The 72089-nt window shown below is 36.2% G+C and overlaps 2 protein-coding genes across 3 annotated transcripts; one reads left to right on the top strand and one right to left on the bottom strand.

The window, feature by feature from the left end:
- The first annotated feature begins 16011 nt into the window (after positions 1–16011).
- LOC149804891 (uncharacterized) lies at positions 16012–40852 on the top strand. The gene is made up of 3 exons (XM_089945596.1): positions 16012–16124; positions 18695–18747; positions 28397–40852. Exon 3 carries the CDS (start codon positions 28440–28442, stop codon positions 30786–30788), a length of 2349 nt encoding a protein of 782 aa, XP_089801722.1. The 5' UTR covers positions 16012–16124; positions 18695–18747; positions 28397–28439; the 3' UTR covers positions 30789–40852.
- Positions 40853–42141: 1289 nt separating this feature from the next.
- On the bottom strand, positions 42142–68873 carry LOC149804890 (uncharacterized). 2 transcript variants are annotated; one of them, XM_089945612.1, is made up of 8 exons: positions 68740–68873; positions 62692–62835; positions 61755–61855; positions 58305–58545; positions 55357–55521; positions 54143–54302; positions 50637–50797; positions 42142–46197 (listed from the first exon to the last, which is right to left on the bottom strand). In XM_089945612.1, exons 1-8 carry the CDS (start codon positions 68771–68773, stop codon positions 46046–46048), a joined length of 1158 nt encoding a protein of 385 aa, XP_089801738.1. In that variant the 5' UTR covers positions 68774–68873; the 3' UTR covers positions 42142–46045. The 2 variants fall into 2 exon arrangements, with proteins under 2 accessions (XP_089801738.1, XP_089801728.1); XM_089945602.1 differs by having other exon boundaries at positions 68506–68818.
- Between the last annotated feature and the right edge of the window lie 3216 nt (positions 68874–72089).

Here is a 72089-nt window from a genome sequence, read left to right as displayed (position 1 = left end):
CTCATGAATGCTTTAAAAATCACTCATGACCCACAAGAATGGAGACTATTTGTGGACTCTTCGAAACTGAGTCTCAAGGCTGTGCTTTTGCACAATGGAAACATTCTTCCATCTATTCCAGTAGCGTATGCTGTCCACATGAAAGAGACATACGATAACTTAAGGCAGCTACTGAATTCCATTAAGTATAACAAGTACAGCTGGCACCTCTGTGGTGATTTGAAGGTAGTTGCCCTTTTAATGGGACTGCAGCAAGGATATACAAAATACATGTGTTTCTTATGCGAGTGGGATAGCCGAGCAAGGGAAATGCACTACATGAGGAAGGAATGGACTCACAGGCAGAATGTAGCCATTGGAGAGAAGAATATCCAACACCCAGCTCTGGTTGAGGCTCAGAAAATCTTGCTACCACCCCTTCACATCAAACTAGGTTTGATGAAGAACTTCGTGAAAGCCATTGACCGGACTTTGCCAGCATTCCGATACCTGCATGAAAAATTCCCTCGACTCAGCGAAGCAAAGATTAAAGAGGGAGTTTTTGTGGGTCCTCAGATTCGAGAGCTTTTCAAAGATGACCGGTTCAACAACTTGCTGGAAGGTGACGCGAAACAAGCATGGAATGCTTTTCGCCTAGTTTCTACAAACTTCCTCGGAAATGTTAGGGCAGAAAACTATAAGGAACTAGTAGAAGACATGTTGATGAAGTATAAGAAACTTGGCTGCAATATGTCTCTAAAGATTCACTTCCTTCATTCCCATTTGGATTTCTTTCCTAGCAACTGTGGTATTGTTAGTGATGAACACGGCGAACGTTTTCATCAAGATATCGCAACAATGGAACAAAGATACCAGGGAAAATGGTCCACTACAATGCTGGCTGACTACTGCTGGACACTCCTCAGAGATGCTCCCGAACAGCTGTACAAGAGACAGGCGAAGAAATCTAAGATGTAGTCAATGACTTGATTTTTTATAGGTAGGCTATTACAGTTGACCTTTTACTATTGGAATGCATTTCGTTATGTAAACATTAATTTCTTGCAGATTACAAAAAAACTAGAGCCAATTTTGCAATTTGACTGTCATATTCGTGTTCAGCACATAAAAATTGATAAGAATTGACTAATTTTATTTCAGTAACATGACTTTTGTAAAAATTTGTTGTCCAGTGTTATTCAGGTCAGATAGAAAGTGACCTTGATTTTGGACAAAGTCGAATTCAAAATACAATTTTCTATAGCATATGATCAAAATAAGCAAAATAAAAATCCTAACAAACAACCAATGCAAATTAAATATGCATATGTATATCAAAGCTGTGGATGAAATTTGTTTCGGACTTGTACAAATTCCATACTCTATTCACATTTAGTGAGTAATCACAACTCGTTCATAGTTGTGAAAATAAATACTGTGAAATCCTTTGTGTCAGATACAACACTGTTCAATTTAGCAATAGTTTCTAAACATTGATCATCCATGATGATAGCTCGATAAGTCAATCACATTTCTTCGTGATTTCCATTCGTTATTTCTTGTTGATTACTCTTTTAAGAAGCATGTTATGGTTCTCTCCTGAAGAGGAACAATATCATTTTCCTTATATCAGTTCTTTAACTCAGTGCGCATCATTTTGCTAAATCTGCTGTCGGATTTTATGTGCACGTATTTGGTGCCAGATATAATTATTTTTCAATCACATTATAAATAAACATATCAATTGCAAAATTGCTTTAAATGTCTCCACTATAATCTAATCTCAACACGAATCATATATATATATATATATATATATATATATATATATATATATATATATATATATATATATATATATATATATATATATATATATTACAACTCTAATACTGGCTGCTTAACCCTGCTGTCTTTTTTTTTTTTTAGTACCTCAGTAGTTCACGGAACATACAGAAGCTGTCATGGGCATTTCATCCAGTCTCTGGCTTCGCCAGTCAGAGGGCACAACGCGCTGAATGGAATACTGCCTTCTCATTGTCCAACTGAAATCAAATTATAAAATAAATGCAGGACATTATTTTCTTTTAACCAATGAGAGGAAAGTACTCCATTCAGCAGGATTTTACTTGGATATTAAGCGGGCGCGATCATGGCCATGTCGAGCAGTAGCATGGGAAAATGGTCTGGCATTCCTTAAAGATATGATAGTAAGCCAATTTCGGATATGCATACCCAGTGGATTGCTTGAGCTAAACATCGGTACTAAATTTATTACGCTACGCGAAATGTAGCTTAAAATATCAGCGTTTATTCTTAAATAGGTCGCGCGAGAAAAGAGTGAAGTCTCCTCTCCTGTAGTTATTATATATTACATGTATGATAGGTAAATTGTAAGCAATGATACGAGCCCCAGCAGCAGGGGGGGGCGAATCGGACAACTTTTTCAGACAAAATTTGATTAAGGTTTTAAAACGACAAATAGAGCCTTCCTTCGAAATCTCACTTTTCAAACAAAAAAAAATAAAGTCTCCGTTTGGCAAATGGAGACTTAGCGTTTTTTGCTCGAAAACGCTGTATTTCGCGACAACATCCCGTTGGTGTTTTCCCGTGGTAATCATCGGGCGTCCCGCGTCGATGTCATTTCCCCCCCTGCTGCTAAGTAGTTATTTACAACTAACCGAATATTTGGTCAAGTCCGATACGATATCGTGAGGGGGGGGGGGGGGGCGAATCGGACATTTTGTCCAATCGTTATTTTGCTTAATTATTACTTTCTGCACTCAGCGGATCCGGTGTAGTCAGCGCCTGGTAAAAAAAAAACGACGACGGTCCATCCTACACGACGGTGACGTCATTTGGTTTAATTAATACGTTCTGCACTCAGCGATCCCCAGCGTCGTCAGCGTCCGGTAAACACAGCGACGACCGCGTCGATGTCATTCCCCCCCCCCCTGCTGCTTACAATGATTTTACAAACAGAGTAACCACTAACTCCTCCTCTTGTAGATCAATTAGGTTATTTGACTGATCGGTAAGTCTAAAATTAATTCTCGTTAAAAACCGATTATGGCATCGCATATAGACCGGATTAATCGGGCTCTCAACGATTAAGAATCCGGGAGGGGCTGTTGGTGAAAATGAATAAAGGATATACCCCTGTTGAGCTTGATTTGATTGCTTGGTATCTACCTGGTAACTCCCTTCGATAACATCACACACTAGATTGATTGCTATCACCGATGCGATATTTACGTTGTATGGAGCAATATGCCTACCACCATCTCCGTTATCGTGTTTGAGGATAGTTGATGGACCGAGAAAATCATTAAGAGACTTTCTTAGTTCTGGCGCGTTGTATCCTGGAAACTTGAAATCGGGTAAATCGGCTTCTGTGATATTATACTCGGTTAGGAATTTTTGTTTATTACCATCGATGTTATCGGATATTATTTTAACTAATCGTTCATTGATATATTCCATGTCTGATATAAGTTGATTTAACATCTCAACGTGTTTTCGTGCTTTTGTTTTCCGTAGTTGTTCTAGTTGCAATTGGTAATTACGATTAATCTCGCTAAAAAAACTATTGATATCATTTAAAATAATTGTTAATATGATTTGCGATTCAGGAGTTTCCTTATACGGAAAAAACCATTGCATGGTATTCCTGTCATGAAATAAAAACCTACTGGGTAATAACGTGCTTTTCATAATAGACAAATCATCTTGATAACTGGTAATAATTTCATGATACGATTGCGCATTCGTGTGCAAATACGCGGGGATTTCATTAGGTGGATTCTTGGGCCAACCTAGTATGGTTCTTATTAAACTGTTATAAATATCAACCATATACCCCGGTGTGCTTATTTCAATCGTCGACGATAACGTCGGTTCATGAACCGTAATAGCGATTTTTGATTCTTTTCCAGTGATCGATTTTATCCTGCGTTGAAATTCTTTATTGATTTGTTCTACTTGGTATGACCCAGTTGGTATTGTAACCTCATTCCAGTCTGGGGTCCCATCGGGTTTATTTGTCCATGCAAAACCAGCGAGTTATTAGGTTGTTGTCCGTTAAATGCTTCCGCTCGGATATTAGGCCAACTGTGATATATTCGCAATTTTGCCAGCGCTATTTCCTTTACTGGAATCGGAGAAGGGAAGTTTACATTGAATTCTGGCTTCGTTGACGTTATCGATATCATACTTGTTTGTACCGGAGTGGTGTTCTCCGCGATCCGTTGAAGCAATTGAAACCCTTCGGGGTTCAGCGACATTATTGTTATTTGTCGTTTCTAGTGTTTAATATTAACAACCTGCTTGTTTTAAGCCCATTGAAGTTGTTTCAGCCACGTGGTTTCCAGCTTCCAGTTGAAAAATCCTCGATTTTTGACATCGCGGAGTCATACAACTGGACCATCGTGGAGAATTCAGCATCGGATATAAACGAATTATCTATCGCCAACGAGATCAACCCGGATAATTTCGAGTACGCGTCGGATACTATTTGATGTTTTACTGTATACTCGTTGAGTTTTTTCTGAGCACACGATGATATCTTTCTAGTGATTGCGTTGGCGACTCCAGCAATTGTTGTCGCCGCGGAGATAGCGATTGGAACAGCGATCGGGGCTATCATGGTCACCGTGGATAAAATAACACCGGTACCGGCTACTATACCCGACACCGAGTACACGACCGCGTCGATGACGGTTATTTTTCGACGGTATTTTTTTATTTTTACAAGGTGTTGTTATGAAAGCGTTTTCAAATTCGCGGAGAATTCTTTTACGGTATTGAATCGATATTGATGTGACGTCGGTGATACCTCTGATTCAATTACCTTGGTGGTCATTTTTATTTTAAAAGAGCTAGTGTTTTTAATTACTTAGATCCGCTACAAATTCCACATACCATGTAATGTTTATCCTAAATAGACCGCTATCAACGGCTTTAATTGTAAACGGTTCAGTTGCGCCCTTGTCTATAATTGTTGATATTGTATTGTTAAACCCGGATGAACTTGACGATGATATATTAAACTGCATCGCTGAAATCAATGTCAATCGATAAATACCCTTAACAGTTGCGGTGATATTTACTATATTATGCGTAGGAGTCCAATCGAATGATCCGTGTCGAACCGTGTATACGCTATTGCCGATGCTCCCATGAGGTGTTTTCATTTTTTCGAGTTGCTCTGTCATTCTAGGTAGTCTGTCTTTAATCTCTGTAACATCAGTTTTGATTGTTCCTATTTCCTGTGTATGCGTGTCTACACTCCTTCTGTTCGCTTCAACTTTAGCGCTGAATAATTTTATGAGCAATGAATGCGCGTCTATATTATTTTTGTTCGCTGCAACATTATCTTTGATTGTTCCTATTTCCTGTGTATGCGTGTCTACACTCTTTTTGATTGTTCTTATTTCCTGTGTATGCGCGTCTATACTCATTCTGTTCGCTTCAATATTATCTTTGATTATTTCTATTTTCTGCAGATTCGCGTATATATCAGTTTTGATTATTCTTATTTCCTGTCCATACGTAGTGATATCATTTATAGTTATTGTAATTTCTTCCGGTCTGGTATTTTTTTTACCAAAGAATTTATCAATGGTGTTATCAGCCCTGTTAAAATTTTTTTGTAACGTGTAAAATTGGCCCGACAGCGTTGTAAACTCCGAAATAGTATTTTTTATCTCTACAAGATTCGGTTCGGTTACCGTCGGGGTTCCAAAAAAACTAGCAGTAGTGAGTTGTACATCGGTGACAGACTTTTGTATCCCCTCGAACTGATTTGCTTGCGCGTTAAGTCTATCATACAATTTTTTTAACGAATCCGACACGGATATATAATTGTTGTCAAGTGTACTTATTTTTCCATTTATCGTCAAGATGGATTCACCTGATTTAAGTCGTCCGTCGCCGGTATACAGCGCGATAGTGTCCTCGGAGGCATCATTATTTCGTGTTAAAACGTCATTCAGCGACACATTACTGGATTTCAGTTTACCCTGGCGGTCTTGAAATACAACTATTTCGCCCGGGTCAACACTGGTTAAATTTAACGTATCAGCGATTTCATCCTCGATTAGTTTTTTTATGTCATCGGTGGCGAGCGTTTCCGTGGGCTTTTTCAGCGCCGAAACCGGTCGTCCCCAAATATCAATCATTATTATTGTAAAAAAAAAACAGCGTTTCTAATTAACCCGCCGGGCCTCTACGACCCCACTAGTGTATTCGTTTACAACCACATGAGGTGGTTTCCGCGATGATGAAATCGCCGCAAGTACGTTCAATACCTCACGACCGCATATCGGTGGGTCACTTAATTGTTGTGTTGGCAGCGTGGAATAAAAAACCCGGGCTGAACACGCCCGGGCTGAACACGCCCGGATATACCGCATGAACTCGTTTGGCGGGGCTAACCCGTATGAATCAAAATAGACGATCGCACGCGGATCAATTGCGTATGCAACCCAATGAGTTCCCGCTCCGGAGGATTTATCGAGGTTAATTATACCGGTTTCAATATTCCTTGGTTTTGTCGGTAATTGATCCCTCATGAAAACACCTCTGAAGTTTTTTATCGCTAACGCGTTTGCGGCATCTATTAAATCAAAATTAGACATTGGAGTCATTGACTCTTGAGTTAATAAACGGTTCCCGGTAGTCTTAGACCCTTCCCCGAGTACCATGAATACGGGGTTCCCGGTAGTCTTAGACCCTTTCCGGCTACGGGTCGTTTTTTTTGTAGCCTTTCCCGGTTGCCTTCTTTAATGCCATCCCCGCCGCGGTACCAACGGCTCCTAACGCAGCCGCCTTAGCCACTGCTGGGGCCGCCGCGGCAATCAACGCTGGAATCTCAGCTAACAGCGGAAATATCCCACCGGTCTTTTCCATGTTTTTAATCGCTGCGGCTGAAAAATCTATTTGAACACCCTTTTTATTCTTCATCGCATTATTGAAATGTTTTATTTGACGCGCCGTCAACGATATCTTATGATTACCACCTGCCATCTGTGACGGCTTCAGCGTTATTGTGGTTCCACATTGTTTAGCCGACTTTGATCGTAATTTCTTGACTTGACCATCAGTCAACTCTACGCTGACGACACTATACGACATTTTATTGTAAACGCGTTTATGTTTTCAATTACATGTTTTCCACTGGCGCATCAACGATTCTCATTCGTCCACCAACGCCTTCCAACAGCATTGATTTATCGCTGAGAATGACAGCAACCGCTCTATAATCGACACCACCCGGGGCTATACGAGCTCTGAAGTGTATATCAACGACGGATTGTCTCGTTAAATCAAGATGTTCCAGCGAAAAATAATAAATCGGATACAGGTTTTTAAAATCAAGTTGTGATATTTGCAGACCAGTGTCGACGTTTTGATCACGACCCATATATGACAGCAATCGATGATACACACGTGCGACATGGTTGTCGCCGTAATTAAGCTGTATATCCTCGGATGGTTCCTGTTGTCCGTTTATTCTCAGCGAAACATCCCTGACTCCTAATTGATCAAATATCATATGGCTGTGTTCTTGATTACCCAATCGTTCCCTATTCTGCAGCGCTATGAATATATGACGCGGGGCTGAAACACCCTGTTTTGATGCCAGGTGCCATGTAAACGTATCGGCGACGTTATCCTCTTTAGCATCAGTTGTTACCGCTAGCCAACTCAACAACGATTTTCCTCCCTGTTCCATAAATGCTAACAATCGTGCTTCCGTGGTAACTGATGGAGTCAACACCGGCATCCACAATGCCATTTTAGTTAAAACGACTTTACCGGCAGCGACGCCAGCAGCATGCCATATTGCATTGTTATCATCGCCCCTTCGCGTTAGCGCGATTGTATGCTTAGCCCCATAGATAACTTTTCTGACATTTCTGCAGAATCCAAATATATGATGGAGTGGAATCGCGCATGAAAACTTTCGGCGTGGTCCTTGCAACATTCCTATTCGTGTTGCGAATCCCATATTGTAATTACCGTTAAGACTTTTTATAATATTGAACTCGGCGCCCGGTCTTGCTCTGCGGTCTGGGTTATTTGCCTCAGCTTGATCAGCAACTGCGGTATCTCTTGCCGTCAGCACGTTGATATACTGAAGATGATCAGCGCTATTAGCGGTGTCCTTTGCGAACATCATAGATGGGCCCGCCGATCTTGTATAATCATCTGAATACCTCGCTAACCCAATTATCGTCGTTGCAACATCAACCTCGCGTTCTATTGATTCAATTTCTCGCCCGTCAATAAGATATCTGGCGCTCTCAAATAACGCCATGATACCGTTGTTGACAAAACCAACTCGAACACGAGGGTCATCTGCGTATGGTGCATTATCGGCAGCATTTGTCACGAGTTCTCCCTCGATTTCGATAAACGCTTCACACGGCAAAAAATATTTACTGGTATCTTGGACTTGAAGTTCAATTCGCGATCGTAGGTCAGGTTGCGCTGCATAATAAGAATAATATTGATAATCACGGACAGAATCATCCCTGCGCACTGGGGTATCCATATCAAACGCGGGATCAGCGGTTCGCGCAAACATTTCTATTATTATTCATGTCGGTGTTTTCAATTGAAATCCATCAACGTCGTTTTCGTCGTAGACCACTCCCCGCTATCGCGTTCATGAGCGCGTTGGTTGCCGCATCGGTGGATGGCGATGTCGCCAACGACGGATTCGTCGCCGCCAACGACTCTAGTTTTTCTTCCACGGCGTTATTTATTACTTTACTGACATTCGCAGGCATCACTGTCGTTGATGGCATCTGTTTTTTTCTCCTGGATTTCACCAACGACATTAGTTTGTCCCGCGCGGCTGAAAGCGCCTTTCTGGCAACATCGATACCCTTATCACGAATAACATCAATAGCCTTCATTCCTAATTGTTTGGCTAACGGCGCTACTTTTGGAGCCATTCTTGTAAATAACCCCGCAATGGTGCTACCGAGACCATCTCCATAGTACGCGCGGTAAACAGGCAATCGCGAGTTTACCACGTAGACGAGTACTGGTTTATCGTGGTTGTAGTGTATGATCATCCTTATTAAAAACACCAGTTTTCCAATTAGTGATTGTGATCACCAGTGATTGACCCCCTTCCCACCGCCGTGTGGAAAACCGGAATAAATTTTATCAAAATTTCCTTGGGTTTTTGCCCTCGATAAAAATCTGGTTTTTTTCTGGTTTTTTCTTGATTTTTAGTCATTTTTGGTTGCCTATAGTCGTTTTTTTCTCGATTTTTCAGAAAAACATCGATTTTCTCTAAATGATTTCCTGGGGTTTTTACCCTCAAAAAATGGCAAAAAACAGTCAAAAATTAACAAAAACGATAATTTTAATCATCCACAAGTTCGTCTATGAGCGTTCGATATGCATTAATGTCCATGATACCGCCTGCAAATAACCGCTTGCAAATATCAGCGGCCTCATTGATTATTTCCGTAGAGTTATTTCCAGCTCGTTTTCCTCCGATTAGTACTTCCAGCCGTGATATATCACTGAGAACACTACCAGGACAGGTAACGCCGTAGGATTCTTTACCAACAGAGTATCCTTTTCCCTTTTTTGGTGTTCTACTTTTAACTTTCTCAAGGAATTCATCGTAATCGGGATCACCACGATGTGGTAATGCGTCTCTATGTTTACTCGCTAAATACACTATTCTTGCCCAGTTCTCCGTCGAGGTTATTTTTTTCTTGTAACCTTCATTGATATACTCATCTCGAAGGCTCTTAGTTGATGTTGTAACAAAAAAATTAATTAATTCTTCATCGTCGTCGATGTCTCTAATTTGATCTATTGCGGACTTTTTAAGAACATTACGGGGTATATTTCCCTCTTTCTTTTTTTCTTTCGGTGTTTCTTCGGGTATTTCTTCGGGTATTTCTTCTTCTGGTTCTCTTGCGGTGGCGCCTAGTTCTTCTTCGTCGGCCATTGTAACATAAGGTTCTTGTGGTTCGGTTATAGCGAGTGGTGGTGGCCTCCGTGTTGTAGCAGCCGCTATTTTTGCAGGGAGTGTTTCTAAAGACTTTTTTGTTTGTTTTGTCTCTGCCGCTATCTTTTCAAGCGCATCGAGAACGGGTACAGTTGCCGCTGTAACATCTTTGGTCGCTTTAGTTACCGGGGCAAATAACTGTTCACTTCCAACAGCAAAATCAGTTTGCATTTGTTGTCGCGTTTGAAGTTTCTCTCTCACTCTGTCTCGTAACGGTATAAACTTTCTAAGCGCTGCAAGCCGCTCTCTGGCTAGCCGAGTAGTAAGTGATTCACCTACCATTATTGTAAATTGATCCGCAATTTCAAATAAAATTTTCCGCCGGGTCTTTCCATGGTGGCATTGTACATCACATGTATATAATGTTACATTGGTATGCCGACTTCGTCACGCGACGTGGGCACAGGTAACTTCAAGCTGGGGTTTCGTCTATAATCCTCCTAATGTTTTTAATCTTACTAGAGATCTCGCGGCGTTTTTCATAAAGCTGCCCGAGTTTTTTTCGTATTGTTTCAACGGCAGTGAATAACCCAACCAAATACTCAAATAAAACACTAAAAAAAAGAATACAGCTGTTAGATAACAGCGTGTATTTCATTAGTTTTCATCGTAAAATGATTAATTAATCGCAACATTAATTGGACTTCAAGGGACGTAACTCTTGTCATGCGACGCTATCACAAAACGAGTTATCTCCCTTTGATGTTATATATGAAAATCGAATTCTGTGACCCGTCTTTTTTGAGATCGCTGTTTTAGTTATATTCTCTGCAACATCTCGAACTGATTTACTACAAATATCGAAGTATTTACCAGCCACATTCATAGAGCGAAATATTTTTTCTTCGTGCGTTATTGTATCAAATGACTTTACGGGTTTTGCCTTTCTCATCCCTCTTGTTTTTCCAAATTTGGAATTTTGACTCGGTGTAACAGCTCTTAGATTACACAGTCTGTTATTTTGAGGATATCCATCAATGTGATCAATAACGAGACCGTCGTTGATCAGTCCGTTAAATGCTTCAAATACCATCCTATGAACATAATACTTCTTCTTTCCGGCACCAAACATCAAATACCCCTGATTATTTTTCCATCCAACCGGCTTCTTCAGTCTACAACTTCTAACAACACCGTCGCGAGATGCCTCGTAATTAACGAGCACGGGATGCGGCTGAAATTCTTGGTTCATTTGTATAATAATACTACTTGTCTAATTCATTATTTGGTTTAATTATAAACCTTGCAACATAGTCTTGGGGGGTTTTGATGACGAAGTCTGCGGTGGGGTCAATGACGGCATTTTTTATTCGTTTATCATAATAACGTTTTAGTTCCCTGTATCGCTTTCCGCCACAATTGATACACAACTGCGATTTTCCTCTTACACCAACGTGGCAAACCAAGCACGGGAGGGGGCCAAGAGAACCATTACGAACGCTTTGTAAATGATACCCGCAGAATTCACCTCTACATGATTTATTGCACGGGGTTATCGACCCAATCATCAACCATTTGCATTTATTCATTATACTATATTCTTTCATTTAAATACTTGTTTTAATTATATGGATGAGTTCGAGAGATTAGCAGCAATTAAGCCCTGGAAAAATATTAGGTTTAATCTCGATAGAGTCCTCAAGGACGCACCAAAAGCGTTAATAAACGATAGAACCCTGTTGAATAAAATACGCGATTGTATTAATGAATTCAAGCGTGATGGTGCATCTCATAGTTGGTCAACATTTCGAATTGATGGTGTTGTTGATGCAACCATGAACGACAACCGCGCAGCAATGATAATATCACAACTTGACGGTAAAAGGTATTTCTTCAGAGTAAAATTCATTGTCCGGGTGGAATCAGGTAATTGGATCATACGTGATAAATTTGAACCGGTTCTCAGCGATAAGAAAACAGTCATTGTTAGCCGCGACTCCAAGCCAGGGTTGTTAACCGGAATTGACAGACCATACTATGAACGAGCGTATCCTGAAACAGCAGTTGTCTATGGAATATACCCGTTAAATAAGAAACCTGATATCGGAAAACTAGCGCCGATGAAACAGTCAACGGGGATAAATTGTGTAGCGGAACGAGTAATAGAGCATTTTACAAATGCGTGACTGATTTACGACGTAGTAAAATAAACCAATGGGAGAAGACAGTGCGCGAGCGAGGAGCAACCATCAGCGACATAGCGAAATTAGAAACATCGCTGAGATTTCCAATAACCGTTACAACGATAACCGGTGAAGTATTATACGAATCAAAATATAAATCAAAGGGAACCCCAATCAAAATTATTGATCATAACGAACACGCGTGGACGCCCGCGATCACAATATTTCCACGGGATAGAACAGTAAAGTATATACCCGAAGAATTCCTGGGAGAACAATTCTCCAAGGATGGTTTTCTCGCAGAGAGGAAACTATTTGATGCTATTGCCTGCTTGTGTAAAAACGACCCTGTATCAGTGTGGTTACTTCGCAGCGCTGAAAACGACATGGATACCTTTGATCAGTTTGTAAGACCAAACGGTGAATTATATCGCACTGAAGCGTTTCACAACAAGATGAAAAAAACCGCCATGGAATTTGAAGAGTATGATGAACAACTGCTAACAAATTGTTTTACGATTCCATCGGTTGCGGCTCATGTTGCAGCAAGGAAAAATGCGTGGAGACCAACGGTAGATAGATTTGCCATATAGCCTGTTTGGATAACCAATTAGCCGCAACGGCCTTTGTTACCTTTGCAGCGCTTGCGAGTTTACCAATTGCGGCCTTCCCCTTCCAGTATCCTCTCGGAGAATAATAGATGGATTCCATGTTGTTATTATAAACGCTAGCGTATTCAATTACCAGCGCGAGAAGCTCCGCTTCCAATCATTAATTTACCTTTCATAGCCGATTTTACCAACCATGAGGCCAATTTTTCTTTGACGGATTTATCAGGAATAGCATTTAACGCGTGAATTAATTTTACATCCGCGATATGACGCTGTTGCAGATTACCGCTACGATAAGCTATATCATGTATCCGACATGCTTCGTCGATAGCGTTTATTGGATACTCACCGGGTCGCGGCTGATTTTGATCATCGAGTCTGATATCTAATCGTGTTCCGGGGCCACAGTAGTTATATCCTGGGAGGTGCTTTTCTCCTGGATACTTTGCCCACGGTGTTCCGGGGAGTTTTGATAACTTGGCTGCAATATCACCTCCTCGCTTTTTTTTAAAACGTCTCCGGGTCTAGCAGAAATAAACCTAAATTTCTTTGTACCGCATTGTACACACTTACCAGTAAGCGCCGATCTGTTATTTCTTGTTATAACGGTTGTCATATCATTTGTGCCAGTACGCACTCTACACTTCACACAATATAGATCCATAATTTATGTATAGATATATGGATATAATTGATTTTTCGGCAACTAAAACGAGAGAACCAGTTAAGCATGTTGCAGCGTTACCAAACTCGATCCGGATGATTATCATCGGACCATCTGGATCCGGCAAGACGCAATTGTTACTCAATTTAATAATGAGATGGATGAAGTGGGATAAGTTGTATTTAATCGCCCCTAGCGTGGATGATCAACGATGCTACGAGGTGTTGAAAGATTTTAACGAGAATGCATCAGCGATCGCTGAAAAAAATGTTATTGAGTTTATTACAGATATCAATGATGCACCGGGTATTGATGATATTGATGGCGACGTTAACAATCTAGTCGTGTACGATGATGTTATGTTAGACAATCAAAAAAACCCAGCTAGGATATTTTCCAGAGGCAGGCATAAAAACACCGACGTGATATATGTCACTCAACGATACACTCAGATTCCAAAAGCAATCAGAGACAACTGTAATATTCTTGCTGCATTCAACGGCGTTGATACACACACGCTACGAAATATTTGGCAGACATGGTGCGGCGGTGACATGGACTTTAATGGTTTTCGAAACTTTTTTAGTCATGCTCAGTCGACCCCACATGGATTTGTAACGATAAATTTACATGATCCTCGGACACGATATCGTATCGGACTTGACCAAATATTCGGTTAGTTGTAAATAACCACTTAGCAGCAGGGGGGGAATGACATCGACGCGGTCGTCGCTGTGTTTACCGGACGCTGACGACGCTGGGGATCGCTGAGTGCAGAACGTATTAATTAAACCAAATGACGTCACCGTCGTGTAGGATGGACCGTCGTCGTTTTTTTTTTACCAGGCGCTGACTACACCGGATCCGCTGAGTGCAGAAAGTAATAATTAAGCAAAATAACGATTGGACAAAATGTCCGATTCGCCCCCCCCCCCTCACGATATCGTATCGGACTTGACCAAATATTCGGTTAGTTGTAAATAACTACTTAGCAGCAGGGGGGGAAATGACATCGACGCGGGACGCCCGATGATTATCACGGGAAAACACCAACGAGATGTTGTCGCGAAATACAGCGTTTTCGAGCAAAAAACGCTAAGTCTCCATTTGCCAAACGGAGACTTTATTTTTTTTTGTTTGAAAAGTGAGATTTCGAAGGAAGGCTCTATTTGTCGTTTTAAAACCTTAATCAAATTTTGTCTGAAAAAGTTGTCCGATTCGCCCCCCCTGCTGCTGCCCCCGTGGATACAGATAGAGGAAGTCATGATGTATTTGCAATGAGTGGACGACTGAGGGATGAAGAGGAAGAACTAAATATCGTGTAAAGTTTTAATGAGGTAGGTTTGTAATACGGTTTTGATGAATTTCTTAACCAGCAATAACACTTATAGATACTAGACCAACAAGTAGGTCTCCGCTTTTTTTCTCTGACTACTTGTTGGTCTATAATATAAATTAACTGAAAAACTTTGGGTAAATTGGGCTTAAGAGATATCCATTGTTTTCCAACTATAGTCATAACATATATGAACAAAAGGTTGGGCATAGTTTAGGAATAAAATAGTTTGTTGCTTAGCTGAAAATAAAGGACAAGTTTGAAAATATTTTGCCATATTAGACCTGCCAGTATGTCGATATCAATATCCTTGAATCCCATCCCTCGAGAAAAAAAAAGCAATAAGGTTTGACTAATCGAGTCCATATAGCATAGTGAAAGTACATTTCGAGCTGGCCAATGTGTGTATGTGAGAAAGATACTAGTGGCTTTCCGTGGGTTGGTGGTTCTTACCAGGGTTTTACCCGGGTACCTCCTCTACCAGTGAAACTGACCGCCATGTTTAGCCTATCTTTCGCTGAGAAATGGCTTTAAATGAAAAGGAACAACAACTGCTCGAATTCATCCTGGGGTTGGGGTGATGGATGAGGCGGGAGTTGGCTGGTGTGTAAAGGTCTAACTTCATGCTATATAATGAATGGGATACGCCGCCTCAGGTCCCCTAAACATATCCTTGCATGTACAAGTACCTTGGGCATTGCGAATTCATATATCTTATTCAGTGCCAGATTAAACCACGTGAAGGCCCTTAGGCCCTTAGGCAGTCTAAATCTTAGGGCCCCTCTCCCAAATTATCTCCTAAGAAGTATTAACCCTTTCATACAGAATCCGCCAGACGGAAGTAGCCTATTCTACCGCGAGCTGAATAACGTGATGAAAGTAATTTCACAAGATAAAATGTTTAGCTTGCTTTTTCTTTCAGATTGTATCATTTTATAATTTTTTATAAATCGGCAGAACAGAAATATATAGCTAAAGTTCGGATAGTAGAAATAACGGTTGATGACGTCATCGCACTTCAAATATTACAGACGGATGCTGGAACCGGTAGAATAAAAGAAATGTGTTTCATCGATTTTCTAGAGGTTGCCACCTGGTAAGATTATCTGTTATTTGTACTGATATTTTTTCATAACAGAAAATAATAGTGGAGAAGAAAATATTAGCATTAAAATTAACACAGATTCTGCGCCGTGTTCGTTACGATTATTAGACCCTAACGCATATTTAATGCAGGGTAGAAACTGATAGAACGTGCTACTTCCGTCTGGTGGATTCTACAAGAAAGGGTTTGTGACTGCAATGGTGATAATAAAGGTTAATTCGCCAGATTGGATTAATGACATGGTCGTCCGAGAGTTATACGTTGGTACGTCACTGTCTTTTGAATGTATATGTGTATTTTTTTTTTACTCTCCTTGCAATTTTGATGCGATAAAAGACGCGTGAGAAAAGTCGAATCGAGCGGAGGGTTGTGGTCACCGTTGCACTCCATTGTGTTCATTTATATTACTGATAAGGTGATTTCATGTGGTAAGAGATTTCGCCGTACTTTATTGCTAAAACGTCAGACTCCTGTGGTTTTATTAATATTATTTTGATCCGTTGTCGCGGGGCCCCTAGGCCCGTGCCTACTCTGCCTATTTGGTAATCCGACACTGACCTTATTGGTGTACTAGTTAATGACCTGATTTTCGGCATGCATAGATATGTTAAGTTCTCGATAACTGTGCTTGGAAATAAATGTAAACATCCCGTGGACCTTTTGATTGCAAGAGTTGTATGCATTTTATCTCTCCTAATATATGCCTCTAGCCTCACTTGTGTAGCATGACTAAACCGACTTAAGTTTTCAAAAGTGAGCTTTGCCTGCGAAGGCGGTGATCTGCTCTTGCTGCTCTACTGTTTTCTTGAGCCAATGTCATCGGTTCGAAAAGGATGAGACAGGCAGTCTGAAAGGATAGAGACACGCTAAATGTATCAAACTGCTAGATAATTATTGATGATATTTCAGTATAATACCATCTTACTGTGGGCTGGCTAGCCGAGATATTTGGGGCGTCGTGGTCAGGTCTCGATCAGCTGATTGATGGTTGATTGTGTTTTAAATTTTATGCAAGTAAACTTCAGTCATGTCAGGCAGAGGCAATGTAAAGAAAGGTCAGTCGCCTAAGTCTCGCACAAAAACAGTGGACGTGGTCATACCATTACAGATCATACCATGGCAAGTGGGTCTCCAGTTAGCGAGACATTGGAGGCATCCCGTATTGAAAGAAATCCTTGCTGAAATTAGAGAAATGCTTGTTAGGATGGAGCAAACAAAATGATGATTTAAAAGTATCACTGACTGGGAAGTTGGATAGGATAGACACCAATTTTCAGCATCTATTTTCTGAAATAAAACATGAGCTAGAGGATGTTAAAGTTAATAATTCTTCTGATAATGATGACTTGAAGAAAAAAAAGAATGAATGAAGTCGAAACAAACGTGCAGTTTCGTTTTCAATCCATTAACAAGCTAGAGAGAAAGCGAACATCTGTGTTGGAGGTCCATTTAGAAATTATTAGTGACCAAGAGATAAAGCAAACATATGTGTTAGAAGTCAATTTAGAAACCGTCGTTGTTGTTGGTGTTGTTGTTGTTGTAGGGTTTAACGCCATTTTTTCAGCAGAAGGTTGGCTGTACATGGCGGTCAGTATAAATCGTGAAGGATGAACCCGGGAAAACCCCGGAAAGAACCAACCCAACAACCCACAAGAAGCTACTTGCAAGTTTTTTTACATACACACACTGGCCGAACTCGAGACTATCCTACGCAGACAGGGGTGAGATGGCATTTATCCGTAACGGTGAGCGCTTTAGACAACTCAGCCACTCGGGGCCCATAGAAACCGTTAGGAAGCTAGAGAGAAAGCGGACATCCATGTTAGAGGCCCATTTAGAAACCATTAGCGAACTAGAGAGAAAGCAGATATATGTGCTAGAGGCCTATGGAGAAAGATATAAAAGCAGGCAGAGAGAAACCAAGCAATACCATCAGACAAAATAGAACAACTTCAAAGAAAAGGATCCATTTAGAGTCCGAATATGTTGAAACATGCTTTGTACATGTTCAGAGACGTCGCCGCTACAACCAAGGACCCAAACCAATAAAAGTGAAGTTTACTTTCTTTGAGGACAGATAAGCAGCAATTTGGGGAAAGATCTTAAGGGGAATACAGACTTACCTCCGGTCATGCGAAAAGCTAAAGACGTATTGGCAAAGGAGGTATATATTTTAAGAAATCCATCCGGTGAGCCAGGAATGGAAACAAGAATCAGGAAATGGGCACGTTGCTAATCGTAGAAACAAATGAAGACACCACCTCTCCATCGCAGGATAACAATGCATCAATCTCTAACAATAAATAATTATTTAATAGATTAACAATGAACTAATAAAGAATTCATATGAAACAAAATTATCGACAAGTATTTGATAGAATTATGCGTTAAGCAGTCAAATCTTTTATTACAGAAAATTGGAATTTTCTCACACTGCATGAGGAAAGCTCGCTGACCAGCATCATTAATTTCTTATAAATGTTAAAAACAAGTGAGTTCTACATTGTAAAGAGAAACAACGTTGACACCTGTACATGGTCTCTCTCTCTCTCTCTCTCTCTCTCTATATATATATATATATATATATATATATATAATGAGTAAATTAATTATTAGGAACGATTTATTAGGAAAAAAGTATTAATCTTGAAATTGTACTTCCATGAGAAGACATTGCTTATAGTCAGGATTTTTTAATTAATTTACTTGGGAAAAAAGTCAAAAATGGCAAAATAATATACATAGTAAAAAGCCATACAAACTATTTAGTTATTGTGGAAGGTTCATTTTTTTTCAAGATAACTCTTTAAGCATTTTTTCTCTTTTCTTGGCAGAATCCTGGCAGATTCCCATATTTCTTCCTCTATTACACGCAAAGGTAGCACAGGTAATCAAATTTACCGATTACTTAACAATTGCAGTTAAACATTGGTCTGTTTTTGTTTCAGAACCTTTTGTATTTAGTTAGTATTCTGTCTGCATAATGTGTTAACCTTCACATTTTCCTTGGTTTGCCTGACTATATGTAGCAGTATATTCATCTCATCATTTTGCGGAGAGAGCTTCCCCCCCCCCCCTTTATTTTGGTCTTCTTTAATCTGCGCATGAAATTGATTCGTATTCCCTTATTTTGAGTTAAAATGCTCTGCTTTTTTATTAGCACTGGCCACGTAAACAGTTAGATATATATTTCACAAAAATATTGTGGCCTGGAAGTATTGCAAATAAAAAATGCATGCGTTTACTGTCAATTATCATGGAAATCTTTTAATAAAATTCAAAAGGAGTTATCTCTCTCTGTGATGTTTGCACGTATTGGGGTGGGGTTCTTCCAATATAATTTAAGCAAATTAAATTGAAAGTTCCACCCTGGCTCGTGAGGTTAGAAAGTTAAATTAGTGACGAGGTAGATTTACAGCTCTGAGCCCCCAGTCAGCAATGCCGACGGTTAAATTATAGAGAACATGAAGATGAAAATTCAATCAATAACAATTTAATAAATTCGATAAATTAAAACGATAACTTCCAATCACTCGTCTTTCCCGCGACCAAGTGACAGCCTAATTCATCCCGTGATTTACAGTGTGAGTTCGATTTTCCCCCTGTCCTTGCATTTACTCATCTCTTTCTTTCCCGCTAATTCCTTCCTTCTTTCCGTTCTTCTAACTCCTCCTTTGTCTCCGTTTCCCTCTCTGCTATCTCCTCCTCCAATTTCGCTCCCAGACTTCATCTTCTCCTTTCTTCTCCTTTCCTCCTCTACTATCTCCTCCTCCAATTTCGCTCCCAGACTTCAACTTCACTTTTCTTCTCTTCTTTCTTCTCCTTTCCTCCGTCTCTCTATCTGAGACTACGGGACCAACCTGTAACTGGTCTGTCCCTCAAAGCTTCCTGTGAAAAACCACAAGGCGTTAACATGTTTTATCGAACCTCACCTCACACTATATCGACAATTAATCATCAGATAAGCTATCACGGTTTCGGTCACGCATGCATACACGTCGAAATTCCCACACACTTCTTGCAGGGTAAACAATGGCGTAATAACACGGTATCAGCGAATTGTTATACAGACATCAATACATTGCATCACGTCAGTATATACACATATATATTTAATCTCATCGTACTACAATCTGACAAAAAACAATCAGACGCATGTCTGTACATTACACAAATATTCAACAATGGCAAAATCTATAATCATATGAACACATGTGTTAGTCTACTAGAAAATACCCACATAGCGAATTACAAAACTCTTACGACGGCTAGCAAGCTATATAATTCTTTACAAATATCAACTCATTTCTTCAAAATATGCAAACATATTAACAAAACAAAGTAATTATTCGTACTACGATTCTACTAATAATAAAGTATACATACGACTTACAATTAAAATGCAGTCTCATTCCACAAAGACCGAACAAATATCCCACTGACCTTATTTGAAGCTCTCTCTGTACTTAGAATTTCCTGCTCTAAGATTTTCCCGCCAATAACGAATGGCTATTCGGAGTTACGCTAACCTCCACTCTGGGTAATTTCTCTTAACGAACTAATTCTTGCCGGAAGACGCGGAGATATCATTCTACCCAAATCAAGGTCTCTCCCCTATCTCGATTCTGATTGGGTGGCGCTGTGACCCTGTCCAATCGTCTTATCGGCCAGTTCAACCTATCTGTCTGTTTGCAGGGAAAAGAAGTTAAGACACTCCCACTTCTTCAGGCAACTTCTTTTGATCCTGGATAAACATTTCCACACCTAGGTGATAATTGGCTATCTGTAGCTTCGCAACTCCGAGGTCCGGCTCTCCACTTCTAGCTACGGCAATCTTATGTAATGGATTAATGGTAGCCTGCGGCAATGTTTAACATCAAACAATGGCTTGTCAGAATTAGTTTGATTATACATGTTTCAACTGGGCTACTCTGGGTCGGGGTAAACATGACACTCTCACTCCATAAAATTCTGTTTTGCATTTTTATTGTTTTCTGTTTTTTCTTTTTTTTTTTTCTTTTTTACTATCACTATGATGAGTTTGAAAATTTAATTTTTGTTTAGCGTCTGCAGCTTTGCCTTAATATCTACCGAAGCAATTCTTTGTTGTGGTGGTTTTGGGGGGGTGGGGTTTTGGGGGGGAGGGTTGTAATATGTATACTGATTATGTGTTCTTGTATTCCGTTGGAATTTAAATTCTGAAAGATCCATTAAATTTGAAAATAGTGTGCAACTGATGCAATTGGTTGCTTGAACAGATAACGACTTAACAATACCGCAGTCAATATAACACACTACAATATTCTAAAGCACAGTTTGCTTATGCTTGTTTGTTTCAGTTAGAAGCTTTTAATACTTTCAAATAACGTACGCAGAAATATACTTTAACATCGCTACTGCATCGAGTTATCTCCCTTACTCCATAGAATGAATATGTTTTAGCATTAGTTAGTATGGTCTTTTGTACTTTGGCTGATTCTTGCATTTTAGCATTGGCTGCCTTGCTTTGATACCGAACTGAAGTGATATGCTGTTTGCTTTCTGTCACTAAATAATGTAAATAGAAAATCGCTCTACCAACACTGATTTTTTAAAATCCTTTCACGGTTCTTCCTCTTACGTCATCGTGAAATTTTTTGAAAATTAAAATAAAATGCTTCAGCTCCTTTGGGACTCAAAACTTGTCGCAAATAGAAACCTATTTTTAAATGGGTGATAAGGGTGGTCTAGTTGTTTTAGATCTAAATAAATTTGTAAATGCATTAAAGGCAGACCTATTAAATGGTATTTTGGATCAAAACATTAAGAATACGCCGAAGATAATTTATTGAAACGCACTTTCTAAATATGACTGTAAAATATATTTTGGAATGTAACTTCCAAGAATAGCATCGGACCGGCAATAACCGGCCTCTCATCCACTTAACAATCAGGATTCACTCCTCCGCCGACACAACCTACGACGAAGATGATGCTTTCATTTAATCGCCTCATATGGCAAGCACAATGACCATTGTGTCTCGATTCAGTCCCCATGCCAGCAATCGGGTATGTGACAAATAAAACAAAATGGTACCCAAGTTAACCAGGATACTAATATTTTGTTTCTGAAGTACGAACGTACCAAATTAACGGATGCACAAAAGACTGCAACATCAATAACAAAGTTAATAACAAAGTTAGGATTCAGTTATAGACGTTACGGAATATGTGTGCGGGTAACAATACAAAAATACAATTCTCTCATAAGGAACCTATGTGATAATGTTAAGCTTTGCGTGGTAGTTTACTTCAAAGAAGTAAATGTGTCAGAGGAAAATGTGTTAGGGAGAAAACTATATGGTACCTGTGATTATGAGAGATAAAATAATTGAAACGTCATAACAAAAGAAATCAACACTTAATTAGGATACATGTACCGTATAAGTACCAGGGTATACTAACTATACGGGAATGCATTTACGTTATAAATGAAATAGCGTGTGTCGTTGTATAGACAATATAACATTATTCAACGTGATATTGTGTAACTCATGTTAATATATTCAAATTAAATTGAACTCATGGTTATTTACAGTTTTGTTAGAAAAAGCAATCATGGCACATGTTAGATTTGAAATTAATTTGATCACACAAAAAGTTATAATCGCTGGAGTTCGACGCACCTATCTTCCAAACTTAAATGATATCAATAACAGAAAGATACATAATTTAGTAACAGAGCCTTTTAACGTTTGTCAAAGCGCTATGTAGGTATTCTACTCTTTCACTGCAAGCTTGTTGATCATTTTAAGCTTTGGTGGGTTTTACATCCTTGATAAATTGTTCCATTGCTGCTGCAAATGAAGATAACTTCCGAGCCTTGATCAGAGAATGACATAAAATATTTTCATTGAATTTTCCAAAAATGTATACACACTGAGTAAGCGAATATTTTCTAATACGATATCAAATATCAACTTACCAATAGCTGGGTATACAATGAAACATTACGACCCACATAATGTAAGTAGTTAAAATAAAATATTACTAAATTTATACTTAAATGTGTGGTCAAATCCAATTAAACTCTTATAAAATCTTCAAGATAATATTAGTGCAACACAAATGGCGTATATAGAATAACTAATGAAAAACAGGATCTGTAGTCATGTTATATGATTTTGTCCAAAGCTTTTCTGCATATAATGAAATTGATATACCGGGTTGTCTTATGAAGCAACTAAGAATAGTACGATTAAATCACACTACCTGTTTACAACAATAGACATGTAATTTAGTTAACCTTTTAAAAATATAACCCATTTTTAATTGTCACAAGTTTTCATACAGCAACTTAAACACAAATTATTGCACATTAACTGTAGTGTTTTTCGTCTGCTTCCCTGTTATGATGGTATCGTCATCCTGTTCGTACTTCTCCTTACTCTCTGATTTAAAATTTCTATTCGACGTTGAATGTTTTCATAATTTTCAGTCTTATAGATTGTGTACCTTCGTCTTTACACGTTAAAATACCTAAGTCATAGAGGTACCACATTCGCATTTTGTGTGCCGTATCATGTATCAGTTCACAAAGAAATGGTGCATAAGAAATATAGTCAGCTAATACATTATTTCCGGCATATTGTTGCTGTAGTATCAAATATGTATGATAACGTCATACACAGTTTTTATCCCTCTAAAGACGTAGCACATTAATGTTTTGAACTTCTCTGCTTTTATAAATATGTACAAAGAGTCTGAGAAACAAAAAAGAATTGGAGGAATATTACAATAAATATGCATACACCTTTCTGAAAGGATTCGGATTATTGGGCTGTGTGGCAGCCTGCACCTTTCTCTATCCGAATGACACCCACCCACCCCACCCCCATCCGTCATTTAGTGAGAAAACTTTGTTGTCGAGTATGCGCCTACACTGCTCTGGGGAATTTAATGAAATTTTACAGGCCAAATCACTGATTTGGTTTACATGCAAAATTACAACGTAGTTAATTTCCCAAGATCTGTTTCTGTATTTTGAAAGAGTGATTTCTATACAAGTGCATGGAGTCTAGATTAATGGTTAGTGTGTATATATGCATGAAAGGGGATAATTTTCTCCCATTGTTCATTTTTGTCAAAATATCCGAAACATGGGTTGTTGCGGAGTATTCTCGAGAACTGGAATTCCAATAATATCTCTGTACACAGCAGAGTTTAACTGCATGTCAGCACAATGATGGTTATATGATATAGCATAAAATCAATATTCTGAATAGATTTATAGTATGATAGTGCAACATAAAGCAAGAAAGACAAAGCTAAAATACGTGGCGTACTAAACGATCACATTTGAATGCAAATATTGTAGATTGACGTGACTTATTCTGGACTACAATAGGAAACCGACTGGAACTTATAAGGCCAAATGGTTGGTTTTTCTAAGCGAAATGTTTACTAACAAGTCTTGATAAATTGCCAGGCATAACATGAGGAATCCTGAAAAGTAGAATGAACTGCAGAATGAACATTGTCATTTCTCTTAGATTACAAAGAAAAACGTAATGAAGCTTTTGAAGCTAAGAAAGCGACTGATAAAGAAATGCAGCAAGGTTTTAGATTTTTCAATTCGCTTTTTGTTGGGAGGGATGTTTAATTAAATAAACTGCCCCCAATCAGCATAATTTAAGAAATAAATTTGAAAAGCGAAACTCGTTCTCCTTTTTATAGACAGCTGGAAGGATTTATATATATATATATATATATATATATATATATATATATATATATACATATATACATATATACATACTATAATATAACATTAGAAAATAGGGTGCTATTGTAAAATTTTGTTCTTGGTTTTGAGTTTATGGGTTGCTTTTTATGTTTACATTTATTATGCATTTCAGTTTAATGTTGTTGTTTTGATTTAACGCCATTTCTCAGCGCAAGATAAGGGCCTCGGAAAACCACTCATCCTCTTCGTCCGGACAAGAAACAAATTGGCTGGGTTGAGTAAAACTGTACTATGTACTCGTTCCTAGGCCGAGGTTATGCATAATTGCATATTTAGAGTAAATATGAGTTCATGTTTTACCCTTTACTTGCACCAAATATTCAACATCACTTAGCACTGATCGTGCGTCAAATATAGGTTACTTTAACATAATATGCCTGCTTGTGACCAATTTATAACATGGGGCAAAGGAAGCTGATTTCGTACACAGGTACTCGATGTAAGCTTGATGCTAAAATGTGTTAAAGTCATTAACATATTACGTAGTAGTTTCATAAGAAGCCCTCGAGATCTCAGTGGCATTCACGTTTACAGTGACACTTTTCAGTAATTTAGGCATCATTTGGAGGTGGAGAAAGTTTCCCTTGCACCAAACTATCACACATCTGCATGAGTCAAACCTATGAAGAGTTGAGAGAGAGAGAAAGAGAGAGAATGTAATGTGTTTGGTCCGACAATGTTACACTTGTCCCAGGGTACCAGTATTTTCAAGACTGAAGCTTTCTTGACACATTGCCCCTCCACCAGATAAGTCTATAAGCAGCACCGGCCGTAGCAACGTGGGGCCCCGATTTGGATAATTTTGGCGGGACGCGCGGGGTACCCACGGGCGCAAGGAATTTCGAAATAAACTTTTAAATAAGTTTTATATGATCTTGAACATAACATTTTCTTCCATCGCTTTAAATAAGCTTTCTCTCTATAGATATATTTTTACAAATTAATAAAGCGCGGGTCCGACTGGGCCAAACCGGTACAATCGGCCAAAGACCAGCCCTGTCTATAAGTATGCAATTACTTTTCACATGACGGAATTTTGCCAACTTACATCGGGAACACGTATTTTATTTCTTTCAGCCGAGTTACACCAACTTTCAGATAACACATACCATTGTAATCTATTTATATAGAGCATATTTAATTTATTGTCATGACCTAGAAACGTTATTATTCTTTTGGTCATTTAGCAGTCTTCCCGTTTATGTTACCATTTATTAATTCTCTCGAAGGGAGGCTTGATTAAAGATGATCATGTAGTACAAACACTGGTGAAAATTGACACAGATTAAATTCTACTTTTAAATGCAGGTTACCGACATTTGTCTTTTGACAATCACCTACACACTTATGTAATATCCATCGGCGTCATTTATTGTTGTTGGCGGTGGGGGTGGGGGGCTTGACATTGTATTAATAAAGCTGCACTGTCTTGAAAATACCTTAAAATATCAAAATGATTTATGTATGACTTAAAGGCGTCACTGTAAACGAGGATACTACTACGAAATGAAGGACTATGAGTTTAACTGCAATTGTTCAAGCTAGAAATCTCTTCTCTTAATATATGTTTAAAGGGGACCAACATGCAAAACTAAAATTCGCACAAACTTCGTATATAATTTGCTGTATGTATAAGGTTCATTTTCTGAGATTTTTTTTATCGTTTATTCTTACTCGTTACGAAGAAATGTATGAAAAACCGATCATCTCTCCCGATCCGTCTTGAATAGAACAACGCGCTTCCCTCCCCCTGTAAAAATAGCGGGTGTGACGTCATTTGAGACACTGTGTACACACTGGCATTGTTGATCATGAATTATGGAGAACTCGCCCTGGTTGTTAAAGCTTTATTTATTGTTGTATTTCTTCAACTAAATAACTTATCAAATCTAGAAAATTTACAGCTTTTAAACTTTTCCATTTGATCAACTCCGCTTCTGTACTTAACGAAAAAAGAAGTGGCATCCATCCCTTTTGCTCTGCTCTTCAAATCATTAAATGCATTTCCATTGGAAAAAATAGAGCGGGTGTAAGCATGATGTGACATCTGCAGTTTTATACATGAAAGGGCTCCAACATAATAACTAATGTCATCATGAGACGACTTTATGGCATGGACCTCTATAACCCGAAATCGACTGAATTCTTGCCGTGAATAATCCAAACGGTTATAGTATCATCTCTCTAACTGAACAGTTTAATCTGATTGCTCATTGAGATTTGCTAACAATTGACGAATGTTACTTGAACTCGATAAAAAGTATCATTGACGCCTACTCAGGAAATCCGGTCGCTATTCAGTTCAACATAATGGCTAATGCACAGAATTCGGACGGTTTCTAAAAGCTATCATGTATTACGCACATCTTTTAGTTTATTTCTTCTTTTTTGTCAGTGTTCGTAATTTTATTAATTCTCAATTAAACAAACTATTTAAAATTGAACGAGAAGTTTAAAAAATATTTCACTACTAAATTGCCGATGCACAATAAACATGATTACGTTATTTTATTATATATAACAATACCATGATCACGCGTACTAACGGGATTTTGTTATTTTAAATGCATATTTGAACTGCTCAGCGTACTTGGGACATAATGAGAAGATCATCTTTAAAAACAAATTTAAATGTCACATTTAAATCCTGGACTAAACTGAATAACATTTCACATGGTCCGAATCAGCTTGGAAGTTTGGAGAATCAGCAAGATATATGGGCCGAATCAGTCAGCGATTTGTACCGAATCAGCCGGGTCCGAATTTGAGAGTAATTACCACATTAATCAATAATGTTACTATAATAGATTTATCAATCAAGAAAGTTAACAGTAACATTTGTTTTAAAAAATTTTAAAAAATTGTATCGTGGTGTTCAGGTGTGTGTAGTTACAATAAATCTAACGAGTTTATATGAGCACACAGACTTTCAATTATAAGTGATTTATTTTTCTATTATCGACATTACACAAAAAAGATGAATGCTGAATGGGAAGGAGGTGTTTATTATAAAACGAGTGGAAAACAGTCTTGAACGTAAGTGTGGAAGACAAAATGCATATTCATCCGATGCAGTTACATACTAAATCCAACGTGCATAATAAATTGATGCTGGAAACATTGAATGAAAAAGCGTAAACATTTCTTTAATGTTATTTCATTTGGTAGATAATTTCTTACTTTTCATAGATGGAGAAAAAAAAAGAGTAAAATAATTAAGGACTGTTCCAGAACTGCTATTATTCACGCAATTTAGAGCTGCGCATTGAACCATCTTGTTTCTACTTGACACTTCGCTGCACAAACTGAATACAACTCTTATACGTTAATCGTCTCAAATGACGTCACATCCTGCTTGTATGGAAGGGAGCTAACAAATTCGGGGCAGGTTCTTTCCGTTTGATCTCGTAATACAGGACAATATTTTGTATGAAATGTTTGTGCAAATACAATAGATGCAAAGAAACAAATAGTCGGGATAGATTATCTACACAAACTGCTATATATCCTTCTATTTACAATAAAATTGTGCAGGTCCGGGTTTTCGTCCCTTTTAAATAAAGGCCCAAGCGGACATATACTGAACATGATATGTTCATGGTTTTGACACATTATTTATCAAGCTTGTACCAGGTATCTGCAGTTCTTTAGTAAAAGTGGTAATAGTGTACTAGAGAAGTATACTCTGTTGAATACAATGAGGTTTCGTTTAATAATGAATGCAAATCATGATTATTTTGTTATATTTCAGGCAAAACGATAAAACATGAGCTAATCCAATATGCGGATTCAGGATGGAAGAAATAAAGAGTGAAAGCGGAGAAGGGGACAAAAGTCTACGATTAAGCAAGGCACTCTCAGAAAAAGGCATGACCCTTCTTACAGCTACTGTTAACAGAGAATCCCAATCCTATGAGACTGATATTTTAAATTGCTTCAAATTTCAAGACCAAGAAATCGTTTTCACCGGTAGTATGGCAGATGGAGCGGGGCTGTTGTACGGATATGGAAGAGTAGAAGAATCAAGTGATGTAGACGTGATAATGGTCCTTAAGCAGTTGCATGTATCTGAAAGCGACATCTCGGACAATGATTGGATTGTAAAGATTACTGATCCACGATGTATGGGCTACGTAAGACTCAAAGTAAAACGACGTGATCCTGTCCTTGCACATTATGAATGCCTCGACGGAGAATACATTTCCAGCCGTCGCCTAATGGATAGTATTGCAAGATCATTGAAAAAACAAGGTAGTAAAGTGGAAGTGCATGGGCCTGCCATAGCTGAGGATCTTACACCGAATGTGATACGAGAAAAGATTAGAAAAAGTAGAAGTATCCCTAAATTTCGATTTGACGACCCCTCCTTCGATACAAAGAGCTCACATGGCGTGGACAAGACTGACAATGTCATCGGTTTGGAATGTAAGACATGGCCAGCTGAAGCAGAAGAATGGAGGACGCGAAAAAGACAATTTGATTGGCCCAAAAGAGATTTAGTGGAGCAAATAGTAGAAACTGGGTGTATTTTTGCTCCTGTCGGACACAAAGAGTCACCATGTAACAATTTGCAATGGAGAATATCGTTCAACAAAGCGGAGTCTATGCTAATAAGATCGTTCAATGAAACACAGTGGCAATGCTACATTTTGTTGAAAATAATAAATACAGAAATTCTTAAAAGGGTGTCACAGGGTAATATCACATCCTATATTATGAAAGTCACGCTATTTTGGGTCTCAGAATCTATGCCACATGAAGAATGGCAACCAGAGACGTTGATTAAATGTTTCTTGGATTGTATTTCGCGGCTACGTGATTGGATTACATCGCGTAATATGCCAAACTACTTCATAATGAAACGGAACATGTTTTTAGAATCTGAGTTATCATACGAGATAATTCACGATACCGTCTTAGTTCTAAACAGGATTGCTAACGATCCCATTGGTGAACTTTGCCGTTTGGAGCGCCTCCGTGATTGTTTCAGCTGTTCTTTGGACGAATTAGAGTTTCAAACTTTGCTTTTGGAAGTTGAAAACTGGCTTTATTGCAGAGTTAAAATGGCCGAGGCATATTACCTGTATGGCAACCAAATTTTACATGAGGCATGTGAGTACAAGAATGTACCAAAAAGTATCCATACATGTGAAACTGTACTGGAAAATTTGTCCAGACTTGGTGGATACGCAAAACCTATGTGTGATATTGTACAAAACTATTTGGCTGTACTTCATTATGCTAATTCCATGAGGCAAGACAATGCAAACTTAGCGTGGGACGAAAAAGAAAAGGCAATGAAATACTTTGAAACAAGCAAAAAGGTAGATTTCACCAATGCTCCATTGAGGATGGCAACCTGTTTGCTGAAGGAGAGGTGTTATCAGGAAACGCTTTGTCTGATCAAACAAGCAAAGGCTTACAATACTAAACTCGCGTGTATGCCACACTATAAGGAGCGAGTTAATAACTTGCATAAAGAGGCTCTACAAGGAACTATCAAAGCGATAGATGCGGGGAAGATGTGGAAGGATCTAAGAAATATCCATCACATAGTTAAAAGAGACATAAAAGAAAAAAATTTACAACAAACCATTAACTCCCTGAGATCACATTATAAATCCGTTGCGGACGTTCTCACTTGCGCATGGATTTATATTTGTTTTGATGTTATTTTCACATCAGCGGAATTATGTGTTTTACCAAAACCAGTGCTGTTGGAGGCTATGAAGAAAGACACTCAGGATAAAACCTTTATTCTCACTCTCGATCCAAGAATCTATGCATGCTACCTAAGGTTTCTGTGTAAGCTTCAGATGAGCAGTTCCAAAGATATTTGTAAGAGATGTCTCTTTCATCTGAACAGGGCTATCATAGAAGGTCCAGAGAAGTACCGACCACTTGGTTTCAACCTTTTATCCTATTGTTGGATGCAGTTAGGCTTTTACAGATCAGCAGCATTGTGTCTTATTAAATCCCTACAGCTGAAACCAGACAAAGATAATGTAGCGTACGATCACTTTCAGACAATAATCCGTATCTTGATTCAAATCGACTTTGGCAGTAACATGAAGGGCAAAGACCAAGACAAAGAATTATCTGAGGGAGCAATCATATATCAATGTACAAGTCAACTAACGTAGTAATCTGAGTCTTGAAAAGACACAATGTTTCACAATTTTTAAAAATTCAATTTATGGAATAAATCGACAGACTAATGACGAAACTTTTAAATATAATATTTATTAAAGTAGACCTATCCTAGAAGTTCTTGAGGAAGGTGTTAATGTAAAAATATAAGTTAAGCCGTTATAATTAAAGAAACAAACATTTTATAGCTTTAAACAACCAAATATTTGTAGAGGAATACTAAAATCCTTTTTGAGCAATGATAATACTTTTGTTATTAATTTTAATAGGTTGAAATGCACATTTGATGCAGTAATTAATATTTATATCGACGGATTTCTTCACCAAATGCATGCGTGTGAGATGAAGTATATGCACTTTTCTAACTGTTATGTGTGGTCTGGTTCAGTCGATAAAAAGGCATAGCGGAGTTCATGCACAACACATAGTTCATGAAAGAGAACTATTTCAGCGATATATAATGCACGAATGATGCATGAATCGAAATACTTCTCCAATGGGCCAGGCAACATATAAATATCCTAATTACATGTCGAGCCGAAAGGTAATTCAGATGGAGACAAGACTTTATTACACTCAGGTTGTAAAAGATAAAACATATGATGTATATCAGAAAAAGAACACGAATATATAGCATTTGATGATATTACTTAATGCGTTAACTGGGTTTACAATATTTGGAAAGCACAATCTAAAAGCTAACACATTTTTTTTAGAGTTGCACGTTATCTGTGTTCATTAATTAATAATATTTTTAAACGTTAGTTCTGGAAGTGTAAAAGTGAGATATACATTTTTATATTTGATTGTGAAAAAAAGAAGATAACAGATAATTATATGCATTCCCTGTTTCTTGAAATTGACATGGTGTGCATTATCTTTTATTATATGGAACATTAGCCCACTACCAGTTTCGACGGGTAACCTATAATTTGCAATTCTAAACAATTAAGTTTTTATATATATTTTTGGTAATGAGAAAGAAAAAAAATCTAAATCCCAACTAGTTTTAAATGACCTATTATTCAGACCTTTACATTTATTGATTTTAGCTGCCCAAGCTTGTATGTATTGATCTTTTAGATTTTGTTATACCGAATTTGTTAACCATTTAACTGATACAAAATGTTGATTTCTCCATATGTAACTTAACCCAACATCTAATATAGATTTTGCTTCAACTAACCATTTATTGTCATTCGAAATATCACCAGTGTTTGTATAGAAAAGAATACATACAATAAGATATTTTTTCTTCATAAACACTAACCAATTTAGCCTAACAGTTTATCATAAGACTTTTCATGTTGATAATTAAGGGGAAATGACCAAGTTCACCGTATACCATATTTAGAGTGGTACCTTTTTTGACTTTCAATATACTTCTGAGGAAAGAAAGACAAGTTTTTTCAGATTTCACAGTTCCCCAACTTTCACAAGCATTTGTTAAAATCGGCACAAAGGTTTGATCAGACAGTTTCAGTTGACAATCAATAATCAAATCTAAACTGTGTATACACTTTTTTAGTAAATGCATACGTTTATCAGCAATGGATACGGGTTATTCGGCCGTTGGAGAAGTTTCCGTTCTTGTGAAATATAAGACTTAAGTACTTATATTCATCTACAACATTAATATCGACATTACTTATCTTAAATTTATATGTATGCTTTTTTAACCAAATACGAAACTTTGTGTTTTCATCGTGTTGACTAAGTTTTCAGCTATCATAATATCTACTAAACATATCAAGAGTATTTTCCCTGTCAACAGGATTATCTGTGATAAGTATAGTGTCATCAGCGTATAAAAGCAACATAACACTTAACATCTTTACAAGGTCAGTATGTTTGGAAAGTACATCACATCCTCTACAACTATTTGCTAATAATAAAAAAAGATTCTAGGTCATTTAGGGATAAGAACACTATAGGAGATAACATTTTCCTTTTGTCTTACACATCAACCTTATAGACTGATCGCTAATTTTGAGGGGTTTTATTACTGGTATGTAAATAAAGGGGCCAAAGCAAATTAATGATAACAAAAAGGATGCAGTTGACATATTCTATACATTTAACTCACGATCACAGTAAAACTTGACAGAAATAAAAACTAATTACGAGTATCACCTGCGTAAAATTGAAAAATATAGGTAATTACTCTTTAAAGGAGTATGTACTTGATTTCAAAAGTCAGCCAGGTAGTTAATGTTACTTTATATGCACAAGTCTCTTTCTATATTATTGATGGTTAGGACTTCAGAGCTGTCATGCATATAACTTTTAACCGAGTTGCAGACCCCCTCATTGCGGCACTTGTGTCTTTGTGGCTGACTTTGTGATAATTCTGTGACAGTTTCAAAGCAAATAAAAATAGCCACTGTAAAAACCTTACATGGCTAGTGACCTACTTGTAAAGAGTTCAGCGTTACTAGTGATTCATAAAAATATCAAAGTTTAAATGACGTGACCTGTTAAAATTTCTAGTCTTGAAATGGAAGCTCAGAAAAGTATATTTCTATTCACCTTAAATCCATCCAAAATCTTTAGACTTGGTGGTAATAACTGAAGAGATATAGTAACAAATACTATCATTACTTCACATAAATAATTGCTTCACAAGGGCACCATCTGTGCAAAAAGATTTGTCAATGCAGTGCTTACATTGCACAAAAAAATGTATAACCAACTTTTATTCTATTAAAATCTGATAGATGCAAAGGAAGTCATTATGCTGAATACATTTTACCAGACTAAACATTTGCCAAATTAGTCATGAAATTTACAAAACCTTTGCAAACCTAATGTATCTTTTGTTTAAGAAAATCATTCCTTTAATCTGTCTTGAAATTTGCATTGCTGTTTGAAGGCAACTTAGTTGCTATTATTCTAACAGTGTAGTTATAAGTAGCAATTGGGATGTAGTACAGCTGATTCCATATTTTGTGGTCATTTAGTCATCTTTTGTTTGTGCCAATGGTTTCTGAGTCTAAAACAGTTTCTTATGTCCACAGAGGTTCAAAACCAAGTCAATTATTGAGGATTCCATCAAGCATTTTCTACAACATTTTGAACTTTTCAACCACATACACAAACAATATAGAGAAAGTTAACCTGAAGCTTTTGTCCTCACGCTAAGGACTTCATCAGCAGAATGATTTAATCTCTACTGCCGCATATCTTGGACAATATGTTAACATCACACAATATGGAGAAAGTTAACCTGAAGCTTTTGTCCTCACGCTAAGACTTCATCAGCAGAATGATTTAATCTCTACTGCCGCATATCTTGGACAATATGTTAATATCACTCACCATTCCATCGAGCAATGTTAACAGTCAGTAGAGATTGACTCAGTCTGCTGATGAAGTCCTTAGTGTCAGGATCAAAGCTTCTGCTTAGCTCTCTCTATATTGTTTGTGTATGTGGTTGAAAAGTTGAAAATATTGTCAAATATGAATAATATTACATACAGTTAAGCTTTCATCAAACCATCATGCATTTGTTTGTGTAAGGAGCAAGAGCATGCAGGCATGGCATTTGAAAGCTTGAAACAGACATTATTTTTATTTTTGGAATCCAGCCCATCCATCTTAAAATACACTAGTGATCAAACTTTTTAATTCATCTTTCATTCTCTTTGCAACATTAGGAATCTCAAGAACAAAATTAGCTTTATAATCAAAGAATGTGCTTAAAATTGTAAACAACATTGTTGCAACATGACACAAAAGATTGAATGAAATGTCTACAAATCTAAAATTATGATTTCATCAAATGCATTGTATCATGAAATAGTATCTAATTGTTAATACAAAATTAACTCAAAAGCCATGACCTGACTATAAACTGTGTATGGATGGTAAAACCCTCATCAAGGATCAATCTAGATACAGCTGCCATCAAGGAGAGTCACTTCTCACATGGGTATGATTGGTTGTTCTATCTAGGATCATACAGTGATTAAAAAATTAATCATGATACTTCTATAATTACCAATCAATTCTCACCGGCTGTAAATGAAAGGGGAATGGGAGCTAATTAATCAACAGCTGGGTGACCTACAGAATTAATCAATTGATGTTTCACACCTTGTTTGATTTGTGTAGAATAAAATTATTGACCTGTTTAACCAATCACAGATGCTGTGTAACATATGGTCTCAACTCTTTTTTAGCTGTTCATCGAGCTTTTTGAGATCTGCCTGAAACCTGTACCGTTTCATTTTATTCCAGAAATGAATCTAAAACAAACCATTTTTGACACAATAATTCAAGGTTATATACACTGTAGTACTTTTCAAAATGAAATGTGATTCATCTTGTCAAGGAATATATATATATATATATATATATATATATATATATATATATATATATATATATGTATATATATAGATATGCTTACAAGGAATAGGTATAAAAACAGCTATATTTTACTGGATGCATCTTGTTTTCTCCTTTACAGTAGCATGTTCATGTGGATAAGAATACAAAATTATTCACTGATATTTTTTTCAAGTCCAACATATGAATACACTTGTTTACTGTTTTCGAGACACATCATATTGGTTACATGAGTTGAGGTAGACTGTGTTTCTTAGAACTTTATCTGTATATCAATCTTTATATTAACTGAAAGCAAATAAACAAGAAAAGCACAGTACCTCCATTGAATAGCTCCATAGCAAACACACAAGAAATGGTTTTAATACTGCTAAATATAACTAATGCAAGTTAGGAACCCACAGTAATCCATATCTACATGCAACTTAAAATACTAGTACGCCACTATATTCTTGCACTGAGAACTTTTTGCACTTAAGTGTAGTCTGATGCTTACTTTGGTGATATTTCTAGGAAGCAAAAGTTGAAGAAACTAAATTGAATTGAAAGGTATATTCAATTTATCATGCCACCAATATTGCTCCATATGGGCACTTATCTCAATAAGAAATTCTTATTATTTGGGGATGGATAGAATACACTATGTTTTTGTTATCTATGTTATAAATTGGAAGCTACATCAAAGTCTTTAGTTTCAAAGTGTCATAACACTATAACTACACTAACTGTGCAAAATCAAGTTGTAGTACATCCTACCGTAATCCCTAAAAAAAAACATTAATATGTTTAATATTGTTACTCTGACTTTTTTCTAAGTTAAGCAGTAAATGCTAATCAGTGTTAATTAGTGAGTGATACCTTATACTGAGTAATGTCCTAACAAAGCAGTGTGATAACAAGGATCAGAACCTAAAAGTGTACTACTTAATCTGTTAAATGCAATTATAAATGGTTTTCATTAGCCAAGAAATAAAATTAAGTAAAATAATTTCAAGTGTCAATTGATAAAACAATTTAATGGGACCCACAACTATTCCCACTTCATCATAAAGGGAAACATTTTACTGAAGGCTATATTTGTTAATGACAGATACCAGTACTCATTAGCATAAAGCAGCATTAATATGTAAACTAGGATTTCAATGTATCTTCTTACAGAATGTTCCTTTGCATTTTTTTAATTTTTTTATACAAAAGATGACAACCTGATGGTACTATTTCAGAGGTTCAAGAATCATAAAATATAATTCTAGAGTGGTAATTTAAAACGTATATCTGTCTTTCACAGGACACATTCTATTGTTGAAACGGAATACTGATACCTGTACAAAATACTAAACCACATGTGAACCTTTCATTTTTTATCTCACTAAATACTTGCTAGAAATGATACTTTGTGCCCAAGTGCTGAATATGACAGCATTATGTCATTATTCTAACCCCAAAGACCACATCTTATTTATTTATTGCTTTCAACAAGAGCTGTAAACGATAAGCTGTCGCTTGTAGAATATTCATAAAATATAGCCATGTATCTAGAGATAATCAGAATATTTATATTTCTCACATCACTGTTGTTTATTTATGTTAATATATATCCATATGATTGTTTACAAAGTCATTTCACTTTTGGTCAAATAAAATCAGTGTTTTTCATCATGTTATAAAAATAATATTACATAATATGCACTATGAAATTTGTCAAACAATAAGCTCTTTTTTTGCAATGAACTTTCTCCATTTGATCGTAATGTGTCAAAGGATACATAGGTTTATTTAAATATAAGAAATAAATATACTTCTCTGCATATTTTATGAGCTTTTTTTAAAACCTGTACCATATCACTGTATGAACTAAACTTTAAGTGTGAAAACTTGTCTCAAAACTTTAACAACTGTGTCTGATTTGTCAATTGTGTTTAGCTAGAGGATCGGCCATGATCAGCGGTTATTACCTGATCTGCCATTAGTGTCTGATATGTCAGTGATGTTATGATACTTGCTCCAACATTAGTGTTTGATTTATCAGCGGTGTTATTACCCGATCTGCCATTAGTGTCTGATCTGTCAGTGATGTTATGATACCTGCTCCAACATTACAGTGTTTGATTTATCAGCGGTGTTATTACCTGATCTGCCATTAGTGTCTGATTTTTCAGTGATGTTATGGTACCTGCTCCAACATTACAATGTTTGATTTATCAGCGGTTTTATTACCTGATCTGCCATTAGTGTCTATCTGTCAGTGATGTTATGATACCTGCTCCAACATTACAGTGTTTGATTTATCAGCGGTGTTATTACCCGATCTGCCATTAGTGTCTGATTTGTCAGTGATTTTACGATACCTGCTCCAACATTACAATGTTTGTTTTATCAGCGGTGTTATTACCTGATCTGCCATTAGTGTCTGATTTGTCAGTGATTTTACGATACCTGCTCCAACATTACAATGTTTGATTTATCAGCGGTGTTATTACCTGATCTGCCGTTAGTGTCTGATTTGTCAGTGATATTATGATACCTGCTCTAACATTACAGTGTTTATCAGCGGTGTTATTACCTGATCTGCCATTAGTGTCTGATTTGTCAGTGATGGTATGATACCTGCTCCAACATTACAATGTTTGATTTATCAGCGGTGTTATTACCTGATCTGCCATTAGTGTCTATCTGTCAGTGATGTTATGATACCTGCTCCAACATTACAGTGTTTGATTTATCAGCGGTGTTATTACCCGATCTGCCATTAGTGTCTGATTTGTCAGTGATTTTATGATACCTGCTCCAACATTACAATGTTTGATTTATCAGTGGTGTTATTACCTGATCTGCCATTAGTGTCTGATTTGTCAGTGATTTTACAATACCTGCTCCAACATTACAATGTTTGATTTATCAGCGGTGTTATTACCTGATCTGCCATTAGTGTCTGATTTGTCAGTGATGTTATGATACCTGCTCTAACATTACAGTGTTTATCAGCGGTGTTATTACCTGATCTGCCATTAGTGTCTGATTTGTCAGTGATGGTATGATACCTGCTCCAACATTACAATGTTTGATTTATCAGCGGTGTTATTACCTGATCTGCCATTAGTGTCTGTCTGTCAGTGATGTTATGATACCTGCTCCAACATTACGTTTGATTTATCAGCGGTGTTATTACCCAATCTGCCATTAGTGTCTGATTTGTCAGTGATTTTATGATACCTGCTCCAACATTACAATGTTTGATTTATCAGTGGTGTTATTACCTGATCTGCCATTAGTGTCTGATTTGTCAGTGATTTTACGATACCTGCTCCAACATTACAATGTTTGATTTATCAGTGGTGTTATTACCTGATCTGCCATTAGTGTCTGATTTGTCAGTGATGTTATGATACCTGCTCTAACATTACAGTGTTTATCAGCGGTGTTATTACCTGATCTGCCATTAGTGTCTGATTTGTCAGTGATGGTATGATACCTGCTCCAACATTACAATGTTTGATTTATCAGCAGTGTTATTACCTGATCTGCCATTAGTGTCTGATTTGTCAGTGATGTTATGATACCTGCTCTAACATTACAGTGTTTATCAGCAATGTTATAACCTGATCTGCTATTAGTGTCCGATTTGTCAGTGATGTTATGATACCTGCTCCAACATTACAATGCTTGATTTATCAGCTGTGTTATTACCTGATCTGCCATTAGCGTCTGATTTGTCAGTGATGTTATGATACCTGCTCCAACATTACAGTGTTTATCAGCTGTGTAATTACCTGATCTGCCATTAGCGTCTGATTTGTCAGTGATGTTATGATACCTGCTCCAACATTACAATGCTTGATTTATCAGCTGTGTTATTATGTACGTATATATATATACTTGAGGGGCAAATTTTGTTAATGAAAAAATAAAAAATATCCATAAATGTCATAAATAAAGATAGATTTTGAAATCGATATCAAATCATGTATACTTTGTGACAATGTCATACTTTTCCACCTAATACAATCCAATGAAAAGTATTATTTTTGTTTCAATAAAGTCTGAATCAATGCCATAACACAAAAATAGACCATCTCATACACAGAAATTGGCTACAAAATATCGTGTGAATGCTAATATTTTTCAAGGATGAATATATACCATAATTCCTGTAATTTTGTACCCTCCAACTCTGCATACACCATCCATGACAATCATAATTAAATGTGTACTTTCTGTTGATAGCACTACTTATTATATAGTTACTGATTTGTGAACTTTAAATATTTATTGCTGAAATATTTTTAATATTTTTTAATTATTATATTTTCAATTGTGAAAATCATATCCTTATATTGCAACTCCAGAAAATAAAAAATATCCGATCATGCTAAGCAACACTTGATTCGTGAGTGCCCATAGAAGCTATAATTTTAGCTAGAAAAATGAGCATTTTCTAAGCTTAAGCAATAAACAGAAGCAACACTACACTGCATTGAAATTACTTTTCGCCAAATATATCTTACTAACCACCAGATTTTTGTATACAAAGTTATGTCCCTTTAACAAGTGTGACAACTATGCCAAAAAATATTGTTTTGCATTACTGAAATTGGGCTTATTTCAGATTGAACAAAATGGCAAAAATGTAACTTACTGCAACATATTAGGTTAGCACAAACCTAGTTCTCTCAAATTTTTTACATTCATTGAATAAATGCAACTGAAACTGACCTGAACTTACGAAAAGGAGGTGGGAGTGATTGCTGAAGAGTGAATTTAATCTTCTAAGCTTTAAATTCAGAAGCAGATCTGGTGTATAATAAATACAGTTTTATTTTCTCTGTAAATACAAGATATATTTTTATTTAGAGGTATATTAATTGGCATTTAAACTTCTGGATTTGTCAAATGTTAAAATTTCACATTTTGCATACCACACAATGAAATAAATCCAGTATTAACATAGGAATAGAACATATCCTCTATGTAGTTTTCTTCTGATCTGTAAAATGTTCATACAAAGAGTTTGACTGAGATGTACATTTGCGAAAAAGATTACCAATTTGTGTACCTAAAAGCATAGATTAAAATCATAGACATTTAAGGAATTTTGTCATTTTGTATCTTTGTAGTATTTGAAACATCATATTTGGAGGTTATAATTAAATCAAGAATAGAAGTTCATGTTTCAAATGTCTTCAAAAATCTACTGATATACCCTTTAGATATAACCAACATCCATAGATCAAATTTAGAAGTTTGTATCGATTTATTATTAACTCTTTGAAAAATCTGAGTACCCTGGCATTTAATCTTTAAAAATGCCTTCCCTGTGTTTCATGCAGGTTTAAATGACACATCCCTATGTATATGTAACTTTAGTAAAGTTTTAATCATAGTACCAAGAAATCAAACGGGAGATTGCAAACTAAAAGAATCACCATTTGAATCAATAAAAGAATTTCAATCATCAAAGAGCTTTGAAAAGTATCAATGTACAATTTAGATAAGTCAAATGACCAAGCATGAACGAGACTTTAACTGAGGTATTGAATAATGAAACTGGAGATTAAGAAATAAAATAATTGTCATATTTAAATTATGCTGAAAGGCCTTTGCTCATCTCGTTAAGAAAGGTTAAATGATTATTGTGAATCTTCTTGTACTTCGATCTACCCTGCTACTGTTATCTTTATCGTTGAGAAAATATAAAGAATCTTGGGTATGATCTCTTGTTGTCATTACAGTATCTACTGCTGTCCATTAACATCCGGACAGTGGAGTTGACAAAACATGATCCTTAAACAATATCATTACTGAATGCATTTTATTAAGACAGTCACTATACCAAAGCAGCAAAAACATTTTAAAATGAATTCAGAGGCCATTTCAATATTTTCAGTAGAAAGTATACCTTAGTATATGTCAAAGTAATGATCATAGCCCATTGTTACATTACAGTATTATGAAAAATAAAATTCATGACATTTTGTATTATAAAAGGGAAAATCGATGACTTGGTGAATTTGATTCTTATATATCTCTTTAAAGTGCTGCTACTGTTTTTGCTTGGAGAAACCTTCATTATAAAGTTCTTGGTTTCAGTACTTAAACACTACAGTTAATGACTGCCTTTTACTAATGATTTTAAAATGAGTTCTTTAGTCATTTGAGGTTTTATCTAATTAACATTTTATTGAGAATCATATGTTTGATGTACCTTATACTGTTATCAGAGAGTACAATAACTACTGCTATTATCGCCCACAAGCGTATATTCATTTCCCAATGGGCAGTCTTATTTCCCTAATGAGACCCTCACTAATTTTATCTCATCTGAGGTAACCTTGTACTCAGTCTGGCATAAACTAGAATTAGCAAGTCAAAGGTTTAGGCATATTTAATTTGCATGTAATAACACTGTATATCTTCCATGTGATTCTTGTGACAGCGGCCATCATAACAAGAATGAACTGTTACTGAAAGGTGCTTATTAGATAATGGAACAGAAGTTCTCTTCAACATGAAAAATATCACAATTGTCAGTTAACTGAATAAAAATCATAATCACCTTGTAACCCTCTCCAGAGGCTACAATTAAATACCACTTTGAATACCTACAATCGTACACATGGACACAAATTAGTTTCATCCAGCCATCTCTCACAGTCACATTCACTGAAAGCAAAAAAAGTCTTTACAAGTTCATTCATTTTTCAATTGTTGTTTGTTAATATTGCTATAAAAATACAAGAAGCTGCAGATAACTTTGATAACAAGAGCTAATATCATTGCTTACAATTTACTAAAATTAATACATTATTTATAAGTAAAATGTAAGGAATGATACGAGCCCCTGTGGCATTAACCACCTTTATCAAATTGCAAACATATAGCACATCATAACAGCTACAAAGATATACACTCTGAACACACATATTCTTACAAAATTATTCCTTCATTCATAAACCCCCTCTCTCTCTCGCCCACATACATTTACTAATAACAAAAGTCTTTCAGAGTCCTTATATATTTTTTTAATTGAAATTTGATTAAACAGTTGAGAGCAAAATGAAAATAAATGTTGTACATTTTTCTTTTACAATTCAGTTAGAAAGTATCATGTTTCACATAAGCTGTATTTGGGTCTGATCCCCATTTCCACTTACTTTTTGTAGACTATCACTTCTCCCATATACATATAATTTTTGTACTCTGAAATGAATAATTATTTTTTAATGTATGTAAAATTACAAGAATTCAAGCAATATGAACATTTGTATTTAGTATCAAACAGCAAGGTACAGTATAAAGACAGTATTTTATCAAATAACATACTAAATATTTTTGAAAAATATGATATATGTAAAATCATTACAATTTCTGTAAACTGACATCTGGACATGTGTTAACATATTTTACAAATTCTGTTTTCTTCCAAAACTGACTATGTTTGGCAATATTTTTACTTACTGTAAATGGAGATAAATTCTGTATATGCTGCAATTGTACTTGACAGTATACTATCAGGGCTGGACATTAATGGTTGCCCAATTGTCCAATGCATGTGAAACAATCTTAAGGACAAATGAAAGGTAAATGAGTTTTTCTGACTGGACACATGAATTTTATAAGTTACCAATAACAATTTTAAGATGATGTGATGAAGTTAATTTATATAGCACACCAGTCTGCCACTGCTCTCTTCATAATAGTTATAAACCTTTTGATGAAATATTCAATTCCTTACTCCAAATGGAATGCCTCCTACAAATACTCTGTCTTACCAAAAAGTATTCAAATTGATGCTTACATAACAGACATGCATCACATATATTTACAACAATAAATGGTATTTCAATAAAATCAGTGATCCAGACTAACAGATATTTGCAGCTTAAGCGTGGAAGAGTATAATTATGTGTGTATCAAACCTCAAGAGGTCAAGTAGGGTAACATGAAATCACCACTAATCATTACTCAAAATATTCCACAATATGTTGCAATATCTCTTAGTGTGATAATGGTGGTGTGATAGTCATAATCCAAGAAACAAAACTTATTGTAAATGGCCTGTGCAGTGTAAATAAAATTAAACACAGTATTTTATTCTAAACCATTAAAGATAACTATGCAAGTCCCTGGAAAACATTACAGGTAAAAACCTTCATTTTTCACCTACAGTAAAATTATACTGACAGACTATCCCTTCTGGCAACAAAAACTGTCTCTCAAAAGATGGGGTCTATCATGATAGGTCATCTAATTAGGTATATAAAAAAAATTGATCTATCCATTAAGAAGCTGGTCACTAAAGACAAAATGCATAACAGTCCCCCAAAAGTGGTCACTCCAAGTTTATAGTACAGGCAAGTCATTCCAGCTTCAGATTCAATAAATATAATATATAAAAGTGATGAAATGGCTCACTCTGCACATTAGCAAGATACTGTATACACAAAAAGATATTGTATACACAAAAGTCTGTCTTACAAATTGCTAGAATTATGCTTCCTTCCAATTTTGTCATGTTTATCAATACCATGCCAGACCATGCAAGCCCACCTCCAGCACATAGCCTAGCCTAACTTAAATAGGACAATCAAATCTTAAATGGGACAGTCAAATCTTGAATGGGACAAACAAAACTTAAATAGGGCAATATAAACTTTGAGAAAACATCTATTATTACATTCCTGATATATCCAGTTCTACAATCTTCCATCAATACAAATGTAATGCAAATAGCCATACAAGTATGCATAAATTGGCAAGAACATAGTTGCTACAATAACAATATTCAATAATATGAATGAAGACTATTGGTGTAGGATATAAACCTTTAATTAAATAGCAGCATCAATTTGATTGTTATTCCTCAATCATGAATTCTTTTTACAGAAGCATCAATAATACATGATTGTGGAGAATTTTTTGTGTGACTCAAAACAGTTTGAATAAAATCAATGATGCACGTGACTGCAAAAAAAAATATTAAAAAAAGAAATTCTTGCCTGCTTCCATCATCCATGCCTAATAAAAAATACAGATATACTGTTGTGTATACTTTCAAAAATAACTTGACCCTGACCTCGCACAACGTCTGACAGACAATATGAATGCATAAATATTAAAGACCAGTTGTTATTGATTCAACAATCCCTGTATGATGTCTGTCTCTTCCAAGGTATGGGACTTATAACCATACAAGAAATGCTCTAACAGAAATTTTAACCAAGAATTTTAAATGACCTTGAATTTGTTCAAGTGCCACAACAACGATTAGGGCACATGGTTATGTAAGGAAAATGATCCCTAATTCTGATGTCCATGTAGATAACTAGCACTCTCCAAGTTTAGGATTTCTGACAATAAAGAAAACTTTAAACCAAATTCTTAACCAGGATATTTAACTGACCTTGACACTGTCTGTAGGTCATAATGAGTGTAGTGGTGCACAGATATCAAAAAGCTGCATAATTCACATACCAATTATTATAAATAAAAATCACAGAATTTGAAATGAACACTCAAATGAGATTTTAAAACTTAACCAAGATTTTTAAATGACCTTGAACCTGCATGAGGGTCACAGGGTCTGGAGGGATGTCATGCTTGAATATGAAATGGCAAATATAATAGCTATTCCCCACAGGGTTTGGGACCTATGAGCAAACAGAAAACTTGAATCTAAAACTTAACCCAGAACTTGCCAGAAAATCACAGGGAAAGTTGATGTGAAAGGACACAAGGGCAGATTTTCCTGATCTTAAAGTCCGAGTATGACAGCTAGTCCTCCTGAGGACTTTTAATTATAACAATACATAATACATAACTTCATCTAGAAACTTAACCCTGATTTTTTAATTGAACTTGTCCTTTCATAAATGAGTATGAACGGGCAGAGCTGCTTGATTCTGCAGACCAAGCTGGATGTGCATGATGATAATTTGGCTGCAATCAATGATGCTCTGCCCTCTCTATGACAAGCAAACTCAGGTGATGAATTTCACTCCATTATTAACTGTATTTATTTCAAGAGGATAAGAGCTACATTTATACGTATGCATCTGCTTAGGAAACCAAACACTGTTAACTTTCAAACCCTAATGATCAATGTGAATACTTTATACTAAATTTTTGAGAAATTATGTAAATTTTGTATTATGAAACTTTAAATGATGATGTAATCTTCCACTAGTCTGTGCAAACTGTACACCATTCCATGTACACTTTTATGAATTTATTTGTACTACCATACCCTGAATGGGGTCTGCAGTGAAATTAAATATCTCCAATGTTTAAATGACTAATGAACGTTTTACTCAGGCAAAGCTTTGCACAGATTTTCAGTCTATGTTTTTTAAAAAGGTAGGTTAAACTGACCCATTATAATGGAATAATAATGCATCCTAAATTAGGTATCAAAAAAGCATTTGGAGGGTACTGGCTGGAATACAGTCCAAGTCTTAGGATTTCCCATCTTGATCACTGATACAGTTTAATGTCTGAAATCTCCACATGGTTTCAACATGGGCTATTCCAGCAAAACATAATTAGGATCAATGAGAGGCACTTTTGAGTTATTACCAATAAATGCAATTAAAAAGATTTTTTTTTAGCAATTTCTTTTTAAGTATAATCTGAGCACCTTAACAGATACTTTTTTCAAAAGTTCCTTCCCTTAGTCCTGTGCACTTCAAAAATGGAACAGCCCTAAATTAACACACTGGTACTGAATAAAAGCAGAAAGCCAGCACATGTATATTTAACTGTTTCAATATTAACATGACGATGTTAATAATAATGTCCAGCACTGAATAAATTTGAACAGATCTACTACATCAGCTGTTTTAACATTATTTATAAATTAAGAATAGTACAAGAACATCGAATACTCCAGAATGACACTGGTACCCTAGTTCTGAATGGGAAGATGTATATTCATGTCTCGGCAGACTTCCTCTATGCACTTCAAGAGGTGATGCATATCCTCAGGGAAAAGGTATCCGATATTTCCTATTCTGAAGCAGTCGGCGTTCAGCACTTTCCCTGGGTATATCACTTGATCTATGGAAACAGAGATTTATAACTTCAGTTTCAGTGAAACAGAAAACCTTACATCAGTAATTTAGAAGAGATTCTACATTAGTGTTAAATGAATATGAAACCATAAAGACAATACAGTCAAACCTATCTTAATTGGCTACTTTTGGAAAGTGACGATATCCTTATGCCAGATTACCACTGCCTAATACAGGCAATTTGATGCATTAGAAACTCAAGTGACCCTTTATGATCAGCAATTACCTAATTAACTTCACAGCAGTATGCATTAGGGTTTAATGGCCTGCTGGCATAAAAATGGCTACATGGTGCTGATTAAAGGCAGGCCTGACAGTAACTGTGTTGCAAGCAGCTTGCAGAAATACCCAGGTCAAACTGTTCAAGATGCTTACTGTATTTTACCAATGACATCAACAGCATGCCAGCCTAGTAGATTATGCAACAAAAAGGCCAGAGTCTTTATGCCATGCCCACAACGAATGCATTAAAATAAAATGTGTGAGCATGCATACTGCAGAATGAATTGTCTTAGCTTCATAAGGATTCATTCCATATATTAAGAAAACCCTTCAATTGGTTTTGCAAATTGCAAGCAAATGAAAAACTAGCCAGAACTTCAGCACACATTTTCTATGACTATGACTATGATCCCAAAATCAAAGGGCAAGAGTGCACACTTCAAAATGAATTGTTTTAGTTTCATAATCATTGATTCCAAGTATCAAGAAAATCAATTAAGGGGTATACGATAAGCAAATGAAGAACCCTTACCAAAAATCTTAACACAAATTTTCCATAAATCTGACTCTGACCACAAGGTCAAAGGGGCAAGCATATATGTTACAGTATGACCTGTCTTAGCTACATAAAGAAAATCTGTAAATTGGTTTAGAAAATAAAAGGAAATGTACAAACTTCAACCAAAACCCTAATGCAAATTTTCTGTGAATTGTCTTAGCTTCATAATGATGAATTCCAACCATGAAGAACCTATAAAATGGTTTAGAAAACATTAGCAAATGAAAAACACTTCTTGCAAATTCTTAACAAACTGTTTACACTGGTGCCACCCATGCCAACGCTATCAGAAAAGTGACTGCTACAGCTCAATCCCCACTACCATAGGCATGGCAACAGATGGGATATGCATTTTCTCTGATATGGCTGTGTCATTTTAGAGTCGTGTCAGTGATAACTGGGTGTACTGCAATCATTATTTATTAGGTTGCAGGAAAATCCATTAACAAGTAACAGCCAATTTTCTTAACACTGTCACTTACCTTATAAAAATATTCACTTTTTATTTAAAGATAAATCCCTTCAAACTCATAAGATACGGCCCAGAAAGTAATGTCTGATACTCCACTGTGGGTAGTACTGAGACCTGCATCCACTGATTTACGAATTGACTTTATAGTACTTGTATTAAAAATAGTCCCAGTTCATGAATTCTTCACATTACACTGAATTTACAAACAAAGGAATGTAATTATTTTTGTAATTTGTTTGATGCAACCTTTAATTTCCAGACCAAACAAACCATGAACAGTTCATTTCTTCTCTAACAGAATGGTATACTGTCTGCAACAATTGCCACACGTAATTAGTTACTGCATAATTGTTTATTATTCTAAATTCCAGGCAGTTTTCCTTTAGTAGTATACACCAAATGTACCTTGAATTATATGTTAGTTTTTTCCCCAGAGATGCTCCCAGGAATTTCCCCCCTTGTTACAAATATAATGGGGAAGCAAAACATAAATGTGAGGGAGGAAGAAACATTAAAAGTTCAATATTTACATAACACTTCAATATCTCCTTCTTCCTGCGGGGCCCCGAGTGGCCGAGTGGTCTAAAGCGTTCGCCGTTACGGATCACTGCCATCTCACCTCTGTCTGCGCCGGTTCGAGTCTCAGATTCAGCCAATGTAGATATGTGAGAAAGCATGCCAGTAGCTTCTCGTGGGTCGGTGGTTCTTTCCTGGGTTTTCCCGGGTTCTTCCTCCACCATTAATACTGGCCGCCATATATGGCCTATCGTGTGCTGAAAAATGGCGTTAAACCCCACAACAACAACAACAACAACAACCTTCTTCCTGCCCCACTGTAAGATGCCTATTGAAATCAAAATCTTTAAAAGATGTTGCCTCTAGTTGTATAAGCATTCATCTGTTGATTGTTTCTGATTGTTTTCTTTATTATGTGTGTGAATATTGTTCTGTACCATGAACTCACAGTTGCTGTCTGAATGGGTATATGGATAGCTTAGCCAGCTTGAACAAGTTTGAAAACTGATCTTTATGGCTGTTATGAAGAACTGTTTACAGCTCGCAACAAAATAATATTTTTCACGAACATAAGCTCTGCCATAGTTTAACGTTCTTGAATTAGTACTCTACTGACTACTAAGGTTATATTCCATTAGGTAATAATTTGCCCTGAGGTCAAGTGTAAGACTATATAATCTTGTAACTGGAAAGATTATTCATTCATGTTTTAAGATCTAGCAGAATATAATCTGTATTAGTGTTGTGTCCAGAGGTTAATTTGGGCTGGAATTTATTTCTTCCAATTATTTAATTCTGTGATTATTTTCTTTGGATATATAGAATGCTCATTAAAAATTATATTACTGGTAAGAGACATTCACTGGAATTTATAGCGAATTAAAACCTGGAATTATATTACTGTGTTTCAACAAAAGACTGCTGGTACATCAACATGATACAAGCTGCTACAGGCACATCAACAACTTCTGTGTTGGACTTAATTTTGATTTGCACTAAAGTTTATTCAGAACTTTTATTATTTGGATTTGTGTCTGTAATTCTAGGATTATTCTGGATTTTAATTTGCAATACCATAAGTTTGGGTGGTTTTTTTTCTTCATTTTCACATTGTATTCTAGAAAAGTAAATTATTTGTCAAATTTTACAGTTTGTTGCTTTCACTCTTTCATGTTACTTATTTAAGAGCATAGACTTGTAAAGCTAAGGCTAAATAGCTTTGTATCACTAAATTATGGTAAGAAAAGAAATGAAAATTGCACTCTACTTTAAAATTGTCTGCATTTTAATTCAGCTTGTTTGTCAGCCTGTTCTACATTTAATTTCAAAATGCTTCTGAAATTAGGGATTGACCTGGAATGCCATCTTTTTTTGATCTCTAGCATGTACATCAAATTCATATTTAACATCATGTTCAGGTTCAAAATCAATCACTGGTATCTCCATTTACACTTTCCTAGATCCAATAATCTGATACATTTCCTAATTTTAAAAATAAATTGCCTTCATCACAATGGTCAGCCAGTTGTTGTTGTTGCTGTTGTTGTAGGGTTTAATGCCATTTTTCAGCACACGATAGGCTATACATGGCAGCCAGTATAAATGGTAAAGGAAGAACCTGGGAAAACCCCAGAGAGAACCACCAACCCACGAGAAGCTACTGGCAAGCTTTCTCACATACCCACATTGGCTGAATCCGAGACTCGAACCCATACAGACAGAGGTGAGATGGCAGTGATCTGTAATGGAGAGTGCTTTAGACCACTTGGCCACTTGGGGGCCCCTGGTCAGCCAGTATTTGCTAAATGAAATAGTCATCAAAAGATGAATCATGCTGGGAATCAGACATTTTGGGTCTTATAGATAGCCCATACTTTAATCATGCATTTGTAAACTTTCCTTGATGCAATGTTCAAACTGGGACAGAATGCTTGTTCTTGGGCCCAATGTGCCAATCAAATTTAGTTTAACAACCAATGATGTCAAGCCGAAGAAACCAGATGTGTAAAGAGATACAAAAATGCCCATTGTGATAAGCACTACAATATTTCTACCAAGTTCACTTGTGTCACAACAAGCACTTGAAGGGTGAACAACTGAATAAAACTGTATAATGCACCGAAGTACAGTTTCATATGCATGACTTGAAACTTGCAGGATTTCTCATGCATCACCACTTTCCAAGAGTGTGAATGGTTGAGGAATGATCAATTCCACCAATGAGGCTTGGGAATCATTATGTGGTTAAGAAATGATCAATACCACAGAGGGACCAAATATCTCACCTGGAGGCCTGACCATTTAAATTTAAAAATTCAATATTAAAGCTGCAAGAAATACGATTAAAAAAAGCTATATACAAATCTGAACTTAATGAAATGCTCTTGTAGATTTAAAGAATATTCAGGGAAGAAATTAAGGATATTGAAACATTTTGTGACAGCAAGGTGTGGTTTAACAGATTGTGATTAGCAAACTTAAGATTCTGTAACATGGAGAAAATTCAAGTGTCAAAACAAGTCCATTAGTGAAAATATACTAACATGATTATTAATACATTCCATTAATGAAAATACATTAGCATGATTAAATATAATTACAAATGAAAAAGTCATGAAATGTTTGGCAATGGAGGGAAGTAAATATGAATATTAACCTTTCTCATTTAACCTGGAGTAGAATTCTTTAAAATCAAAGTTAGGATCACTGGGAAATCGGTAGGAGGTAATGATGTATCCCTCATGACTGGAATCTAGAAATTCTTTGAAGCCCAGCTTCCTCATTCCTTCCCGAAGTATCGACCTGTTGTCCTTGTACCTGACAAAATGGAGAGAATGTTATTCTGCTGCTGATGGAATCATTCAAAATACTGTATTTCAAAAGACTTTCTGAATTTCTTCTTCCCTGATATAGGTCCTTTGAAACACCCAGTAGGGAAATGCTATAAAATGTTTAAAAAATGGATTTTTATGCAAAGCCAATCAATAATGGACAGCACATACATTAAACCATCATCCAGGCTAACACCAGTCTACTGTCAACAGTTCAAGAAATCATGTGCTTAACAGCAGCATAGATCTCATTTATAAATATGCTTACACTCTTCAACACTATAAGATATCAGTTTCTGCCAAAATTGTATTTAGATTCAAAGAGAGAAAGAGAGCAAAAATTATTCTGTATCATAGAACAGTTAGCACGTACCTTCCATCTGCCAGGTGCTCACATTAAAATCCATGTTTTTGGTAGCCACATTTCTGAATATACTATTTTCTTTCAGTATTTTTGCTGTTGTTGTGGGATTTAATGCCATTTTTCAGCACAAGATAGGCTATACATGGCAGCCAGAGTAACTTGTGGAGGAAGAACCCTGGAAAACCACCAAGAAGAAACACCGATCCACCAGAAACTACTGGCAAGCTTTGACAACCACCTACTGTTTCAGTGTTGATGTCCATTAATGTCAGTTATACGTTAAATAAAATCCAGCATACATGCCCGTCTGTATGAGGTAGCTATACCTATCTAAGAAAGGTTATAACTTCAATTTAAACCAAACTACAATGGCAAAGAACTGATGCTAGCAATTCTGAAAACAAACAAAACACTGGTGAAAAAAAGTGGTTCATTTCCACATGTACACTGGTTGACTTGTAAGTTTGTGTATATAGATTGGGTCATATTGTGTGCTCAGCACTGAAGATGCCCGACTATTTACCTGATCTGCAGATCTGAACAAGACCAAGATCTAATGCAGGGGATTTGAATGACAAATGCAGACTAAAGTTGGTCTTAAAAATATTTTTGGCACAAAACATAAGTTCCATGAACAGTACCTGTGAACCTGCCTCATGTTTCACAAGTCCATTAGGGTGTGTTGTCTTGAACTAAACTGGGTTTCTGTGCAGAAACCATTCTATTTTTATTACACTTACCATGACCTTGACCTTGGATCAATAAAGCCCAAAATATATAGGTTCCTTCTTTAATCATCAGTACAATGTATCCTAAGTCCTAAGACTAACCCCTTAATGCTGAGAGCCAAACAAGGAAGCTGCAAGTACCATTCTTCCTATAAGTCTTTGATATGACTTGGCCGACCTTCAACCCCACGACCTCCCCCACCTGCGACAGACGCTCTAACCTCTAAGGCCACCGATGATGTGAATCAAAATAAGGAGCAGTCAGACCAGTGGATGTATGGACAACGTCATAATATGACATGCTGTGGCTTGTAAGCGAGCATAAAACAAATAGGTTTCCATTACTTCTGTACATCTATCAATAAAAGCACCCTGTCACATTATTGATAAAAGCAATGAAAAGAAATGAAGTGTACAATGCAAGATAGGCTGCAGCAGAGCAAGTCAAAACAGATATAAATACAACGTATATTCACAAACATAAAATGTAGATACTGCTGCATTCCCATTTCAATTCATCTTCCGACATAAATGTCCTTAAAATGTTAAGACTATCATGTTGCTATAAAAGAACTGTCTTTCCAGTCCCAGGTGCAAAAAAGCCCAACTAATCACCTGCCGAAATTTCTCATCTGAAAAATAACTTGAACAAGTGCAGTGTAAAGTCCAACTTCAGTGATTTGTCCTTCTATGGCCCTGATACATGAGAAAATTTAAATAATATAGTGAATCTGACACATGTTAAGGGAAGAAATGAGTCAACAGAGTGCTACTTATCAATGTCACCATGGATACAAGAAAAGGTTGTAATAACCAACATATATTAGAATGTGTGTAAAATGCACAATTTATTCTAAGAATAACATAAACCAAGACTTAGCACATTTACATTTCACTACTCACATGTCTGTGTCAAGGTCATTAATTATTAATTAAATAATAGTTTATATAATGTACAAAGCACTTCAAGTACTGGACTAAACCAGCTCAACTAGACGCAAAATTCAATTTTGGGTTTTTTTTATAATTTAAATTATATATATATATATATATATATATATATATATATATATATATATATATATATATATATATATATATATATACTTTTTGCCCTGGTGTGCATGATGGTATGCAATGAAACTTAGATTACCAATGAATAAAGTCCAGTGACTGCCTGTTTCAAGGGTGTGTAATGCAAGAAATCAATATATTTTTTACATGTAAACAAATAACATTCATTCACTGTGGCCGTAATAAAACTGCAGCAATTGGTGAAGAGGATGTATAAATTTAAAAGCTACACCACAACCTTGCTATATCCAAATTCATGTTATAACAAAGCAATTTAAGTGGACTTTCTGTGGACCAGATTCATATTGGGGTGTTGGGCACACTATCTGAGTGTGAAGCATAAGATGGCACAGAACAATTAACACTCGCATAAAAGATGTTCAGTCTGGCCAGCTTCAAGGTGGTGGCAGGGTCCCACTATACCCTGATAAATCTGTCATCTAGTTATACCTGTAATGATTTTTTCTACTATGCTTAAACTGAAATGATGTCACTTTTAGGTGTTCAATTACAAGAATATCTGTAGAAAAAACACAAGAATAATGTAGGAAAGAATAAATATTAATAATTATGCGCAAACTATATCTTGTACTTTCCTACCTGTAACTACAATGGACTTGACCACATCTTGTCCTTCCCTCCATTATAATGGACTTTACATTCTGTCCTTCCTGCTCTTTTATTACAATGGATTTTACATTAAAGTCTAATTGCATGTATGCTGCTTTTTTGCTATACATACAGTTTCTCAAGCAAGCAACTTGGAGATCCATACAAACTGTATTTGTAAGTATTTTTCTTGGTTTTTTTTCCCTTGCCCACTTGTCTGCTAGAATTCCACTGGGATAATAATATAACTCAGATTTCTATGTGCGGCAGCTCATGTCTAATTCATCTCAACCATCTTATGATTTAAATTTTTTAAAGGTTTTAAGACTGCATTAAAGAAACCAAATGATTTTCTTGATTCGCTGATGTAAATGATTACTTATAATAATTTGTATATTTGCGCATTTCACTCACGGTCAATTCTCTCCCTCTCCCACTCTCACCACCATGCATCATGTTATGTGCTTTTTCAACAGGGGAAGAGCAGTAGCTACGTTAAAGAACTTGTTCACAGAGATATATGGAGCTTCACGTCCTTGCTGCTCAGTCTGCCTACCTCTTGGCTCGTCCAGCTAATCCTCCAGCCTCCTCAAACACCTTCAGGGCCTGGTTGAAGGCCAGCATGGTGTGGGTGGGTGGGGTAAACCTAAACTGGGAGCTCTGCTCTAGGTTTATATACTGATCATATGCATCCAGACTCAGGCTTCGGGAGTTACCTGTAATGTACAGAGAACTTTACCTCGAGTTCATTCTATGGCTCACCATGTTCTATCCCAACATCTTTTTTTCTTCATTATGTACTACCTCCTCCCTAAACTCCTACATGACAGTGACCCAGAGGTAATAACCCTCTTCAAAAACAGTGACCCAGGGGCAATAACACAATCCAAAACAGCGACCCTAGGATAACAATGCCCTTCAAAACAGTGACCCAGGGGTAATAACCCCATTCAAAACAGTGATCCTGGGTCATAAATACCCTCAAAGCAGTGATTCTGGGGACATAACCGAAATTTCATGCATATATCATATATATCCTCCTGTTATGACTGCATGTGTCAAGTGTGATAAAAAAAATATTCAAAAATGTGTGTTTTTACAATCTTTGTGTTTTTTTCTACACTTGACCCCCTTCAATATACATTCAATGGGAAGGAGCCAACACTTACATTTCTCACAGATGAAAAGCACATGGACAATTTATATACCATGTTTGGTGAATTCCCCACCCCCAGTTTAAGAAAAGATTTGAGTTAACGACAGACGAATAATCACAATATCCCTGACATAACAGTGTGGAATAATCACTGCTATTTCCTGTCAGCTTCAACTTTGCATTTACCCACAACCTTAGCATTACCTTACCATTTAAGCAGCTTTTAAGACTTTCTTCGTATTTTTCTTTGATAAAGAATGGGTAAACATTAACCGTACCATAGCATTTAAACAGTTTTTCAGACATTCTGTCATCCTGCTTTTCTTTGAAAAAGAATGGGTAAATATTAACCCTACCTTTGCATTTAAGCAACTTATCAGAATATTTGTAAATTCATTCTCCTAGCATAAAATCGGAGTATATCTTGGCATGACCTTTGCTTTTAATCTATTTGTCTGACTTTCTCTCACTGTATTCTCCTTTGAAAAAGTACATGTAAATATTGGTATTACCGCTACATGTAAATATTGGTATTACCTCTGCATTTGAGCTGCTTTTCTGACTTTCTCTCATCCTACATTTCTTTAATAAAGTACAGATAAACTAGCCATTACCTTTGCATGTAAGCAGCTTGTCCAACTTGGCAATGACATAGGAGAAGCCAGGGACACCTTCTAGACACTTGTTGGCTGAGCTGACCATGTAATCTACACCACCTTTCTTGAAGTCTAAGGGAACAGCCCCAAAACTACTCATAGCATCAACAAAGTAACTCACATCTGCAACGGAACAGTGCTACCAAAATAATCATCGATGAAATCTGCTGTTACATATAGATCATTGATAACATTCGGTAATATTTATCCTGACTTATAATTATTATACTGGTTTGCAAGATTATTTGTGTGGGTTGTTTGACCATTTATATAAACTGTTCTGTCAGTATAAAAACATCTAATTTCTTCAGAGGGGCTAACAGCAATAAGTACAGAATTGCATATACCATCATACACCTCTCCCTTGATAACTCGCGCACAATGGGGTCCACAAACATAGACTGCACTATAAGCGAGGCACTTGTTACCGAGGGACCTCCAAAAATTGAAGAAAAAAAAATCACTTTGACATCGAGAAAACCGGGGTGGGTGGGTGGGGTGAAGCCGTGTTAGGGAACTGGCTGTTTAATGAATGAATCCTCATTTTACAATCATGTCGATAATAATTTTTAATAATGTGCTTTTTCTAATGAAGTTGTTCTTTATTCTCAAAATATCCAACATACGAAAGATCATTCCAACTGCTATTTATTTTCTTGATGACTCTGGAAAGAAAATGTAAAAAGTTGTATGAGCTATTTTTAAATTTGCTATTTCATAGTGTTGATTAAAATTTCCAAGTCCGATCTACCATTTTCAATGATAAAACAAGCGATACATCTGAGTTTCCATTACCAATTTTGATCTCAATTTTCTTCAAGTTCAACAAATAGGGACAATTTTGGGGGATATTTTCGGGTTTAAAAAATGGGATCCATGCCTGACACCATGTTATAAGTGGGTTCACAAGTTATCAGGGTGCGAGTTATCAAGGGAGTGGTGTATACAGGAATCTCCATTGGATTTCAGAACCAGGGTGAAATACCAATTAATGATGAAACCTGGAAATCGGAGAATGGACCTCAGATCAAAAGAGTGAGGAAAAAAGAATTGTATTATGAAAGACTGACAGCTTTTCACACTTATGGAGGAATATATTTAGATATCTTACCAATGAATTATCCCCAATCATATTTTAAAAAATTCTCATTAAAGTCTAATCAATCTGCTTCCTCTTCTCCCTGCAAATTTTTACATCAGTATTTGAGTTGGCAAGCTAAATGTAAAAAGAAGCAAGAGGCCCAAGTAGGCTTGATATTGCTCACTTGGAAACATAACTAAACAGTTGACCATTTCACTAATCTGATTTAAGCAGTGGTGTAAGAAAACATGTTATGTAAAATGATCTCCCAAATGTTACATCATGCTGATTTTACCTGTTTTACTATATGACGATTTAAAAAATTTCTTTCTAAAGATGAAGGCCTTGTTAACATTGCTTATAAATTAAGTCAACAATATTGATGATAAAAAAACCAACAGATCACAACTATGGCTTCAAGAGTGGTAAGAAGCCCAGTCAATCAGATGCAAAATCTCCTCATTAATATTCATCAATCTCACTCATTACTGAAACAGTCCATGATCCTGATCATAGAAGCATATATTCCAAGTTTGGGTCAGATTGCATCTATGGCCTCCAGCGAGGTAACAATACCAGCTAATCAGATGTGTGGATCTCTCTCATTCTGTCATTACTGAACCCATTTAAGACCTTGATGACATAAACCTGTTTCAATTTTGATTTTTTAAAAAAACAGCTAAAATATATGACTTTCTGAGGGGGTAACACGGACAGCCAATCATATGCAAGATCATCTCATTATTATGCAAAGATGGTAATGAGATATGCACATAAACCACACTTGATCAAAAATGGATCAGAATTAGGGCCTCCGCCATGGTAACAAACTAAACCAATCATATCCAAGATTATCTCATGAATACGCACTGATTTCTTTCACAATCAAAATCATCCAATAGCTTAATGATACAAGCACAAATTCCAATTTGATCAAAATTAGATTTGAAATAAAACCTCCAGACTGGTAACAAGGTTAACAAAACAGGTGTACGGTTAACATGCAATAATATTGACACTATCAAACTCGTCAAAGATTCTGATGATATAAACTCATATTACAAGTTTGATTAAAATTAGATCAGAAATATGGACTCCAGAGTTGTATCAAGCAATTTTGACAGACGGACATACAATGGACAACATATGAAGCATAAAGGGTTATAACTTAAGCACCCTTGACTTTATGTCCAGGTGAACTACAAAAAAAATAACAGAAGACTACAAATTGCAGTTAACTATTGCAGTATTACTTTAGTTTTTTCCTTGGTTGAGTAAGCTATGCCAAAATAACAAATTCTCAGTCTTGATTATTTAATCTAATGACAAAGGGGGTGACAAGACCATTGCTATTTTGATCTGGGTGTATTATCATGCCATTAAAAAAGTTTGACATTTACCTTAAGGAAAACCATGATTTGATTATCAAACTAGGGTGTTCATTACGTGTTGACATTCCCTTGGAGTTTTGGGGTCATGTACACACACACACTCATCCCCTCAGAACTTCTAAATAGACTCTTTGTGTCTAAAAAAATAGACCCAACACTGCCTCTGACTGTGTCAGATACGAACAAATCTTATACAAAATGTGGTGTCTCACCTGCATCTGTTTAGCAGTGTATTCCCCATGTAGATGATCTGCAAAACCTACAACACAAGACTTTAACGTTATCAATGCCATTACCACCTGAAAAGTGGTACCTGTATCTCACAAAAGTTATCAATGCCATTACCACCTGAAAAGTGTTACTGGTACCTCACAGAAGTTCGTAAGCAGCTGAAATGAGAATATAATAGAAAAAAAGTTCAGTTTGAAACTGACCTGGGATGTACTTCTTCACAACTTGCCCAACATCCTCAACTGGGTTAAAAACTCCTGAGCTGGTTTCACAGTGCACGATACCAACAAGGGTGAAAGATTTGTCTCCCTTTAAAATACCCTCCACAGTTTCAACACTGACTCTGCCATCCTCGGGGAAGACTTCTATGTGATGTGGAATCCCAATAACTTCACAAATCTTCGACATCCTCTTACCATAAGCACCATTAGCCAATATAAGGGCCTACAACAAAAACAAACTAGCTATTACATTTTTGAATATGAAATATATAAAAATTATTAGTGAAATATCTTTTGTATCATTTTCTTTTCCTATATTTTCATATGTGAAAAATATATATTGTATTTTATTTATGTGGACATGCAATATATCTATAATGCCATGCAATACTTGATTGTGTTTGCCTATAAAAATCATACTTGCATCAACATACATGTGCAGTTTGTGAACTAAAGAAATGCATGGAAACTGCACAAACATTTGGACATGGGAATGACAACAAAAGCTGGTGTGCTGATTCACTCAAACGTGCTTTATGGTCAGCTAGGATCAAATAGTTTTTAAAATGTCAGATATTTAATTTATGGCAACAGATAATGTCATGCCAAACCTATCATTCTCTTAAATCCCTAATATATTTCTGATATAGTGATGAATACAATTGCAGTGAACTTCCTAGAAGATGTGATGCCAAAGGATTTAATATTCTAGGCATATACAGACATGATTTTGGTCCACCATTAAAAAAAGCCAAAAAATGTGCAGTAGGGTTTGGTGGTCCTCCCACAATGGGATCTCAAGGGATGTCACCCCTGATCTGAGGGTCAAGTGGGTGATTGGCCACTGGCAAAAAATGCACCATACATTTATGTCAAACTACTCCTGGTGGACCATATTAACTTAATATATTGCAGAGTTGTTACTTCATTACCAAACAAAATCATTTAAAAAATTAACAAACTTACCAAAACTTTCAACAATATATAAAGAATTTCACAATTTACTTTGTCACACCAACTTTTTCTTCAATAATGTTAGTGCCAAAGCTAGTACATGTGCATGTCAGTGTTCACACAGTAATTCAGTCACAAAAATTTGTTCATTTTGCAGCAAACATTAAAATACATTTTCCTCCTTTCCAAACAAATCTGTCAAATAAAACACTCAAATACATCTACTATATACAAATAATCACATGAATTCACTTGCCTTTTCCTCTACTGGACACAACCTGTTGATACTGATAGGCTAGTCTTGCTATTTTTTCAACCTTGATGAAGATTTCTTTTGCTTTCCTTTTTATCACCACTTACTTTTTTTTGGCTTAATTTATCTGTATGCAGTGTCTTTTGAAGGTGTTGCACTTAAACTCTTCCATCCACTATTAGCAAATTCAAATCTTTCTTCTGTTGATAAAAAATGACAGTCCTCTAGGGTTCTTATGAACTTTCCAGCTCAATTTCAATTAACTTTCCACTACAGCTATTCCCATTTCCATACATTTTTCAAAGCATTTCCAAACTTTTTGTGTCCTGGTCTCTATCAGTAACTCAGCACACCATGTTTTGCAAACATACTTCTTTCTTACCATTTTCATCAGTTTCCATTACATGAAGATTCATTGGATGGGTAGAAACTTTTGACCAATCAGAATACTCTTTACAACAATCATGTGTTAAATCATATACAGAATGAACACTTTAAGGAATGGGATGGGACAAACCATTTTTTAAAAACTGGATTGGTTGTTGTTGTAGGGTTTAACGCCATTTTTCAGCACACGATAGGCTATGCAAGGCAGCCAGTATTAATGGTGGAGGAAGAACCCGGGAAAACCCCGGAAAGAACCACCGACCCACAAGAAGATACTGGCAAGCTTTCTCACGTACCCACATTGGCTGAATCCGATACTCGAACCCATGCAGACAGGTGAGATGGCAGTGATCCGTAACAGAGAGCGTTTTAGACCACTCGGCCACTCGGGGGCCCCAAACTGGATTGGAGATGATACAAAAAATGGACTATATCAAGAAAAATTGGATTCAAATCTGGAGAAAAGCAGAAATCAACTTTAAAACAGAAATATCAGGTCTAAATAATAAAAAATAAAATTTCCTTATCTGAGATAAATACCAGATATATTTCATACTGTGATACACAAAAAATACATTTTAACAGCTTTATCTGTCACAAATTTAAATATAACGTGTTCTTTTGTGCACAAGATAAACTATATTCCATATTACCTTAGGAAAAAAAAATATTCTGTATGTATTTTACATTGTGATAACTCCACATCTCCAATGAACTGATTCTAGATTCCTGTCTCTGATGTGATTACCATATTCACAAATACTTCATCTTTCAATTCAGAAACAGCAATTCAAAAGAAATCTGATAAACAAATGAGAAAAAAGACATAAACTTGTATAAAAATTTGTAATCTGACAAGCAGAGCAGAATATATAACCAAACCATAAATCTGATCTAGGCCTTTCACCGATCTGTCACAAAATTTAAAATCTTTTATGTACATACCCACTTTATATTTTACTTCCAAATTCCAATGATAATCATCTGTGAGAACAAATTTTATGTCAAGTGAACAACAGGTGAACACAAGTAATAAACCATACTCAGGCAGCAATACAGTTTTTTTGGTAATTTTCAACAGATGGACACAAGAAAATAAACCATACTCTGGCGGCAATACTGTTTGTTTGTAATTTACAACAGTTGGACACAAGAAAATAAACCATACTCAGGCGGCAATATTGTGTTTGTAATTTACAACAGATGGACACAAGAAAATAAGCCATACTCAGGCGGCAATACTGTGTTTGTAATTTACAACAGTTGGACACAAGAAAATAAACCATATTCAGGCAGCGATACAGTGTTTGTTGGTAATTTTCAACAGATGGACACAAGAAAATAAACCATACTCAGGTGGCGATACTGTGTTGGTAATTTTCAACAGATGGACACAAGAAAATAAACCATACTCAGGCAGCAATATTGTGTTTGTTTGTAATTTACAACAGATGGACACAAGAAAATAAACCATACTCAGGCAGCAATACTGTGTTTGTTGGTAACTGTCATTATAAGCATTACTATATTTTCATTCTTTTATTCACAACTGAAAAGAAAAGTTATAAATAAAACTGACTTTTCTCAAAAACTCACTTGTATTAATCAATGTTATTTTCATCCAAATTTTGGTTTTCTTCAGTAGTTCTGGTAGAACTATTTTTTTTAAGGTGACAGTATCAAAGATGGGATTTGGGGATCAATGGAGATAAACTAAATACCCACATACAATCTCTCGCCAATAAATTGTTACTAGCCCATTATTGCAAGTTATTTGATTCAATGGACATACATGCACAAAGTGAGATACTACAGAGACCAGAGGAGTTATTCCTAACCTTTCCTCCTTGTTTTGAAACTGTGGTTTGGAAAACAGACTCCACTGCATATGTTCCACTGCCCTGAATAGGTATACAGGTATACTCACCATGAGATACACCTGTGTTGATATGAAAGTGAAAATGTTTAAAATACACTGATCAAATTCAAGATGTAAAATGATACTAACAAAATGTAAACTGTATGTTCATTATTAAGTGAGTCAACAACCATTTGAAGGACATATACTTGGGTGTTCTGTCTCAGAATGGTTAAAATAGAAAATATCACTCGCCATCATCAAAAACATGAGTACAAGACACATGTTTTTGTCATTTTTTGTTTCTATTGAATTTATAAATCTTTAAAATTTAATAACTATGACAAAAATTAGAGTCATTTGTCATTTAGTATATCATAAGATAAAAGGATATTTTTGTTCCTGCTGTATTACTAGTTGACTAGTATTTTTTCACAGGTACCGTACTATTTTGCAAGAAAAAAATCAAACTTTATAAAAGCACTGTAGTAAGTATAACCTTCTTTCAAGGATTGTGAAAAATTCTCAAAAACTTTTTAAATTAATTTCATTATTATCATTGCAATTACCATCTCTTAAAGGTTGAGTTATACTTCAGCATGCAAGAACATATTATGATCTGGCAGTCTTTTGATAATAATAATAATGATAATAATAATAACAATAATAATAAACTGAATTCTGATATATTGATGTTTATTTTAATTTTATAATATTTAAAAAGCTGGACATATGGTACTCCTATGAACTCAAGAGTTCAGAATACAAAGGATTCACTTGATCTGTAGAACTCTACAAAGTTCATTTTCATGGAGAACTGTGTACATGTATTCTGCTTTCTAGAAGAGGAGGCTTACATTAAAAAATGCACTTTTAAACGAATTGCAACACTGCAAGTATGCTTTCAAATTTCTTACCTGCAACATCCAAAACCTTAGTTCGAATTCTTTTGACTAAGTTGATAAACTCAATGTCTCTTGACCCAAGATCCCTTAACATGGCCTCTTTTACTGAAGGCGCAGTTCCCAGTGGACCTGGGGTGAATAGCTTCTTGTCTTTGCCTTTGTAGGATTAAAGAAAGAAAGAATATATATATATATATATATATTCAAAAGACAAAATCTGACAATAAATATTCATAAATTTATAACTTCTTGTACTTTTAAAATGGTAAATTCCTTCTCTGGCATTTTGTTTGCAAACAACTATTGTTCACTTGAAAACCAAAAGGCCTGGGCTAACATATCAAGCCCATGATCAAAGCATTGCACAAAAAAAAATCCAAACTTCACCCCAATGTCAAAAGGTTGAGTAAGCATATATTAGAATGAATTGTCTTCACTATTCCTCCAATGTATTAACAAAACCCATCAGGGGCCCCGAGTGGCTGAGTGGTCTAAAGCGCTTTCTGTTACGGATCACTGCCATCTCACCTCTGTCTGCATGGGTTCGAGTCTCGGATTCGGCCAATGTGGGTATGTGAGAAAGCTTGCCAGTAGCTTCTTGTGGGTTGGTGGTTCTTTCACCACCATTAATACTGGCCACCATGCATAGCCTATCATGTGCTGAAAAATGGCATTAAACCCCACAACAACAAGACCTATCAAGGGTTAAGGAAATTAAAGACAAATTAAAAAGCTATGACCAAAACTAAGATCAAACGGGCAAGAGTGCATATTAACAAGTTAACTGACTTAGTTCCATAACTATTCATGCCATGTTTTTAGGAAATATGAGCAACTGCACAAACTTGAACCAAAACCTTAATGCAGATTTTTCCGCTACTATGACCTTGACCTCATGGTAAATGGTGCAAGCAAGCATGATGACTGATATGAAGTATGGTGAGAATCCATCTGGTGTTAAGGAAATATATTCAAATGAACAACTTTAATAAAAAAGATCTCAAAGTATTAACAGCAATAATGACTAACCTCTCCGGTGGCCTAATGGATAGTGAGTGTGTGTGATTTGGATTTTTAACATAACTTTTTAAAAAATTTAGTCATATCGCTAAAATGTCTGCAGTATGACAGTTTATAGTGATGTCTAGCACTGGGGCATCTTGCCGCAGACATGTAGCATGATGTCCCACCCAGTCACATTATCCTGACACCAGGCTGACTAGTCCTAACACTAACCTCTTAATGCTGAGCGCCAAGTGAGGCAGCTGTTAGTACTATTTTTGTCAGTCTTTGGTATGACTCTCCTGGGGATCAAACCCACGACCTCCCACATCCTAGACAGATGCTCTAACCACTGGCCTACAATGTGTAAGGTATATTACTAAGGTATGATATGTGCAAGGTGACATACCAGTACAATGCCTAAACTGCCACAACATTGGAGACTTTCCATTGGCCATTCTTTGTTGTGTATGGGGTTTATTTAATGTAACTGAACTGCAGTTTATATCTGAGAACTGAGTCAAAGGAACAATTTTTAAGCTTTTATCACAGAGATTGAAAGATGGTATCAGTGGCCATCTGAGGTACTCTATTACTGAGGTAGTTGTCTCCTGACATAACAGACCATTATTTCACATAATCAGTCACCAAGAGCCTTTAGTTTTTACAAAATTGTTATATTATTTTATTCTTCATCCTCAAAAAAAATATATCTCACCAAATTTTGGTAGCCAAGTGGAATAACTGAATCTGAATGTCTCTTGATACCAAATCCCCGTGTGTAGTTTCTCCTTGAGGTTTTTTTTGTTTTGTTTGAGGGGGTGGGTGAAGCAAAAACTATAAGCCCTGTAAGCTCCACTGTAAGCTCCACTAAAGTAAAGTACCTTGCTGCACAAAAGTGCTTCTAAAAAAATGACCCGTCCCCATCACATCTTGGGCAAGCTTTTTGCAGTGTCACCTTCATAGTAATAGTGCAGTCTGTATTTAAGTATATAAGGACACAGGCTTGAACAGAATCAAATACAGTTCAGGAATACCGGAAACGCCACAACTTGTAGCCCACCAAATATCATCATTCCTTATTCTTTTGCAAATGAGGGTTCATAGTGTACTTGAAGTACAGTGGAACCAAATATCATCCATTCCTTATTGTTTTGCAAATGAGGTTCATGGTGTACTTAAAGTACAGTGGAACCAAATATCATCATTCATTATTGTTTTGCAAATGAGGTTCATGGTGTACTTAAAGTACAGTGGAACAAACTATCATCATTCCTTATTGTTTCACAAATGAGGTTCATGGTGTACGTAAAGTACAGTGGAACCAAATATCATCCATTCCTTATTGTTTTGCAAATGAGGTTCATGGTGTACTTAAAGTACAGTGGAACCAAATATCATCCATTCCTTATTGTTTTGCAAATGATGTTCATGGTGTACTTAAAGTACAGTGGAACCAAATATCATAATTCCTTATTGTTTTGCAAATGATGTTCATGGTGTAAAGTACAGTGGATTTGTGAAGCTCATTCATGGTACTAATTTTGTAATCCACACAGCATCATCTAAAAGACAAACACCCAGCCTTTTAATAGCAAGGATATGAAAATGAATAGGTGAACATTTTTTCTGGCCAATTCTGACAATTTTTGGTGGGAATGGGGTAAATGACAAACAACAAATTTGGAATTTTGCACAGAAAATTTGCATAATTACTTTTTTTGTTAACCATTTTACAAAATGTATACAACGTGCATATAGTCCCAACACATTCATAATGCATTGTTACTAATTTTAACCAATAAGTTAATATCATTTGCCCAGTTTGGTACTTTGAAATTGTTAATCAAGGTTAACTTTTGCTTAGCAAAAATATCTTTACACTGATACTACCATTATCACCATCATAACCTTTTTTTTAAATATATAAAAATTAAGGATTTTTGGTTGTATTGTTAATACTAAAATAACATTAAACGATATTCTGAATAAAACTGGAGACAATATCATCTGCATACCAAAAAAAAAAGGAAGAAAAAAAAAGGACCATCACAACTTCAACGTGACAGCTAGGTTTACACTGTTAGTCTGAGAGAACATTTATACCTGATGTACCGCATTTTTGATGGTCCGACTAAACACCCCAAGACTACCCCAAGACTGTCCCAAAACAATCTCACCCTCCCATTATACATTTATACAATTAAAAAAATAAAATAAAAGGTAAAAAAGTAAAAATTATAATTATGCATTGCATAATTATCGTTTAACATCAGTAGAATTTTTACCCTTGTCTGTCATTGTCAAAGGAAAGACCCCAGGACACCCCAAGACTCTATAAAACATCACAAGACACCTAAAATAATGTTTTACATTTTAAATTCTTTATCACTTGACCAAAAAATGTTTTAATTTTTTGTGCTCAACATTTATCAAGTGTCCATTTTTAATCACAAATATTGATTTAACTGTGTACATATTCTTTTTTAGTGATCAGTTTGTATGATTCTTGACCAGAGTGCCACTGTCCTGACGTTAATTGTCTCGCGTTTATAGGAACTGAGAAAGAGGCAGGTTTAGCATCATTTTCAACTTTCTCATCAGTGTTGTCACCGTTTTTTTTCAGTTGACATAACAGAGTCATCATTGGTGATTGATTGATCGCTTTGCTGATCTACAATGTAATCTTTTTCTATTGAGAAACTGTGTATTGTCTCCAATAATGTTTTTGATGATGCTGACTTCTCAATTCTGGTAATTTTGACATCCTTCTCCATGTTGTCCATGACTTCGAAAGAAAATTTCCGCTTATTGCTTACGATTGGTGTACTCATTTCTGGAGGCTGAAATTGTTCGTTGTGTGCATGACTGCCAATATTCTTTAGAACTGGGACAAAATGATTGGCAGTCCAGATGTTACGTTTTGGACCAATTTTGCTCCATAATATGGTAAGCTGTGCACTGTTTATGATATCTTCTATATAAAACAATTTAGTCAACACTTCCTGAGTTTTGTCCAATGGACCATTCATTCCTAGGATACAGTCTGAATTGGTAAACCTACTACAGCAGAAAGGGCCATTATAGTCCATATTGATGAATATCCACCATCTGTGCAGCATGAAATGAGGGATTCCTCATAGGAGGGAGAATAGTCCATTAACTGGTCGAAGTCAGATTGTGACTTGTAAGTTTCAGCATTTTGTGACATTTCAATCGATGTGCGCAACCTCAGTTCTGACGCCAAAACTTCACTACCCGTCAACGCAATTGAAACAGTTGAAAAGGCAGTTGCCGTCGCCAGTAGATAGCAAAGGTACACCGAAAGAAGACAAACCACACTTGTTCATGATTTCTTGTGCGTTTCGATCTATTTCCACAAAATCGGATAGGATGATCTGTTTTCCATACAACTGAAAGGACTCCAGGAACTGTCCCTCTCTTGTTGCTCCGAAGCAGAGACTGTCAACACCGTAACACGACATCTGTGCTAAGCGGCATAATCCTTCAGTGTAGTTGTTAGTTGAAGTCCCCATCTCCAACATGAAACCGTTGTTGCATACATATGGTACTTTATCGTTTTCATAAAAGATATTCAATTTTTCTGCAGATAACTGCTCACATTTGGAATGATTCCATTGTTTGCAAGAGTTGCAAAGTATGCAGTCAGACGTACAATTTAAACAACATGAACCACAGGGCCAAAATGCTGCTCTTTTTGTAGCGATAATATTGCACTTTTTCAAAGCCATTTTAGATTTCAAATTCTAGATTGAACTGATAAATATTTAAGTATATGAACCGACAAGCAGATCAGATATGAACTGCAATAAAATTAATGACGTTTATATGCACACCCGGTAAAGACATGTTTATAATGAATGTATCTGAGCTAAGTAAGCACTTTTACGGGCAAGCAAAACAAACAAAAGAAACACCTTTTATACTGATTAATTAATTGTGCGGCTCATTAATCAAGTGGATTAATGCCAGGATATCATCCATTACGTCCCATTACGGCATCCTTTTTTGTTCCCGTTAATACATTAATTGGCTTAAACTCCCCACGCAAGTATTCAATAACACTGTAGCCATTAAGAAGATTAAATTCACGAGCCTTACAATTTGCCAAACAAATCACCTTTGATTTGCTATACATCTTTAATTTTGATACTGATTAATATAATCAAAGAAAGGCACACTTTTCGGTTCTCCTTTAATTAGTTATTTAATTGGCATAGGTTTTGTTAACACAATAAAATAATTAAAAGATTATAAATGTAGTGCCCTTCGGATCTGATTATTAAGCGGACCCCTGTTTGTCAGAGAAAAAGATTTTTTTGAAACAAAAATTTGTAACATTTATTTTTTTAATTGTATAAATGTATACTGGTTATGTGAGAGTGTTTAGGGAGAGTCTTTGGGTCTTTCCGTTGACCATGAGCGACAACGGAAAAACTCTGCTGATGTTATTCTATTTTATACAATGCATTGTTATACTGATTACATTATTATTTTAATTTTTTAATTATATAAATGTATGCTGGTTAGGAGAGTGTGTTTAGGGAGAGTCTTTGGGGTGTCTTGGTGTAGTCTTGGGATGATTAGTCGCTCCCCATTTTTGATGTTACTATTTAACAACCAATGGGAAACTCATATGCGTTATCAAAAGATAACACGTTGACTGGTCTCTGAAGTATCCGATCCCGTGATATATACGGTCAACAAAAAATTATGGCGAGAAAATGCTTCGGCCTCTTTCGATGCATGCATTAAATAATTTTATTATTTTTAAAACTAAACTTTGTTAATCATAATACATACTTGACCAACCGGTTGACAGGCTGAAGAATCGACTATTGAACAACACTGACCTAAAAACAATTGGGTCAAAGAAGCGGTTGTATTGTGCACTAGACGTTTTCAATACCTTCCTCAACAACGTCAGTGGCTTGTAAATAGTATTTCGCGACATTTCTGCACAATATATTCTTAAAAAGAAATGGTTCAGTTAAAATTTCAAAAGCAAACAAAGCGACTGCTTAGATAAAAATGTACCGTTCATGATCTTATCGATGGTTCTGACAATCATGTGTGCCACATGCTTGTGTACATGTCAGTGACCGTGTTCGGTGTATGAGCCCAAATTCCTCTTAGAGATTTTATCCAAAGATGAAATATTCCAGATTTGTATGTCCCCAGTACCGGATATGGTAGTAAGAACGATCAGAACATCGCTCAGCCTTTTCCGTCAGATGAAATAACATTGTGAGTAGTTGTAGGAATGCATTTCAATTTGATCTGTTTAATGATTCGCCTATAGCGGATTAGACCGATAAATCAACTCACCCGTGATGATAATGATTGGCAGTTTTGGGGCTGATATCGCCTTCTTTTAGTAAAACCATAACAAATCTGCAGCAAGACTTCGCTGCACATGTTGTAGTTCGTTTTATACTCTTACCTGTATTTTTCGTGGACGTAGAGCTACCGTCGGCTGAAAGGTTCTTTTTGGTAACGTGTACATTTAATTTCAAGAGCAAATCCTATGTTTGGTGACTTGTAAAACCACATGGAATAGAACAATCCTCTGTTATCTGACCTTTTTTAATCTAGCGCTAGATATGGCTATTACCAAATACCCATGAGTTTCCAAAGTGTACACAGATTTGATCCTGAAAGATATGTATGCATAATATTGAACATCTTAATGAACAGGTGACATCAAACCTGCATATCGTCCATCAGCATCAACACAGATCTGAGGGTAGATCTATCTGACTACTAGCGGAGTACACCACATATTTTACAAGAGCAAAGACCGACAATATTCCAGTTGTGACTCTGTCTACTTCCGTAGCCATATTTTGTCATACGAGCAAAAAAGGTTCAGAATATACTTCTCAGTAGACATCAATTGATTCCGATGTTTGTTTTTTTGTCAACTTGACTGAAAAAGCTGACATTTCCATCGGAAAAACGACGAGGAATCAGGACACAATTAATACTTTTGGTTCAGTACCCCGCGAATGGAGTCTCATTTTATTTTTAGAGTATTTTTCAACTTTATTTTGAAGATGTTATGTATATTTATGTTGTGTGCTTCTCTTTAGTCCATGATTGAGAATATAGCTTTGGTGCATACCCGGTTGTGTGTGTGTGTGTGTGTGTGTGTGTGTGTGTGTGTGTGTTGTTTGTAATTTATAAATCGATTATCTGCTGATGTTTCATTTAAAGACGATAGTTTTTAATAGAAATTTAGATTTTACTGGAAGAGAACTTTTGACCCACATACTGGTCATTTTGTTGTGTATTAGATTGTATGCAAGGTTCTGATATGCATACTAATTTAATTCCTCATTTAAGTTCAGACTTTTGATTTATTTACTTTTGTGTTCCTATATAATTTGAGACCAATCATTTATTTAAATTTTAATTAGCATTACAAAGTGCTCATTGATATTTTGGACGAAATCACTGAACTGGAATTATTGTGAATTCATTCAAAGACATTCTGGATTATAGGACTTTATACATCAAGACTGATGGCACGTCAACTCATCCAAAATTATTGGTATATCAGCGCATTTAAATGTAATGTATATCTATAGTATGTGTATTATTTTCATGCTAATAGTTTTTGTAAGGATCATTTAGTTAATTAAATTTTTAATGTTAATATCCTATGATCGAAGTTTGTACTGTAAGATGAGTCAATTATCGAATGCGTAGATCCATTCATTCATAAGTTTCAAGGTTAATTCGAACTATAAGTACAAGTAAGCAGCATACGATCCGATAAAACACGAATTCTGGAAAAATAACAAACTGACATTGTTCCTGATTGGTTGGTGTTAAATAACAGCTGATCCGTTTACTGATAAGAGTGATTTCGAAATAACCAGATGAGTAGTGTAGTGGGGCACTTGGGCCTCAACGGGACTTCTTTGTTAAAAAAGGGTCCTGGCACTTTAGCCTCAAACGGGAATTTAACATTGAGCAGATTGGGTTTGTTTAGCCTCAAGCGGAATGGAACATAGGAAATGTGGAATGGGCCTGTTTAGAATCAATAGGAATTGACGTTACGGTACTGAAAACTGCCAACAATGTTGCAAGTGGCTGACCTCAAGTAGGCGGAACACGAGTACCAATGTTGCAAGTTGATGACCTGAATGTGCGCTACCCTAGGTAGAGATAAACTCAGTAGAAACATAGACATATATAACAAATACAACACATAGACATAGATTGATAATGTAAGGCAAATGAGGACATAAAAGGAAAAACACACTAGGAACGTATAGTGACTAGGGGGATTTAACACGGGGAAATTTAACATGGGTGGGACTATAGCGGGACAAGGGACAGTTTAAAATAGGTTGGGACTGTACAGGGACAAGGGGAATTGAACATAGGGAATGTATAGCGACAATGGATTGGGACTGTCTAAAGACAAGGCGGATTGAACATGGGACTATCTAGGAATAAGGGGACCTTGAACATAGAAGGGCCAGTCTAGGGATCATAGGGAAATTGTATAGGGCCTGTCTAAGGACAAGGATGGTATAGGACCAGACACAACAGAGACAAAGCATTACCTAGACCTGAAATTATGTTGGCGGTGTTCATAAATTAGCATCATTGTAATGAGGCTATAAATAGCTATAATCAATGAAAAGATCAACGCCAAATTCGATGTGACTAAAAGTAACGCTAAAATGACGAAATTGTCCCATAAATGTTTCTATTTATAACCAGTTGAAATTCCAATTAAATCCCACTATTTATAGCTCTAAATTTTGGGAAACTCCTTTGGAAAACCTACTATCTATTTAAAGCCTCAACTTGTGTGACGTTCCTGTTTAGAAGTCCTTGTATCTATTTATAGTTACAACCTGTGGAAAAACCCAAGTCTATGTTCATAGTCTCAAAATTCCAGCTTCAATGACGTCACTGTACTTGACACTTGGGGAATAATGGCAATAGTGTTGCAAGTGGCTGACCTGAATATGCGCTACTGTGAGTAGGTAGGTAGGTGAAATGAATTTGATATGGATAAAGGAAGTTTTATGGGGACAAACAAAGACCAACACATACACATACACACACACACAAACGTACGAGTGTGAGCACACATACACACACCACAGAGGAAGGAAGAAAAACAAACTCAAATATACTATCCACACAGCGCACGCGAACGCATACAAACCCCCAATATACTATCCACACAGAAGAGAGGGAAAACAAGCCCAAAATATACTATCCACACAAACGTACACAAACGCATACAAACACACACTCTACTATCAACACAGACACACACTACTATCCACACAGAAGGGAAGGAAAATACCACACTCTACAATCCGCACAAACAGACACGAACGCACACAAACATAGAAATT

This window comes from Sinohyriopsis cumingii, chromosome 2, assembly GCF_028554795.1.
Source record: "Sinohyriopsis cumingii isolate HCF-2022 chromosome 2, ASM2855479v2, whole genome shotgun sequence".
Classification (NCBI taxonomy): domain Eukaryota; kingdom Metazoa; phylum Mollusca; class Bivalvia; order Unionida; family Unionidae; genus Sinohyriopsis; species Sinohyriopsis cumingii.
This window is presented reverse-complemented; position numbering and strand designations above follow the sequence as displayed.

Bases quoted from the DNA above. Each gene is read 5' to 3' on its own strand.
- LOC149804890 (XM_089945602.1), bottom strand. From the start codon at position 68,656: ATGTCGCGAAATACTATTTACAAGCCACTGACGTTGTTGAGGAAGGTA. The intron at 54,303-55,356 runs GTAATGGCTAGT...TGTACATTACAG, and splicing joins CAAGCTGCTTACATGCAAAG to GTAACTCCCGAAGCCTGAGT. The intron at 46,198-50,636 runs GTTAATATTCAT...CTGTTTCCATAG, and splicing joins CTCCAGGTTAAATGAGAAAG to ATCAAGTGATATACCCAGGG.
- LOC149804891 (XM_089945596.1), top strand. From the start codon at position 28,440: ATGGAAGAAATAAAGAGTGAAAGCGGAGAAGGGGACAAAAGTCTACGA.